A 72,089-nucleotide genomic window follows, 5' to 3' on the forward strand; every position below is an offset into this window, starting at 1 on the left:
CAAAGGGTAAAGGTTATTTGCACTCAATTGCCTCAGTAGAGGAGAGGAGAGAGGGTGGGGCAGAATCTTGTGCTTCCCAGTTAGCTCAAGCAAAAGCAAACTGCTCCAGCATCTCCTAGCTTCTGTGTTCTTCCTCTTTCACGACTTTTACCACCCTGATGTTGCTGGGTCACACATGTTCTAGTTTTCATCTGTGAAATATTTGAGGGGTAAGTCTTTCATAGGGTGTAGTGGATACAGAACTAGACTTGGGAATGGCTAGGTTGGTTTAGGCTACCTAAAATAGAAAATAGAAAGAAGGAACTCAAATATTACCAAACAATGCAGGCTGGGGTGTTCTGTAAGTTAGTCCAAAAATAAATTTCTTAAGTTCTTGTAAAGACAACTATAGTAGTTCTAGGCACCCAGGGAGGGCAGGATACTTGCGTTTCTTGGACAACAGCCCTTAAAGCTGCATGAGAGACTGCTTTCAAAACTGATTAGACTACAGTGGTACCTTGGGATACGAAATACCCAGGTTACGAAATTTTCGGGATACGAAAAAATCCCATAGGGAATCATTGTTCCGGGTTACGAATGTTTTTTCGGGTTACGAAAAAACTTTTGGTGCTTTTTTCGGCTTTTTCGCACGGAATCGCGGCTTTTCCCCATTAGCGCCTATGGCAATTCGGCTTACGAAGGCTTTTCGGGTTACGAAAGCGGCCGCGGAACGAATTACTTTCGTAACCCGAGGCACCACTGTATTGGAAAACAGACTGTGATAGGCCATTGGATTCTGTTTTTCATGTAAGAAGTTGAAAATCCTACTGAGGATTGACAACACTAAATTAGCTTTTGAACTTTGGGCTATGGATTTATTTATCATATCTATATCTTGTTCTTCCTCCCCACTTTACCCTGGCCTTTAGATGAAATCAGAAAACCATATCCAAACTATAAAATCTGTCTGTCTTTCCCTTCTATTGTCATATATAATCCCAGCTTCCAATCCTTTTCACGCTGTATAAACAAGCCACAATCTACCATGAGCTTTTCCTCCCCTGATTGAAGAATATAGCTTTCAGAAATGGGTTCTAGTCCTCACAAGCATGTATCATAATAATCTCCTCTATCACAATTCAAATTTTTGACTTCTAGAGGCACAGAAGAAGATCCTGACATGGCTTCAGTACATGGCATGATCAGGCAAATATCAGGCAAATATCAGGAGCCCAGAGGGTTCATCTCATCTGACACAAGTGTTCACTTAAAATAAATAAATAAATAAATAAATAAATAAAGGTTGAGTATCTCTTATCCAGAATTCAGAAATCAAAAATACTCCAAAATTGAAATTACAACATATATTACATACATACCAATATAACTTAATGGTATTTTAAGGCAGTCCGCTAGGTAATATAAGAATTCCAAACTGTAATGATGCAAGGCTTTCTTTACCTTGTTTTACATTAGTGAACATGAATTTCTTCCCATTTTAATACAAACAATTAACAAATTCACTACACCTTTTAATTGGGTTGCTGTTAACCTTTCACACTGCTGATTTCGCATATTTTGAATAACAAATTCCCTCCAAGGTGTTACATTTGGTATGCTCTATTCCCAAAAGGTGATAAAGCATTGTTAACTTCAAAAGCTGCATGCAGGTTTACTTCCTAGCCTTACATTTTAAAAATCCCTATCCTTCATAAGTAAGTTACAAGTTCCTTTGCATTGTACAGTAGGCCTTGATATCTGCTGGGGTTTGATTCCAGGATCCTCTGTGGATACCAAAATTCCCAAGGATGCTCAAATCCCATTAAATACAATGGCATAGTAAAATGATGTCCCTTACATAAAATGGCAAAATCAAGGTTTGCTTTTTGGAATTTGTATTTTTTAAATATTTTCAAGCTGAATCAGTGACACATTGTAAATCGCTTAGGGAGTGTGAATTCATTGATAAGCAGTATAGAAACGTACTTGCTATTGCTATAAAGAATCTTTGTATACGAACAGCCAACTGTAATGGACTAAAGGGGAAGAGCTTAATAGGAATCTAGAACTAATATGAAACTGTGTTTTTTCCCCCTCAAAGAGGCTACTGAATCAAATTTCTATGTGAATGAGTTCTTTTCCAGTTCACCCCCCTCCCTTTTACATTTCTAGGTTTGGACACAACACACTTAACTAATTGCAGAATTAATGTGTGCAAAAGTATTCTTAAGCATTTCAATATAATATTCTGTAAGGATTTCAACCTTACAAACTGTTGCAAATACAAAGAATTCACAAGACATTGTCCACTGATTCAGCTCATCACCAGTAAAAATATGTCACACCCTTCCAGTGGGGGTTGGAACCAGGGGTCAATTTTGTTCCCTGGGGCCCTCATGGATTGCCAAAATGGAGTGCCCTCCCAAAATAACAATAACAAAACCAGAAGTGGGTAAAAATCCACTTCGGGTGTGTAAAACAGGCTCCTGCTACCTGCATAAGATACGAATGCCACTCCTGGATGCTTCAAAGGAAGGCAATACAGTGATGGGCAATACAAAAGAAAGCAATACTGTGTTGTGTTTATTTTATGATCAGGAAAAAAAGGTAGTTTGGGAAATCTAGAGAGGTCAAGGACCACAAAAACATGCATCCCCAGCTCCACACTTTGCCCATCCCTCCCTTGCAGGAACTATACTGGCATAAAACAGTGAAATGTCTGTTTTTCTGAAGGGCCCTGGTTTTAATGTCCAGCTGTCTACTACCAAGTTATTACTATATTCCTAGGCCTGCTCTGGTATCACCTCAATAGAACTCCTTGTCCAGGGACGCTCATCTGACCAGCTTCTGGTTCGTAGAAAGACGATCAAGACCTTCCCACCTGGAAATGCATTTATTGCATTCAGGATGGATCTGTACAATTTAGATTTCTACACGTTGTCTTGAATGACTGAGGCCACAGTTTTATGCACATTTTTCTAAGCACCCCCCTCCCCTGGACACTTTGGGATTTACTTCTAAGAAAATATTCATGACCATACTATACCTTTGTTTTATTAACTGCTGGTATTTTGACCAGTTTGTCATTGTATGGTTTTATATTCAACTGCAAGTCAGTATAAAGGCATTGTTTTTGTATGTGGTTACTTTAGTAAGTAACATGGAAAACAAAATATTTCTAATCTGTACAGATGTTCCTAAAATGCGATTCTTTTATATGAACAACATGGGCAATTTTACATTACTGAGCACCTTTAAATACTCTATTATTTATCCAGTGAGTCAACAAATGACCCAGAATAAAGTGTGTTGGTTGTTGTTCATTGCCATCAGATCTAGCTTGACTTAGACTGACTCTATGAATGAGAGACCTCCAAATCATCCTATCATCAACCCTGCTTAGGTCTCAAAGATTCAAGAGCCGTGGCTTCCTTGATTGAGTCTATCCATATGGAACATGGTCTTCTTTCTTTCCTACTGCCTTCTACTTTACCAAGCATTATTATCTTTTCTAGTAAGCAGTGTCATGATATGTCCAAAGTACAACAGTCTCAGTTTAGTCACCTTGGCTTCTAGGAAGAGTTCAGGCTTGATTTTCTCTATGATTAATTCATTTCTTTTTAGCAGTCCATGGCACCACATTTCAAATGAGTTTATAGTCAGTCCTCCCCATTTGCGGGTTTAACTTTTGCAGATTTGATTATTCACAGATTATTTGCTTCCACATTTGCTGCTGCCCTGTGCCATTTTAAACAGCGATTGCACACTTTGTGAGACTGAGAGACTGCAAATGAGGCTTGTAAGTCCCCATTAAAAATTACTCATGGCAGCAATGGAAGCGGTGGTAAGTCATGTCAGACACCCACTTCTGCATTTCAAAGGAACCCAGCTTCCCTAAGGCATCCAGGGTGTGGAATCTGCAGATTGTATTTTTGTGTGTGCGTATGTGTATGTGCATGTGTTAAATATGGTCTGGGAGGCTAGAGATTTCCCACTTTTGTGTGGGTCTTGCATCCCTAACCCCAGGGAATGTGAAGGACTGACTGTATTTTCTTCCAATAGGCTTTCTTCAATGTACAGCTTTCATAATCTTGCATAGTCATGGGAAATATGATGGCATGGACTATCTTAACTTTAGCTTGTTGTTGTTGTGTGCCTTCAAGTCATTTCTGACTTATGGTGACCCAAGACAAACCTGTCATAGTGTTTTCTTAAGTTTAGTATACAATTATACAATTTTATGCTTCAGGAGCTTGTCTTGTTCCTTCAGAACTAGCCTTCAAAGTCCTAATATTCTGATTTCTTGACTGCAGTCTCCATTCTCATTAATGACTGGGCCAAGATATGGAAAATCTTGAACTACTGTATTTTAATGTATTCATTTTCTGCTTTATAGTTAGGTAAGTAATCTGCAGTCATTATTTTTGTTTTCTTCATGTTCAACTATAAACCAGCTTTTATACTTTCTTCTTTGACTTTCTTAAGTAATCATTCCTATCCTTAGCTATTTTCTGCTAATAGCATGGTGTCATCTGCTAATCTTAAATTGTTGCTGTTCCTTCCTTCAATTTTCACATCTCCTTCCTCAAAGTATAATCCTGCATTAAGTATGACATTTTGGTGTACAAGATAGACACACAGAGTGATAAAATACAGTCTTGCCTGACTCCCTTGCCAACTGGAAACCACTCAGTTCCTTTAGATTCTGTTCTGATCACAGCTTCTTGTCCTAAGTACAGGTTACACATTAGGATAATCAAATGTTGTGGCATATCTGTCTCTTTAACAGTGATCCAAATTTTTGCATGATCTACACAAAGGCCTTGCTATACTCTATAAAGCTCAGGCTGATTCTCTTCTGAAATTCTTTGGTGCATTTCATTATCAATGTATGTTTGCAATACGATCTCTAGTGCCTCTTTACTCCCTGAAGGCAGCTTGGCTATCTGGCATTTCTCACACCATATAAGATAAAGGCCTTTGTTATAGAGTTTTGAGCATCACTTTGATCAAAATGTGTAGAAGTTATTGTCAAACTTTCACATTAGATCTGCAGACCAATGGTGAATTCTTCATATCCTGAGCAAAACAGGAGTTTGAAATTATTTGCTGATAGACAGTTTTTTCTCAGTTTCTAGAATTGTTTGAGTCCTGGTTATTGCCATGTTTGCAAAGGAACACAGCCTCCTTGGCCATTTCTTGTGGCAGATAGCTTTCTGCACTTACAGCACAGATGTTATCATCTTTCCAACATGTACAACACTGATCAATAGATCTCACTAAATCAACAGATTTACTGTACTGATTTAAAACGACTGTCATCAAACAGGAACATCTACAAAGCTGCTTAGATAATGATAAGTGACAAGCAAAAGATTTTATTCAGACAGTAGCATAGCACAAAAGTTATTTTTAGCCCCAAGTTGGACAACTGTGGACCTCTAAAATATTTTGGGCCTGGAACTCCCATCGGCCTTAAAAATCAGGGGCAATGGTGGTGAGAAATTATAGGAAGTGCAGTCCACAACATCTGCAGGGTCACAGGATCCTCCCTGCTTTAGCCCTAAGCAAAAACGATTCCCAACCTTAGCCTAAAATCTATAAACCACAATATTAAGAATGTTCTTCACACCAAGTACTGTGAGGATGAATGGCATTTAGCATTTACATTTCTATACCGCTTAATGAACTCAGCACTCTCTAAGTAATTTACAATGTGAAAGCCAATTGCCCTCCACAAGCTGGGTATACATTTTATTAACCTACGAAAGAATGGAAGACTAAGGTGCGTTACAGACCGCCGAAAAGCAGCGGCCTGTACCCGCCCCTTTCCCCGGGGTATCGTGGCCTCAGTGGTCAGAATGGCAGCCGCTGAGGCCCCGATCCACTGCTTTCCAGGCCGCAGGGAAGCGGCAAAAGGCTGCTTCCCTGCAGCCTGGAAAGGGGTGTCCTTGGGGCTTCAAGCCCCAAGGACACCCCGCAGCAGCGGGGAGGAGGAGAAAGGGGCTGCTTGGCCCCTTTCTCCCTTGCGTTGCTGGGCGCAGCTGTCTGAAGGCTGCGCCCAGTGACGCAAACCAGCGACACAAACCAGGAAGGAGCTCCGAAACGGAGCTCCTTCCTGCTCTGCGCAAAGGGCACACTAAGCGCCCTCGCGTGGAGCGACGACGTCATGTCTGCGCTGCCCCGTATAGAGGCGGTGTGGTCGTGACGTCGTCATGGCGGCCCCCATGTAGATGGGGCGCTGCCATTTTGTATGGACTCAGTCCGTACTAGGGTTAGGGGGTTGCGGAAGCACCGCACCTTCCTAACCCTAGTACAGACTGACTCCGTACTAAAAGGCCCGTCTGTAACGGGCCTAAGTCAACCTTAGAGCCCTGGGATCCAACTCATAACCTTGTGGCTGCAGTACCAGCATTTAACCACTGTGCCACCAGGAATGAGATAAGAATTATTATGTAGGTCTGCCAGCTGTTTTATGATCTTGACTTCCCTTATCCTTGGCAGATATTACCTGCGTATGTTACTACATGGTAAAGTTTATATCCATTGAAAAAACTGCACATGCCAATTTCTGCTGATCAAACTGTTGCTAAAGAACAAAGGATGAACCACTTTCTCCCTCTGGAGCAACTCCTAATTCTGAATGTTAAAATTTCTATACAAGCCAATACTGTTGATATGTCTCAAGCCAACACTTTGAACACAATGCTCAAAAACATACAGTGGATAGATTCAGCGAGAGAACCTTTTAAATTGCAAGAGGGTGACTATACAGCAGCCTGTTTATCAGGAGTTGGGGACTTTGGGACCTCAAGATGTTTTGATTTATAGTTTCCATCAACCATGCCTAGCATGGCCTATGCTAAGGAACTGTTGGAGTGGTAGTCCAAATTATTAGGAGAACTATAGATATCCTATCCTTGTTGTATATGCAACCTGATCCCAATTTATTTTCTCCTTAATGAAGCAGGGTTGAAGTGTTCATCGCTAGCTCAGGGACAAGCTGGAGCCACTACTACTGGCCTACCTTTAAATAGTTCAAAGCAGTTAACTTACTGGTAGTTTACTTAACAACAGTTCTGACTATGAAGCTGTGGATGGCAGAGATTTTCATGGGATGGGAGGCATTATTTATTTATTTATTATTTATCTTCCACCTTTCTCCTACCTCTGTGCCTCAAAGTGGCTTACAAAGTCAACATACAGCTGAAAGTACACATCATACAGAAGTTAAAATATTACTATCAACAAAATTTAAAGCAATTAAAAGAAAAACAACAACTGTAAACAGCAGATTGGGTTATTAAAGGCCCTTTCCCCATGACCCATCAGCGCTGAAAATCTTGGCTCTTGCCAAAACAAAAAATGTCTTCATCTGAAGAATAGCAAGAGCACTAGTCTAGCATCTCTAGGAAAGGAGTTCTACAGCATTGGACCAAGTATTCTATTTTCCCATGTTCCCATGTGAGGGTGGTTAAACAGAAAGATGGGCCTTCTCAAAAGATCTAAAAACATAGACTGGCTCACATGTTGAGATACAGTGTGCCAGACAGCCTGGCCCTAAGCCATACAGGGCTTCACAAATCATAACCTGTACTTTGAATTGTACCCAGAAACAGATGTAACTCAGAAATGGCTAGTGGAGTTGTTGCAGGAGAGAAGCTGTCTGCCAGCACTAGTTAACAATCTGTCTGCAGCTCTTTGGATCAACTGAAGCTTCTACGCACTCATCAGAGGCAGCCGCCCATAGAGCCCATTATAGTAATCCATATGGTATGTAACTAAGGCATGTGTCACTGTGGCCACATTTTTTACTTGTGAAAAATGTATAGGGGAGGAATTCACACTTAATGTCACAACTCTCCCTGGGCTGCATACAACTGTCCCTAGGGGCCACGGCTTGTTCCTATTCTGTACTCCACAATAGTTAAAGACCTTAGTGACAGCTGTCTGCAAGTATGAAAAGGAGGAAGAGTGGGGGAGAAAAAAAGGAATATGGCAGCACCTTTAAGACTAACTATTTTTTTTTTTTACTTTAGCATGAGCTTTTGTGGATATAAACCACCTCTTTGGATGCAATACATAGTGATACTAAAGCCTCAGGTATAAAGCATATTTATACAATTGTGGTAGTGGGACAGAATATAATCAGAGCCAGATCTGTGGATAAGGTAACAGAATTATCTTAGGATGTGTGAAAAAACACATTCCTGAAGGGTGTCTAGAAGCTAAGGGTTGCCACTAAAAAGCAGAACTTGGCCATCTCTAATATAAGAACTTTTATGCACCTTTCTATTGAAAAAACTCTATGTTAGAGATAAATTGGTGTATGCACATCACTTTTAGCATGCAAACTAATTCAGCATGCAAAGTAATTATGCACATTATATTCATGTACTAGTTGAAAAAAATAAAAGATAGTGACTTGAAAATGTGTGCGTGGTAAGTGCATGGGCTGAGCTATAGATTTATATCTCCCTGGTTTAGCCTGAACACTTTATCCTAGCCTTATAAATAAGCCCACAAAAGATACTAGCTAGAAAACAATCCATTAGCTGACTGGAAGAAGAGAGACAGATATCTAGATCTTGAAAAAATCACCTTCTGGAGTGTGATTCCCAGAATCTCTGAGCTAGCATGACCAGTTTACAAAGTCCAAAGAGGTAACTTCTCCAAGCACTACAGAACTCAAACCTTTTCTCCTAGAGTTGTGTTTCTATACTACAGGACTGAGCAGCATAATGGTCCCCTGCTTATGTTATTGAAACTCTTACTGTCCCTCATCACTGGCTGTGCTGGCTAGGAGAGATGCAAGTTAAGAGCCCAGCAACATCTGGACAGCTACAAGTTGCTGATCGCTGCTATAATGCTTGGAGAGAATGGCACTTCCCTCCTCTGGCAGTTTCCTTGGTTTTTATGATAGGTGCACAGGAGGAATGGAGCCTTCACTCCCTTGCCAGGCTGCTTACTTGCCCGCGTGCAATTCCTTGCCACCAAAGACTACCTTCTGTCCAATAATCCCCACAGCTTCTCAAGTCTGCAGTCTAGAAGCAAAACAAATCTTATCAGCGGTGTCATTATTCTTCTCTATTAGTGTGTTGTAGCAGTTTGAGTGTTAGATTGCAATTCTGGGGACCAGCTTTCAATTCCCACTAGGTTCGCCCTACAGTCAGCAGAAGTCTGAAACAACTTGAAGGCACACAACACACAAACGCTATTCATTGCCACCTCTCTAATTTAAATACTGGACTTCATTTCTTAGTAGAATAAAGAGACAGTGCATGGCATATGTGCTCTTGTCATCCCCTAGCCAGCCACAGCTAGGATTGCAAGTGGCAAGAGGAAATGCTTTCATTATGTTTAGTCTGTTTGTTTTTCCAGAGGCTTTGTCCATAATAGGTAGAAACATTATGATGGATGATGCTTGGGCATATTTCTCATAAGAACCAAAATCCCAATGGGCAGCATTACAGATCACATGAATCACACAGTGTGTTTATTCAAAGCCATAGCCATAGCCATGTTAGTCTGTAAAAACAGTATGCAAAAGGATCTTGCAGTCCTTAAGACTAACTAAAAGAAACAATCTGGTGGCATGGGCTTTGGTATCAAAGGAAGCAGATTCAAATCTAGGAAAGTTCATGCTACCAGTATCTTTCTTTCAGTTAGTCTCAAAGGTGCTAGAGGTTGAGTTCCCCTTATCCAGAATTGTGATATACAGTACTGTACTTCAAAAACTAAAACTTTTTTCATGGGTGGCTGAGATAGTGTCACCATTGCTTTCTGATGGTTCAGTGTACACAAACGTTGTTTCATGCACAAAATTATTTAAAATATTGGATACAATTACGTTCAGGCTATGTGTAGAGAGTGTATTTGAAACATAAATGGAGTTTGTGTTTAGACTTGGGTCCCATCTCCAAGATATCTCATCATGTATGTATATGCAAATACAGGTATGGTCTGCTCTTCGTGTCTATGGGGGATTCGTTCTGGACCCCCTACAGATAAGGAAAAAACACGGGACCTTGAGTCACATGGTCTTTAATGGTGGCCATGACATGCACACTCATTGAAAGCAATGGGGCTTGCCTTCCAGATGTTTAAATCCAGATGACAAACCTGTGAATATCAATAGCCCACTGTATTCCAAAACCCAAACACCTGTTGCTCTGAGTATTTCTGATAAGGGATGATACAAGATTATATGTACAAGATTCTATGTATAGTGTGTTTATGTGTTTGCCAGCAGGACAGACCAGAAATAGGCCAACAGGTTGTCCAACATACAGCACTATCAATTTCATGGCATTAAAGAGCCAAAAAGGGAGACTTTAAGGGCCGTATTGTTGTGGCTGTTAACTGCCCTCAAGTCGGCCTCAACTCATGGTGATCCTGTGGATGAGACACCTCCAAGTTTCCCTTGTCCTCAACCTCCCTGCTCAGGCCCTGCTGGCCCAGGCCCATGCATGTCCTTTTCCTCTCTTTCGACTGTCTTCCACCTTTCTGAGCATCACTGCCTTTTCTAATGATTCATTTTTCCTCATGATGTGGCCAAAGTATGACAGCCTCAATTTAGTCATCCTGGCTTCCAGAGACAGTTCTGGCTTGATCTGTTCAAGGACCAGTGGCGTCACTAGGAGGGTGCGGACCACCCCAGGTGACATCCAAAGGGATGTGTGTGTGTGTGTGTGACACCACTGCTCCTTAAACACCTACCTTTCGGCAGAAACACGCTGTGGCATTCACCTGCTTCCCTTGGATAAGTTGAGTGTAAGGGGCATTTAATGAAGTATGTAAAAGATGGGGCAATCTGAACAACCTTGCCAAGAAAAAACCTCCAGGATGAGTTTGCCTTAGGGTTGCCATAACTTGGAAATGACTTGACGGCACACAACAACAAGGTGAACCTATCATAGGTTTTCATGGCAGGTTTCTTCAGAGGGGGTTTGCCATTGCCAGGTTGAGAGTGTGTGACTCACCCATAGCCACTTAGTGGGTTTCCATGGCTGAGCCAGGATTTGAACCCAGGCCTCCAGAGTGGCAGTCCACACAGAGGCTGCATCCACACTTGAGAAGTAACCTGGTTTGGCACTGCTTTAAGTCTTTGTCTGGCTCAAGGCTATGGAATTCTGGGAGTTGGGGCCCCACAACAAACCCCAACTCCCAGAATTCCATAGCCTTGAGCCAGATAAAGACTTAAAGAGGAGCCCTTGCCTTCTTCTAAGAGAGAAGCCAACAGCACTGACCCAGCCTTCCGCCGCTTCCTTCCCCGCTGCGCCGCCTCCGCTCTGAGTGACGGAGTCTGCGCAGAAAGGTCCGGCTCCCCATCGCCTTCCATTCCCCGCCGTCCATTTGCGGGGCAGCCACTGAGGGAAGGCCGCAAGCGCCCCTTTCCTACTAGTGCTTCAAAGGAGTCAGAGAGAGGGATGTCATATTGAGGAGGGAGGGAGCGAGCTTGTTTTCTGCTGCTCCAGAGAACAGGGCATGGATGGAGCAAGGGACTCAAACTACAGGGAAAAAGAGATCCCACCTCAACATTAGGAGGGGCTTCCTGACAGCGGAGTCTCCTTCCTTAGATGTCTTTAAACAGAGGCCGGATGGCCATCTGTCAATGGGGATGCTTTGATTGAGAGTTCCTGCATGGACTAGATGGCCCTTGATGTCTCTTCCAGCTTTTATGGTTCTGTGATACGGATCCTGGGTCTGTGGTGCTGATGCACTTTGACCCAGCCTCGCAAAATATGGGGGGGGGGGGGGGCTCTCACAACTCTTGCCTCTTACCATTGGCATCTGTGCTGCCTAGACTTATCAGATCTCAGCCCCTTCCCTCCATTCTTCAGTTCAAGGGGAGGAATCTCATGGTGAGAGTGCAGTCTTGAAAAGTGTATGTATATGTATTTTTCTCATTATTATTTTTAAGACTTCACGCTCTGTATTTGATGCTCAGTGTATCATGCTTAAAGATGTCATCAGGACCCACCCCTGGGATAGCATCAGAAATGGCCCTTAGATCTCCATTTTTGGCCTCCGCCACTCAGGGCCTGGAAGAGTCCAGACCTGAGAACCCTAATCTTGTCACACTGTTGGGCAGAACACACATCTCTTCTTGAAGCCATGAATCTCACCCAGTAGAAATTTGGGGATATGACATCTTTGGACAGCTCCTAGAACCCCTCAGTCAGTACTGCATTGGCCATGCTGACTGGGGGATTCTGGGACTGGTAGTGCGCAACAATACTTTCCCCTGGTACTTTCCCATCCCAGTCTCCATCAGTCCTCTGAGTGACTGCTGCCCCACTGAAGAATTAATGCAGTTCGATGCCAATTTAACTCTAATGGCTCTATTCTATGGAATCCTGGGATTTGTAGTTTGTTGTGGTCCCCAAACTGTGCCCTTTAAGAAATTTTGGACTTCATCTCCCAGAAGCCTCAGCCATGTTGGCCAATAGTCTGGGATTCTGGGAGCTGAACTCCGAAATCCCTTAAAGAGTACAGTTTGGGGACCACTGCTGACTAGAGCAATCTTGACAGGGAAGGCTAAACATTTTACAAAACTACAAATCCCAGAATTCCACAGCACTGAGCCATGGCAGTTGAGGCTGTATTTCTACACTGTAGAAATAATTCAGCTTCACACCATTTTAACTCCAATGGCACAATCCTACAGAACCCTGGGATTTGAAGTTTTTGTGAGGCAGCAGCACTCTTGGGCGGAGAAAGTTGAAGACCCAGTAGAACTACAGGTCCTTGGATTCCATAGGACAGGGTTAACCACTTAAGGTGGCGCCAAACTATGGTGTTTATCAGACGAGCTCTTAAAGAGGTACTATTCCAGTGTGGCTCCTCTAGCTGCCTCCTGTTGCATGCTGGGATTGGCAGTTTTAAGGAGGGGTATTTAGAATTCTCAGGCAGAGAAGTTCAGCTCCTTAAAACTGCCAATCCCAGCATGCAACAGGAGGCTGCTAGAGGAGTCACACTGGAATAGTAGCTCTTTAAGAGCATAGTGTGATAAACATCTATATTATTTCTGCAGTGCAGATGCACCCTGAGGGTATGCAAGGAAAGTGGGTCTTCAATGCTAGCATATTTCTTTAATTTACAAAGCAATCTTTGCAAGTATTCTTTAGGACCTCCGCTCCAGTAAATGGGCCTCGCAACCTTAAAGCTTTAAAATTTCCTATAGAGGAAAGGAACCGGAAGTTAGGTATCCCCGAAGTTCCATTTTAAACTCTTTGCACGAACGGCCTACAGTGCGCATGCGCGAACTTCTACCACCAACTCTATGGTTCTTTCCCGGCCAAGAACGTTGCCAATCACGTGACCTTCCCACCAGCTGCCGGAGCATCTTTCTTGTCGTCCCCGCCCGCGCAGAATTCAGGCCACTAAAGCGGGCGGGCGAAGAGGGGACGATAGAGACCCTCCAATGGAGAAGGGGTCTCTTTGGCTGCCTCCACACTACAGAAACAATCCAGTTTGACACCACTTTAATTGCCATTGCTCAATACGATGGAATTCTGGGATTTGTAGTCTTGTGGGACAAAAGTGCCACAACAAACTACAAATGCTAGAATTCCATAGCCTTGAGCCATGGCAGTTAAAGTGGTGTCAAACTAGATTGTTTCTGCAGTGTGGGTGCAGCCTTTGTGGCCATTGCAGAGTGTGCAGTGACATGGACAGAGCACACACTTTAAAAAATTTGAAGGTGAAGCCTTCTGCTCTGATGTCTTTCATTATTAATGATAAACACTTGGATATACTACAAGTCACTGCTGCCAAAATGCCCAGCCCTTACATTTTACCCATTCATCTTATATTTTAATATATATATTATAAATAATCTTGCCCAGTGACACACCCCACTCTCCAATCAATCAATCAGTCATTGTTTTCCCTGTCATCTGGGCTCAAAATCATACCTTCCAAAAGTAAAACATTGCTTTGCTTTTCCATTTCTCTTCATAAGATAATAAAGTAATAAAACGTTTATTTCTATCCCGCTTCTCTGTTACAAACAATATTACTTGTAGTTGTGGTTCCCCAATCCTAATCCTGTTTGTTGTTGTTGTGTACCTGCAAGTCATTTCTGATTTATGGTGACCCTAAGGTGAACCTATCATGGGGTTGTCTTGGCAAGATTTATGCAGAGGAGGTTTGCCCTTGCTTTCCCTTGAGGCTGAGAGAGTGTGACTTGCCCAAGGTCACCCAGGGGGTTTCATGGCCAAGCTGAGAATCGAACCCTGGTCTCCAGACTCATAGTCCAATGCTCAAACCACTATGCCATAGCTAAACATGTAGCTACACATAAATAGTGTTCACTATTTATACACATAAATTTATACACATAAAGACTGAACAAATTAAACACACAAAGTCTGACTCCTATATATATATATATATATATATTTCTCTCCAGAGACAATTTAAATAATAATAATAATAATCATAATAATAATAACAACAACAACAAGGCTCTCTTTTATATGTTATTCACACATCCACACAGGATGTGGACCAACACTTTTAAAACTACACATGCCTTCTTAAATATTCTATCATTTTAGAAAATGAAAGAAATGTTTAAACATCTTTCTTTTCCACATCAAAATACACAATCCTATTTTTGTCTCTCTCTTTCTCTCTTTATCTATCTTTTTTATTGGGGTCCTTTTCTCTGTGTCCCTTTCTTAGAGCTGGGCTTTAAAAAGATGGTTTCCTAGCAGCAGAATGCAGAAGGCCCATTCATATTACAATGGGCAGAGAGGAAAGAAAGAGCCTGGTTTGTTTAAACTGCTTCTGTCTTCATTCACAGCCCTGATATCCATGGGCATTGTGCCGGCTACAATGGAACTAAAGGATGTATTGTGGCCAGGGAGGGGGCAAAAAAAAAAAAATCAAAACAGAAGAAGTGATGATCAGAGAAAAGAGTCCTGCAGCAAAATTGTCCCCCAAAATCGAAGTCTTACATCTGAGATTTATGTTACCTTTTGGCTGCTTGGCCTATTGACCAGTGTTTCTAATAACCACTAGAATTTAATAAACAAAGCCTGGCATGGGAACTTTCCTGACTGGTTTGCAAAAGGCAGAAAAGGTGTAACCAGGGCAGGGTTTTGTTCCTTTCTCCCCCCATTGTCCTGACTTTGCAGAAATTTTGTATAGATTAGAAGGATATCAGAGTGTAGCTTCTCATAAGGTTTGCCTTACAGTAGGTCACATATAAGACTAGGTGTTTCTTTTTTTTCCAATGCCGTGTTGTGTTTGAGCCATAAAATGTCTCTTTCTCTTTCTCACGCACACATATATAGACATATCCCACTCTGACTTTGAATGATGAGCTTCTCTCTGAAGTTTTGATGATCACATAACGTATTTCATCCTAATAGGCAACAGGTGGAAGCTTGAATAACTCCACATATTTTCCGGGTGGAGGGGAAGGAGAGAAGAGGGCACCATGGGGAGCCAATTGGAGGATTAGATCAGATGTTATTGCCAGTGGAAAAATTAAACAGAGCAGTGCTCTGGGGAACACAGATTAATATATTTAGTGACTTTTCATACACAAAGGCGTACCATTGTAGCCACGTCTGAATGCCTGTGAATAGGATGGAACATATGCAGCCTGTCACCGCAGGTGCCCACATCTGTTCTTCTCCAGGCAGATGCTCACAGGAGGCGGGAAAAAAAAAGGCTCAGAGCAAACCTGCTCCCAGAAAAAGAAGAAAACCCAAGGAATCTGCCTCATCTCCAAACTCCTGCTTCATAAATCACTTTCTGCAAAGGGCTCCCTTTAAATCAAAATCAAAACAAACATATGAAAAAGTGTTTAAAAGGGGGAAAGAATATTATGCAAGGCTGGAGAGAACTAGAGGAGAGATGGCAGCAAAAAAGCTGTTTTCTAACTGCAGCAAATAAGCAGTAAATATTACTTTTTCTAACACTGCAATCATAACTGGATGTTACCTACTTTGAAAATAGTTTGGCTGGATTCTGTAAGACTTAGTTTCTAGTTTTGGATTGGAAAGTTTAGGATTGCAAACTAGATCCAAAACACGAAAGGAAGGACTGATAAATGTGGTCCAATATACCACAATATGATGTCATATGATAAAGTGATTTTTAAGAGCAAGCATTCTTTTAAAGAAAATTCTTAATTGCTTTTCAAGGTGTCTTGTGATAGTATAAATAGTGAAAGTGGACAGAATGAAAATTCTTTAACAAGTACCTAAGATCACACTGTTTTATATGTAAATCAGGGCTAGCTTTTGGACTGTTTTAATTATGTATGTTACAAGCTAGTTTTTTTTTTTTTTAAAGACTAGTTTAAAGAATGGCTTTATCTGCTCTGCATCACTTCAGGGGCTCTGGCAGACTGAGATGTGATGAACAAATATTTTAATAAATTAGATATTAGATACTGAAGTGATGAGATTTTTGTTGTTGTTGTTAACAATGAAGATTCACATTAAAACACAGGCATATTTTTAAAAGCATATAGCTTCCTCTCAACTATCTGGAGTTGGGTATCACAATATGGTTCCAAGGCGCAGTCACTAGCACAGATACATAAGGTTCAGTGACCTTTATTTAGCTTTGAAGAAAATATGCCCTGCATATGCCCAGAGAACGTCATTTTACTTCACGTTTTCATGACATGTTCCACAGCCAGGTCCTTCTCTGCTGTAGCATCCCAGTTATGGAATACTTTTCCCTTTAAGGGCAAGCTGACATCAGCATTGCTTTTTTATCCAGTGTCATGAAGAAGACATTATTGCTCACTATGGCCTTTGGGGCTAATTAATTTTAGAAAAAGATTCACATGTACATGAAATTATTTTAAACTATTTTTATCAAGATTTAATGTGCCCTTTTGTAACTTTTAAAATTGTATAATGTGTTTGTAGCCTTTTAAAACCATTCATATTGTTTACATTGTTTTCAGTTAGGCAAGCTGCTTTTATTGTATGCTGCCCTGAGATCTTTAGATAGAGGGCAGGATATAAATATTTTAATAATTAAATAAAATGTATAAATCAAAGGTCCAGGGACATTTATATGAGAGTAGCCTCCTTTGAATTCAGTTCAATTATTTCCTGGTGAACTGGGATAGGACTGACATGCATTATTTATATTTATGTATACTTAAATTACTTATAGTCTAGCTACAAAATGACATTCTTAAAGCAAGTTACAAAATTATTTAAGATACAATGAAAGAGCTAATCAGAAGATTAGTCCCTTGCTCAACAGTACTTCCTCATTTAGGCAGAGTTTTCTTTCTTGTCTTCTTCCTCAGGTAGTCATCCCTCTTCAAAACATAGCTAGTGAACCTTGCCATGTTTAGATGTTCTGGCATCCACTTATACCACAACTACTGGACTCCTGCAAAATTGCAGCAGCAGTAACTGCAAGGACTGCCAGTGAACACTGACAGTGAAGGTGATAGCAGTAGTAGATGAGGCAGTAGTGCAGCAATAGCAATAGCAAGTATATTTCTATGCTACTTATCGGTGCACTTAAGCACTCCCTAAGCAGTTTAAAAAGTGTAAGCTAATTGCCCCCAACAAGCTGGGTACTAATTTTAGTGATCTCAGAAGGATGCCAGGCTGAGTCGACCCTGAGCCCTTGGCTGGTGGCTGCAGTATAGACATTTAACCACTATGCCACCAGTGTAGCCTTCATTAAGTGCCAGGGAACATATTAGACCCTCATAGTTTGAACCAAGCAGAGGGGTAGCCTACTTTTTGTGGCTGTGGTGCCCCTCTGCTTGAAGAATAGGTTGCCACAGGGGTGTCTAATGTGCCCTCTGAGGGTCAGGAAGGTGCCCACCCCTGAAACATAGGATTAGGATTACAATCATTCTGCCAGAATTTCCCTTTGTTGGATCTCCTTTTCCCTCCAAAAGTGTGAATTAGTGTGCTGTGTTCCAAATGCAGCTTCAAAAAGCAGGTGTATTCACTAGTTAAATGTTCTAAGTGTGCATCAGGCATCCTGTTCTCACTCCAGCCATCATTAATCAGTGCAGAATCATGCAGAATCATCAATGGTTAACACAACACATGGCATCACTCCATTCTGTTGGCAATGAATGGCTGGTCGTTTTGCAGTTCTAATCCTGTTTTTTCTTCACCTTGTGCAAAACTCAGGTTAGTTTTGTATCAATAGTGGAAAAGTGTTGTTCCAATATTATCTTTCCCTGCCAGTATCACATACGTAAATATGGTAGAAGAAGAAAACACATTGATGAAATATAAACTTTTATGTATCGTATAGTTATTTTGTTGGAGTGAAAAGATCTAAATTTTTGGAATGTAATCATGAGCATCTGCTTTGGGGACATCAAAATGAGAACAAATGGAAGCAAAATAATCTGTTTTATTGGAAAGGAATTTTGAAAAATAATTTTTTTGTAGTTAGCCCTTGTTATCCTAGTGCCTTAAAGTCCTATGGCAATGCTAAAGTGAACCTACCACAGGGTTTCCTTTGCAAGATTTGTTCAGAGGGGTTTCCCTTTTGCCTTCCTCTGAGGCTGAGAGAGTATGAATTTCCCAAGGTTACTCACTGGGTTTCCATGGCCAAGGGGGGAATTCAAACCCTGGTCTCCAGAGTCAAGGTTCAGTGCTCAAACTACTACACCACACTAGCTCTCTAACTTAGGTACACGTGTGCCCGAATCTATCTAGAGAAGATTTCTGACACCCTAATGACTAATTAAAAAGTCAGGAACTTTTTCAAAAAATGTGTAGTAGCATTTTACCTGCAGTCTAAAGTGATACAGTCAGGGACGTAGCTAGGATTTTAGGAAAGGGGGGGGGGGGTCCAGACTAAGTGCCACCATTATAATGGGGCTTGGGTGTGGCGGCACAGCAGCACGCAGCATTCATTTTTCTAATGGAAGGGGGGGGTCCGGACCCCAAGAACCCCCCCCCCTTGGCTACGTCCCTGATACAGTCCAAAGTTCATCCTGCACAATGTGTGGAATGGTCCTGAAAAGAGCAACATAAGTCTCTTTCCCACTATGCAAAACTGTATAACACTACTCCTTTACTTATTTGAGTGTGATGATGGGATCCTACAGAATCTTGGATTTGCAGTTTAGGGAGGCACTAGGGCTGAGAATACTAAATCCTTCATGAAACTATATATCCCAAATTTCCAAATGAAGGAACTAGGGCCTGGTACAGACTGCCTGCACCTGCTCCTTTTCGCGCTGGACTGGGGACAGGGCAACCTCACTGGCAGCCCTGCGGCCCCAAATGCCGCTTCTCTTTGGCCTGGAAAAGAGGTGCCCTTGCGCCTTAGGCATCCATGGCAACCCAGTGCTAAAGAGAAGAAAGGGGCCGTGGCATTGGAGTAGCCATTTGGCTGCCATACCAACGATGCAGGGCCCCAAAAGGAGCTGCATTTCGGAGCTCCTTTCCATGCCTCAGCCAGGCCGCCATAAGCAGCCTGGTGTAGTACCAGGGTGTAGTACACACTGTTTGGACGTGGCGCATGCATCCCCCACACATACTAGGGTTAAGGACAGTGCAGTTGGAGTGCACTCCCGAACTCTAGTATTGCCAGGAGCATGCCCCATGACACTAAAGTGGTATCAGTGCTATTAAAAGACGGAGTAAAGTGAAAATATCACTCTGGATGCAAGTCTTCTCAATGGACTTTATTCACCTGTTCAGCTGATTTAATAATGCCTCCCTAATTTTAGTGTTGGGCTATGACTCTAGAGACCAGAGTTTGAATCTCTGCTTAGCCGTGAAAACTGATTGGTTGACCAGTCACACACTCTCAGCCTCAGAAGAAGGCAATGGCAACCGCCTTCTCAACAAATCTTGCCAAGATAGGTTTGCCTTATGTGTTGTGTGCCTTCAAGTAGTCTCCCACTTATGGCAACCCTAAGGCAAACCTATTGTGGGCTTTTCATGGCCAGATCTGTTCAGAGGAGGCTGGGAGCATGTGACTTCCCCAGTCTCACCCAGTGGGTTTATATGGCTGAGCTGGGATTCGAATCCTGGTTTCTAGAGTCATAGTCATAGTCCAACCTTCAAACCACTATGCCACACTCACTGTCTATAATATATACATATAATATGTATATATTATGTATAGCATATATGAATAATATTATGTATAATGCAAGTTATTTCCCCCTTATCCAAAAAGCTTTCCCTGAGGCTGAGAGAGTGTGACTTGCCCAAAGCCTCCAGTGGTTTCATGGCAGAGCTGGCAATCAAACCCTACTCAAACTACTGTGCCACAATGGCTCACCATCAGTCAGAAATTACTTGAAGGTTGAAAACAACAATAAAGGGATGTGATAGTGGGATTCCCAAACTCTAGTCTTCCAGTAGGTAGAGAGATCTTGTAGCACCTTGGGGACTAACTGCAGAAAGAAGTTGGTTAGTCTTTAGTTAGTTAGTCTCCAAGGTGCTACAAGATCTCACTACATACTGATTCTACAGACTATCATGGGTATATCTTTGAATTCTGGTCTTCCAGGTATTTTGGACTTTGGCTCCCAGAATCCCAGACTATTGGCCAAAATGGCTGTGGCTTCTTGGAGCTGAAGTCTAAAACACCTGGAGGACCAGAGTTTGGGAATCACTAAGTCAGGGTCCAAGTGAGAATCTGCTCAAACTCTTGGCTTGTGTGAATGAGTGGCAAGTGCTCAACTGCCTAGAGAGTTGCTCTGGCAAGTAGGAAATAGCTTCTTCTGGTGGCCCTACAGGCAGACTTTCAGAGGGGAGATAGTTCCTTTGCAGTGGCCACACTGGAATGGAGACATGTTGGATTGCCAAAGAGGGGTCCGTGTTGAGATGGAAATGGGCTTTAAATTTCCTGGACTTTGAAAATCTCCCTCTTGCCCCATCCATGGCCAGAAGGAGGAGGAGGAGCCTGCCTGCAAAAGATATCCTCCCCAGCATAACATCTTTACTAAGAACTGAGACAACATGGAGGCACCTGACTAATATCTCCAATTTGTTTTTCCCCTCCTGTTTTGTTTGTAACATCTTGCCTGAAGGAGCCCATGGAGCTTCGAAAGCTTGCAACAAGTATATTGTGCATTTCGGTTGGCCAATAAAGGTATCACGAATGGAGTTTTGTTACATTATATTGGCTGGCCAAGAAAGAGATCCCTCCTGTCTGGTGGAGTTGGGATGTGCAGTGGCACCCAAACCCACAAAACAGGGATACCTTTATTGGCCAACGAATCAAAAGCGCTTTGCTCCCTGGGGCCACACGGCTTTCCCTGGATGCTGTTTTCTGGATGAAAGGTATCGGCCAGAAGGGTCCTAAAGGATCAGCTATTCAGACAGGCATCGCAGTCGCCTTTTCTCTCCGCTCCGCTCTGGGCCCACAACAAATTCCAACTCCCAGAATTCCATAGCCTTGAGCCAGACAAAGAGTTAAAGAGCTGCCAAACCGGGTTATTTTTCCAATGTGGATGCAGCCCTGCTCTCCAAGGGGGGGGGGACATTTGGGGACAGAAGGCTGGGGTGGAGGACAGATCCTGGAAAAGGAGGACGCGTGTGGGTCACCCTCGTCTTTCCCTTGGCCACCCCACAAACTTGGGAGGTTTGCAGAGGATCAATTGCAGAGGAGAGAGCAGGGCGAGGGGGAGAGGGGCAGCTGGCTGGAGGACTGGCTCCGGGGACAAAGGCCTGTCCGCCCCTCGGAGGGTCCTGGGATGCCAGGTAAACAGGGCGCCTTTGTGATGGAGATGGCAGGCCAGCAGATGATTTGCGATGGAGGAAGGGGCCCGATGCTTATCTCTCATCTGGCTCCCCCCCCTCTCTCTCTCTCTGGGTGCCAGCTGAGCACGCGACTCCCTCTTTCTCATGCTAATCCGCGCATGCCTTTGCAACCCCCCCCCCAAATCCCATCCCAACCTGCCGCCCTCCTCTTCTTCCTCTTCTTCCTCTTCTTCCTCCGCATCCAGGCGCAGGAGGGGCACCCCCAGGTTGCCAAAGAGGAACTTCGGGGGGGGGAGGTGAGGGAGGGGAGTAGGAGCTAAGCAACAGCCGGAACAGGGCAGAGCCTCCGGTTGCCCCCCTCCTGCCCCCTCCTTCGCTTTTGCCCCGAGTGGGAGAGGCTTGGCGAGAGCAGGCCAAGATGCCTTGCCCACCTGGAGGAGGAGGAGGAGGAAGAAGGGGAGGAAGAGGAAAAAGGAGGAAGAAGAAAAGGAGAAGTCGAGAAAGAGAAGGAGGAAGAGGAGAGGGAAAACCGCAACGAGTTCCATTGCCCCCCCCCTCCTGCTCCTCTGCAGCTGATGCCATGCTCTCCGTCCGTATGATGTGCCTCAGGGCTCTTCCGTGTCCAGGAGAAGTCTCCCTTTTCCCGAATTCCGAACTCCACAATGTTCCCAAAGCCCAAAGCGTCTCCCACAGCTGTCCCAGAGAGGGACGCCTTGGTTTTCTGGGGGTTCGGTGTACACAAACTTTAAAATACCGTCTAAAATTAACTCCAGCCTCGGTGTACGAGGTGGATAGGAAACAGAATTGAGCCATGGCAGTTAAAGTGGTGTCAAAGCGGATTATTTCTGCAGTGCGGATGATGCCAGAGAGGGGCTTCCTAATTCCGGTTTTACAGATGGAGAACTGAGGCAGGAGGGCGTTTGCAGAGAAAGTCACCCACTGACCGAAACGGATCTGAACCCTTTCTTCGGAAGGGGTTTGCTTTTGCCTTCCTCTGAGGCTGAGAGAGTGTGACCATGGAGAGCCTTTCTCCCAGTCACTCCGCTGCTAGGAGTAGCAGCAGGAATCCCTTGGACCGCGCCAGGGAAGAGGCAGCAGAGCTGGCTGTGAAACCACCCAGATTGTGTAATCTCTTCTTAAAATCACTTAATGCGGATTAATTAGGCCCTCATTTCCGGTAAACCGTCTCATGCAATCCGGATTAGGGAGGTTGCAATCCAGTTTACTAAAGCTAAAATCGCTTGACCTGGAAGTGCCACTAGACGGGGCGATGTTTTTGCAGCAACTGGGATGATGGGGTGGGAGCAAGCCAAGGGTCTCCCCTTGCTATATAGAAAGAGGAGACTCTTGGTTTGCAGGTTTGTGAAAACATACCTGCAAAGAGGTAAAATGAATGATGATCCGAAGAGAAACCAATGAAAACAGAATATGTTGATGGAGTAGTAAGGTTGTAGTAGGTCTTTTTTCTTCAGATTTTTCCTCACACATGAAAAGTTAAAATGTTGGCTCCATTCTCCTATTCCAGAAGGTATCATCATCATCATCATCATCATCATCATCATCCCACCCCAAAACTGGGACTCAGAGTGGCTTCCCATTTAAAAGAACAGTACAATTAAAAATATCTAAAAGGGATGCATTAAAATAGAATTATATTAGGTAATTAAGTAAACCCATTCTTAGTTTAGTATAACAATTACTTAAGAGTGGGGTGGGCAACTGACAAAGGAATGTTAATCCCCTGCTTCACTCATGCAATCATCATCATCATCCAGTGTTTTCCCACCCTCTGTAAGCCCTGGAGGCATTTTTGCTATGGTTTGCAGGTCCCCAGGACCATTTTAGGTCCAGCCAAAATAAAGCTGCTTCGAGTCATAGTGGAGGTATGGTGTTTCAATGATGCATGTGTCCTAAGAGTCCATAATCCACACCAAAGACATGCTCCAGTCCTTAGGGCTGGAGCGTGGCTTTGGTGCGACTTCTGGACTCTTAGGACGCATGCATCATTGAAACACCATACCTCCACTGTGACTCGAAGCAGCTTTATTTTGGCTGTCTGTAACAGGAGACCTTTTAGAAAGCGAATGGGAGGCCCTTTGTGCCTGTGCCTGTGCTTTCAACTCTTGACATGGCCCCATGAATTTCATAGGGTTTTCTTCATAGGAGGTGGTTTTGCCAGTTCCTTCCTCTGAAATGTAGCCTCCAGCACTAGATATTCTTTGGAGGTCCCTCATCCAGTTCCTAACCAGGGCTAAACCCTGCTTAGCTTCCAAGATGAAATGGGATTTGGTGCCTTTAGGGTCTTGAGAGGTCAATTCCTGTTTTTTTTAAAAGGTCACTTTTGGACCTAAAATGGCTTGGGGAGTCCAAACCATGCCTCTATGCTCCTCAGGGGGCATTTGCGCATTTTTAGTCGCTTCCTCTCCACCATAAAAACAGCCCTGTGGGCCAGACTTTGCCCACTCCTTAGAGGTTTCCAATGCCACTAAGGGCAAGACTATCTACCTCCTTCTGTGATTTAGCATCTCCAATTAGTCCATGAAAACAGCTCTCAGAGTGCTTGGGGAGGGGGATTCCTTCTCTCATACATTATCATTCAATTGGCTTTAAACATCAAGATTCCTGCCAGCACAATGTATAGATAAAAGTCCTCTCTGTGTGTTTAGTGTAACCCAAGTGAGTAGGCACAGGATAGAATGTATGCATCCTTTGGTAATTGTGGCATGGGTCAACTACAGTAGCTGTTTTAATGTGGCCTGCATTCATGATCATTTACAGTTCTACATTTCTGTTTGATAATTCCTGATGCTCAGCTATAGTTATCCTGGTGGTCTAGTTTGGCTTGATCATTTCAGATTGGGGGTTCAGCCCCCCCCCACACACGTGTCCTTGGAGGCTCAAGCCCACCCCTGTTCCAAGACCCATGTTTCTGGTTATGGATTCTAATTGGGGAGATAAAGATGAAATGCAGTCTTGATTGAAAAAGGGTTACTCTTGAAAATTCCTTGAGGCTTCTTCTTTTGTTAAGGATGGAGGAGCATGGGAACATCTCCTCTTCCTCATCCACACCTTGTCCAAGAGGCCCTGCACAATACCTCCTATCCCAGACCCTGTTTGAAAATAGGATTTAAAGATGTAGCTGTAACGTGCATCAGAAGAAGTAGGAAAGTCTAGGAAAGCTCATGTAAAGAAGTGGCATTCTTTCTTTCACTTAATCTCAAAGGTGCTACAAGATCGAAAGCTTTCATGGCCGGCATTCATAGTTTTTTTGTGGGGTTTTTCGGGTTATGTGGCCATGTTCTAGAAGAGTTTGCAGAACAAACTCTTTTAGAACATGGCCACATAGCCCGGAAAACCCACCAAAAACTCTGCTACGAGATCCCTTTGCATCCTGCTTGAAAATGTGCAGATGTTCACAAACATTTAAGTGCAGAGCAGGTGGTTGGTTTTTCAGTTTTTCTGTCCAGTCTGTATTGACAGTGCCATGATCTACAAACTGATTGCTAGTCAATACAGAGCTAGGGAAATGCTCCTTTATTTGGACTTTGCCCCAGAGTTCTGCATGATCATCATCAGTGTCCTTCTCCTCTTAAAGTTTAGGACTTAGAGAGAGCAGTTGATTTCAGAAGAAGTTGTTTCAAAGGAACATTTGAAAGAGAGACATGATACATCTGTTCCAGCATAAAAAGGAAAAGGGCAGGGTGGAGGAGACAGAACCCTGTAGTAACATTTAAGACTGATTTATTTTAGCATGAGTTTACACGGATTTCAATTGCAGGGGTGTTTCAATTATAGCATCCATGAAAGCTCATGTTAAAATAAACCAGTTAGTCTGAAAGGTGCTCCTTTCTCTTTTTATTCTATGACTTCATGAATTTGGGCTTAATTGGAAGTCAATACAGTGAAAAAATAATGATGGATAAAATAGTTTGAGGATCCAGATAGATATATGCAGCCAATTTTGCCACTGACTCCACCTGTTCTATGTAGACATGATATTGTATGTGTGTGCGCACACCTTAAAGTCACCTATCAGCTTATGGTGATCCTATGCATTTCTGGATGAACTGGGGTTTTGAAACTTGTTCTCTTTGCACCTGGTCTGACATGTGGGCCACTGCACTAAGGTGTCATGCTAAACAGGAGGAGAAGATACTCATCTTCTTTAATGCCTTTATGTTGGCAAAGGAACAGTCAGGTTTTCAGGTGACACAGAGGCCTGTTCACAAGATTTTGTTCTCCGCAGCTACTTTCAAACTGTTCTTGGCTCCATCACTGATATCAAGTAGCTCCTAATCTGCATCACATGGCAGATGGGGAACCAGAACAGTTTGTCTCATGCCCTCCCCCCCTTTTTGGTAGGAGCAATATCAAGGGAGGTCTCGAATGTGTGGATCAGACATCACAGACATCACAGCCCAGACAGACCTCTTCTGTAACCCAGATACATCTCTTGTGTAACCCCAGACACAGTTTTTCACTGGAGTCTGTACACACAATCAGCTGCCAGATATCAAAGGATCTTGTGCATAAACATCCATGAGCCAGACCTGTGTGGCTGAAGCCTTTCACTACTGTCTGATAACCACTGCATTTTATCTGAGTCAGTGGACTTAAAGAACTCACTAGACTTTGCTTATGGCCTTGAATGCAGATTTCTTTTAAAGGAGATGGGGTAATTTTTAAAGAACAAATCTATAATGGTCACCAGGGCAATTGAGACCTGCAACAAAATGTTGCAGCATAGCTTGTTCCTGTTCAGGGGTTCAGCCAGTTAGTTAGCCAGCCATGTCCATTTCCATAAACTTTATAGGGTTTTCTTAAACAATAAATATTCAGAGGTGATTTTGTCAGTTCTTTCCTCTGAAATACAGCCTACAGGATCTGGTATTCACTGACACTCTTCTAGCTAAGTCCTAACCAGGGCTGACCCTGTTTAGCTTCCAGGATCAGATAGGATCTGGTACCTTTAGGGCTTCTAGGCCAACATGTGCTATATAAATCCAATAAATAAATAAATATTGATGAGAAGGAGAATGGGGAGAGACAAGGGATGTTGCCTCTTGTCCTTCTTGTGAGAGTGATGCCCTCCAAGGAAACATCCAACTTAAGCAACCAAGGTTGCTGGACTAGAGTAGATGGACTTTTGGCAGATCTTCAAACATCATTATTTGGGACCACAATTGCCAGAATCCCCAGGTCAGATGCTGGGGTGGGGATGCAAGAGTTGGCAAGTAACTTTTCCAAGGCCTTGACTTTGGGTATGAACCCTTACTCCTCTTACTTTCTACCTCAGCATCCTACAGGTTGGCAAGGAATCTTCCTCAAGCTAAGCAGGAGGCCTGCAAGGTGGTGATTGAGGCTCTATTGCCAATAAAAGAAGCAGCAGGATTTCACCTGCATGAAGCCAGGCAGTAAAAACTGTCTACTGATCTGAAACTCTGTCTGCATCCACAGGACAGAAATTATCAGGTTCAACGCCACTTTAACTGCCATGGCTCAGTGCTATGGAATTCTGGGAACTGCTGTTTGTTGTGGCACCAGAACGAAGCAGTTCCTAGACTTTCAAAGCATGGAGCCATGGCAGTTAAAGTGGTGCTGAACTGGATCATTTCTACCCTGTGGATGCAGCCAGAGTTTCAGAGCAGTGGACAGCTTTTTTTCCAGCCTGGCTTCATGCAGGTGAAACTTTGCTGCTTCTTTCAATGGCAAGAGAGCCTCCACCACCACCACCACCAAGTGGTGTCAAACCGGATCATTCCTGCCCTGTGGATTTGTTGTTGTTAACTGCCCTGGAGTCAATCTAGACCCATGGCGACCATGTGAATGAGACATCTCCAAGGCCCTCTGCCCTCCACTGCTCTGCTCAACTCCTGCAAACTCATAGTTATGATCTCTTTAATAGAGTCCATCACTCTTGCATGTGACCTTCCTTTCTTTCTACTTCTCTGTACCTTTCCTAGCATTACTGTTTTTTCCACTGATGCATGCCTTCTCATGATGTGTCCAAAGTACGACAGCCTGAGTTTTGGTTTCTAGGGAGATAGATGGCTGGATCTGCTCCAGGGCCCAATTGTTGGTCTTTTGCATGGACTCCTTATCACTATTGGGCCTCTTTCAGTGGTGCTTGCAAAAAAAGGCTCAAAAGAGAGAGCCAGAGAAACAGGGGAAAACAAAAACCTTGGGAGGAAAAAACAGTCCTGCAGACCCCCCCTTCTTCTTCCTCCAGCCCCTATGTTTTCCCTCCCCTTGCCTATTCCTCCTAAGGATGCCGACTTTGTACAGTACTTTTGCAGGTGGGGAAAATCAAAAAGCATTTAAAAAGAGGTTGATTGACTGGGGGGAAAGGTAAAAGATATTTATGGCCATTTATTTTTCTGGCCTCATCACCTTCCCCCCCCTCCCCCCCCCAAAAAAAAGGAAAAGAAAGGAAAGGAAAGGAAAGGAAAAAGAAAAAAAGGAGGGGGGGGGTTCCATTCAACCTGCTTGAACCTAAGCCTCCTTTCCTTGGTGGGGAAGGCCAGGGAGCTTTGGCTGGCGTTGGGGATGTTGCTGGGAGTGGAACAACGCCATTTGGCTGGGAGCAGATGGCCAGCTCTGGGGGTTGATGCTGCTGGCGTCTCCAGGCGTGTCAGGGGCCCCTCCCTGGCCGGTCCCCGAGGGCTGCCCTTGTCTTGGGAATCAATGAAAATTAAAGCGGAGGGAAAGGATGAATGGGGAGAGCTCGAGTCCCTCCTTTGTTCAGCCCAGCTACTGGTGGGCAGGAGTTAAACTACAACAGCCTCCCTATAGAAACACCCAAGTTAAACAGTCTCCCCGTTCGCCCGGCAGCATCGGAAAGAAAGGAGGGGAGGGGGAGGGGGGTGGAGAGCTTTTTTTTGGGGGGGAGGAGAGGCCCACAAGAGAGGGATGCCAGCGAGGTTGGAGGGGGGGAGATAGAAAGAGAGAGAAGTGGGGATGGCTTTCTGCTTGATTTCCCCCAGAGCATCGCGTGGCATGCATTAAGTTGGCAGAGGCTAAATCCACACTGGAGACATAATCCGGTTTGGCACCGCTTTAACTCTTTTCTATGCCACGCGATGCTCTAGGGGGAGCACTTACAGGGAACACTTCTCTAGGCATTTGTAGCTCCTCCAGCGTTGATTCTATGAGCAACCTCTGGCAGGTGTTGACCATGGCGTTGCAGTGGAGGACCTGGAGTTTCCTACAGAAATGTTCTTTTAAGAAAAATGTTTTTTTAATTATTATTATTATTATTTGCAGTTTTTCCACATTCACAGGGGTCCTCAACTCCTAAGCAGAGGGGTTTTTGGTTTTTTTGCCATGGCTGTCCTCTGACACCGAGAGAGCGTAACTTGCCCAAGGGCTGCACCCACACTGCAAGAACAATCTGGTTTGGCACCACTTTAATGACCATGGCTCCATGCTATGGAATTCTGAGAAAGCTCTGGTGCCATAGCAAACTACCATTCCCAGAATTCCACAGCATGGATCCATGGCAGCTAAGGTGGTGCCAAATCGGGTCATTTCTGCAGTGTGGATGCAACCAAGGCCACCCGGTGGGTTTTTATGGCCAAGTAGGGAATCAAACCATGGTCTTCAGAGTCATAGTCCAACACCCAAACCACTACACCAGCTGGCTTGCTTCTTCTCACTTCCTCACCCATAACACTTAACACTTTTCAAGACCACAGCCATGTGAGTGAGTACAAAATGAAGGAGAAAAAGGAGAGCTGTGGCTCATTTAGCTGATTTATGTTGGCATGAGTTTTCATGGGTTACCATCCCCTTCTTCAGATGGAGAACAGTATTTATGACCAGTAATACAGTTGTAGGGTTGGCAAACACCTTTAGGGAAACTCCAAAGCATCTCTTGGGCAAGAAGAACCACTTGACTTGAAGGAACATCATTTGAAAGAGCTTCTCTTACATAAGAAGTTTCATTTGACTTGAACAGAATGTTAATCCAAATCCCACTCAGGTCCATGAGACTTGAGAGTAGCTGACAAGTTTGTGGTGACAGACAAAATATATTTGTTTAACCATTGTACAACAAGTCCCCCAGAGTACCAAGCAAAGTGTTTCACAGAAGGGTGGAGAAAGTAGAGCATTTTGTGGAATGTGAGTTGTCTCTAGTGACCCAAGAGACAACTGCCACAATGACCTCTGGATAGTTATATGCTTCCCAGAGGCAAAATAAAGTAAAATAAATATCTACTGTTTACATAGCTGCAATTTTCCTCCAGAGTAAAGAGATTATGATAGCGTGCCTGCATTCAGATGGATAAATGGCGTAGAACCGTGTGATTGGGATCCAGACTGTGACATACTTAAGGCAGACCCACTGAAATTGGCAGGACTTAAATCAGCCAAAGTAGACCTGCTCCAAAGGTAAATAGTGCGAAATCATTTGGGTTGGTGTCAGGCTCAGTCTTACTTAGAGGAACAAGTGGTTTGAGTGTTGGACTATGACTCTGGAGACCAGGATTTGATTCCCTGATTGGCTGTGAAACCCACTGGGGGACCTTGGGCAAGCCACACTCAGCCTCAGAGGATGGCAAAGGCAAACCTCCTCTGAACAAATCATGCCAAGAAAACCCCATGATAGGTTCATTTTAGGGTCAACATAATTTGCAAATGACTTGAAGGCACACAGCAAGAACAAACTGAAGTCAAGGAGGCTTCAGTCAGCATAATGGACCTGATCCAAGATAAAGAGTAAAAAAAAAATGGGGAGAGAAGAGGGGGTTGAGAGCCAAGATGGTGTAGTGATTTAAATGCTGGACTAGGACTCTGGAGACCAGGGTTCAAATCCCCAATCAGCTATGGAAACCCAGTGGGTGACCTTGGACAAGTCATACTCTCTCAGCCTCAGAGGGGGTCAAAGGCAACCTCCTCTATAATGAAATCTGCCTCCAAAACCCTGTGATAGGTTTGCTTTAGGATTACCATAACTCAGAAATTGAGAGCATAGGATAACAACATGATGAGAAAGTTGATCCAAAATGAATCATACTTAAACAGATCCATGGGGGGGTGGGGGTGGGGGTGGGTGGAGTGCAATCAATGGTTTTTAGCCATTTAGAAACTTAAGTTAGTTATGGATTTCAATGGGCCTGCTGGAAGTATGATTGTCAGGATCCAACCCAGTCTCTCTTCAAGTTGTAGGCCACCTTAGTTTCCTGTGAATCTTCAAGTATTTGAATTTAGACTGGGAAATTTTCACTTGATTGTATCAAAAAATAAAAATAAAATAGAGGACATTCCAACACACACTGTGTCCAGGTGGCATACCCTCTAGTTTTATGCAGGTAACATGAAAGTAAGTTCCAGCAATCAAGGAAATTATTTCCACCACAGGATTTAAGAATTCAAGGGAAATTCTTTTCTTCAGAGTACATACAGGCTGGTTGTGGGAGCAGTAGTCAGAAGCAGTCACACTCCCAAGTTTGGATAATATTTCTCTATGTGTGTGTGTATATGTATGTGCATCTCTCTCAAAATAGCTGCAAACCTGTTTATTTCTTTGTTGCTAAAAATTTGCTGCCTTGCCATTCTTCCCCAGCAAAAAGATATTGGTGCCTCCGTGCAAACTTGCACAGCCCTGCATGTCTTGTTTAATTATTTATTGCCTTCAGGTTTCATGCTCCAGCAACCATGCTCATGTTTAGTGCTGGTTTCTCCTTTCATTTTAGTTCTCACTTGGTTCACTTAGTTTGTGTCACAGCCTGTGCAGGGATCTAGTAGTGTGACTAGATGAAGTTTGGAGGATGCCTGGGTTCAAAGTCTTGCTGAGCCATGAGGATGGCTGAATGGCCTTGAGATAGTCATTATCCTTAGGCTAATCTACCTCCCAGGGTTGTTGGAAAGAAAAATTAATTCCTTCCTTGGAGGAAGTGTGGAATGCAAATGTGATTGGTGAGCTACTCATCAATCTGTCTGTCTCTTCTCCATGCATATGAATGACAAGCCTCAATGCACTGTACAGTGTCCCTGCTGCCCCACTCCCCACTCTTATCTGGTCCAACTACAAAATCCCAGAAAAGGGTATATAATGGTTCTCCCTTACCACAGTTAGGGCAAGAATAAACAGTTTAAATCAGGGTGGGGAAAGTATAGGATGCAAGATCTGTATTTTGCAGATCCCCAGACCCACAGGAAATATCCCAAAGCCACCAGCCATATCTCAGCCCGAATTCACTAAAAAAAATACCCCACAAACCCCAATATAACTGCCCTCATCAACCCCATGTTGTCATACTTTGGTCACATCATGAGAAGGCATGGCTCATTAGAAAAGATAATAATGCTAGAGAATGTGGAGGGCAACAGGAAAAGAGGAAGCCCAAAGGCCAAACGGATAGACTCAATCAGAGAGATCAAGGCCATGAATTTGCAGGACCTGAGGATAGAAGGGCTTAAAGATGTCTTATCTGTTGGGTCACCATGAGTCCAGGCCAACTGGAGGGCAGCAAATAACAACAAAACCCATACCACTCCCTTCACCCTTCAACCAGAAAGGTTGTTTTGTTTTAATCAATGCCAAAACCTGAAGTGGCATCAAATCACTTAACATAAGCTGAGATACATCCCTGTAGTCTGCTGGAAGGTTTGGAAGCAAAACTTGATTTCTGGTCTTTGGCTTAAGTTTGCAAAGAAATCAGATGAGCATCTTCAGAAGGAGTTGGGAGAAGGCCATAGGGTATCAAGGTAACAACAGGGAGGAATTGTCTCCATCAATCTAGAAGGCATCTGTTGGAATGCTGGACTACAGCAGGGGGTTCTCAACTTTTTATTATTACACATGTTTTGGATTTCAGTTGCAAAATCCCTGATCCTTGGTCATGCTGGCTGGGGCAACTGGGCACCAAGGTCAAAAGCATCTGGAAGACCAAAGGCTAAGATCCAGTGCACTACAAGACTAGATTCTCCTTCTTTGTTTGTTTTTTATGAAGAAATCATGCAAAGGACACAGTTGAGCTTAAAGAATTCTGAGCCCAGATGTTCCATTCAGTATAAACCCCCTCCCAAAAACAAACCACACACACTCCTGGTTTCCCCAGGTTTTCCTCACTAGTGGGAGGGAAATAATTTCATTGCTGCTCTTGGTTGGAAACTTCTTAGTGACTTATGCATGCATCACTTGGGTTTTCACTCACAGAAGTCCTTTCTATACTATTGTACAAGGAGGTACTAGCACCACTGGTTGCACCACTGGATGGCACAGTGGGACGTGTGTGTAGACAGCTGCCCAGTGTCACTACTCAGTGCTCTGGATTTTCCTGCAAAACCTGGAAGAAAAGGTGAGGTTTTTACACTGGTTTAAGGGGAGGGGGTTAGGACAGATTTGGTGCAAAACAGGCTTCATGGTGTGAAGACAGTTCTCTTTCAAATCAGAGATTTGGCCCTGCATCATATAAACAGGTCACAGTGAGGGAGGGGACCAGCTTAACTGGCTACCTTAGACATGCCTCAAGTCTGTCAGACTATTGGTTCCTCCAGCCTAGAATATCTCTAACTGGTGGCAGAGCTCACCAAACCAGTCACCGGTTGCTGCCTGGAAAAACAACAATATTCTCACAGTCACCACCATCACACCCAGAAGCAAACTGGACAGGCAGTATAGACTTTCTTTAGTGCCAGCTATGGGAGAAGGCCCTCTATTGCCCATCAATCCAGCAGGATAATTTAGGGCTGGAGTGAATTATTTCAGTGGGTAAGGAGGCCAAGTTCATTCCTCCAGACCCATCATTGGCTGCATTCTCCTATAGCTGATACTTTGCCATTGAAGGTGACAAACAAGAGAAAGTGTGACAAACAAGAGAAAATGCCTGTTTCATAGGGGTTCTCCTGGCTTGCTTTAATGAAAACCCATTAAAGGCAAACATTTTCTGCTTTCTTAATGGCTTTTAGTGCTCTGTTGCCACAGTCTGGTGGTGTGGTTTGGGAAACTCTACTTGGTTGGTAGCACTGGTTCTGAGGGGCTTCAAGCAGAACCATATGGGATTGAACCTGGGACCTTCTGTCTTGGCTTGCCAGACAAGGGCTTTCGCACTGAGCTATGTGCTCTCTCTAAGGAGTGCACCTAAATTCAAGCAAGGAGCCAATGTTTTATTACTTTACAAATATGATTCAGGAACACCTGCTTTAGCTGAACAAGTACAGAACTACCAACATATTGAGCCCCCCTCTCCCACCACAAGCTTTGACGGTACTTTAAATCAAGGGGAATGACAGACTGGATTTCTTCTACTGATGTTCAGGTAGTGACTTCCTCTTAATCCAGTAGTTTTTAAATTTGGGTCCTCCAAGGGTTTGGGGGTTTCAGCTCCCAGCATCCCTGACCATTGCCTAAGTTGGCTAGGGCTTGTGGTAGGCTTCTGGAAGGCCAGCATTGGTGACCTGCTGCTTTAACTTTCCCCAGAAAGTGTACTTCACAAACTGATTTCCCCTTAGCCACCCACTCTTCCTTTCCTCCCCCACCCCATAGAACATGGCAAGATCATTTGAGATCATGATTATTTTGGCTTCACAGCAAAAGTCCTATTTCATCATGTGCCTATCCAGAAAAAAAAGTGTCCATAAAGATTCTGAGGGCCTCATACATACCTATAGTGTACTCACTGTAGCCAAATCCACCCTTTGGCCCACTGTCAAACTGAAAGGATCTATTGCAATTCGAAGCACATTCACACAAGACCCATCTTGCATCCCAATGCAGTGTCAGGCCACCTTTCCTCTGTTTGCACACTTTTGAAAAATTACCTTTGGGGAGGACAGGTTCCAGAATCCCCCAGCCAGCAATGGATCCTAGAACCTATCATCCCCAGAAAGTGACTTCCCCATCTCTGTGTGCAGAGATGTTCTGCAACAGGTCCCACAAGGAGGAAGAAGGGGAAGTCTTGCATTTCTCAGACTCCTCTCCCTTCCCACATCTCAAATGACCTCCTCCAAAATTGGCTCCAAAGACTGTACTTCCTTGCCTCTGTTGCTTAAATCCTCCCCCCAAGAAGAAGGAAAAAAAGCACAAAAAACTTTTTTGGGCCTGGCATCAGAACACATCTCCCCCTACCATCCCAACATTTCTGCTTCCCCTTATTTAAATGTATTGTGTGTGTGTAATATGTGTCTTTTTAACCAACACAGAAGCTCCAGTGTTTGTGGGATGTGTTAAAAAAAGAAAAAAGAAAAAAGGTGACGGTTGGCACAAAGTTGTTGGATTTTTTTTTAAAGGTAGGGAGGGGAAAGGAAGGCTGGAAGGGATTTCTCTGTGTTTAAAAAAAAGATAAAACTATGTGAGCACATTGTTGTAGAGGCAGTAGCGTGCGCCGAGGGGAGCTCTTTCTCTCGTTTGCATTGTGCAAAGGGAGCAGGTGCTGTGTGCATTACCATACAGCTGAGAGCACAAAGAGCCAACTGATTCAGGCCTCACATAATAACAAACTGCCTTAATGACAGCCACGCGAACGACACACACCAAACTCACTCTTTCGAAAAAAAAGGAGGAGAAGGAGAAGAAGAAAGCTGGAAGGAGGGAAAAGGCAGAGAGAGAGAGAGGGGGGGGGGTGGATGGAGAGGGAATGTGCAGAGTGTGCAAAAGAGGGGTGATGCTGATGCTCCCCATCCTCATGGGGATTAAAAAAAAAGAAGGGGAAAAGAGGAGGCCAACCCTTGGGAGAGTTGCCAGTTGACCAAGAAGGAAAGGAAAAAAGGAGGTGTGTGTGTGTTTGTGTCTTTCTTTGGGGGGAATCTTTAAAGGGCAGGACTGTTTCCCCAGCCAAGTTTCCCTCCCCTCTCTCTTCCATCTCCTGGAACTTAACACATGGGTCAAAAAAAAAGAAAAAGAAAAAATCTCTTCTCGCTTCTCTTTCCCCCCAGAACTGGATTATTTGAGCTTGGAAATCTCTCAGGGGTGCGTGTTGTTGCGCATACACGATCAAGGAAGGGGGCTCCGAGATTGCCAAGTCCTCTTAGTCTTAGGTCCTGCTTCCCCCCTTCCCCAAAAACCTTCCCCTGAAGATCTCCGATCTTAATGCAGCCCACTCTTAGGGGGGTGAAAAGAAAGAAAGAAACCCAAGCTTGAGAAGCACTCTTCCGTCTGTCACGCGAGTTTGGGGGCTTGCGTGGGAATGAACGCATGGGGCCAGAGTCTGTGGCTTGTTTCTCGTCCTCCTCCAGATTCATGTGTGTGTATGTGTGTGGGTGTGTGTGTGTGTTGGATTTTCGACAGCCTTCCCAACATGATCTTGGCCCCACGTGCCACCAAGGCTCAAGAGGGGCAGTGATGCACAATCGGTAGATCCTTGCTGCGGTGGAGGCACAGGTTGCTAAGTCGAGGGTCTCTTTCTTTCTTTCTTTCTCTCTTTCTTTCTTTCTGGGGGTGGGAAAGAGGCAGCATCCGTAGTGGGGGGGGGGATAATCCGGTTTGGTCCCACTTAAACTGCCCTGGCTCCTGGCACCTCCGGTGCCACAACAAACAACCCATCCCAGAATTCCATCGCATGGCGCCAAGGCAGCTCAAGAGGGACCAAACCGGATGATCTCCGCAGTGCGGATGCTGCTCAGAAAACACATTTCACACTGGAAGCCCCACAGGATCTGGGTGCAGGGTTTCTTGGGCATGGCCCTCCAGGTGAGTGGAAGCCAGTGCGAAAGCCGAAGAGGAGAAAATCCACCAGGGATACCTTTATTGGCCAACCGAAAACGCACCGTAAGAGACTTGTTGCCAAACGGCCATCCCAGCAGTCCCTGAATGTTTCCCGAAGTGGAAAGTGGGTGCCGATCGTTTGGGTGGAAGGAAGCCAGGTTGCATGCAGGAATGTCAAAGAGAGGATCCCCCCTTCTCTCTCTCTCTCTCTCTCTCCACACATACACACACTTTATTTCTGGTGAGAAGAGAGAGGAGGGCAGGCAGAGGAGGGTTGCCCATTTTACAGCTCACTGACCCTTTGGCGATCGGAGGAGGAGGAGAAGAAGAAGAAGAAGAAGAGGAAGGGGGGGAAGGCAAAAGGAAGAGTGTCTCCTTTGTGAGGTCTGGAGGCAGATTGGGGGGCTGCTCATTTGCATCTCATTAGCCATGCAGGAGGCCGGCGGGATATAAGGGCAAGGCAGCGCGGGTCCGCCGCAGACCCAGGAGCGCTCCGGAGCCAGGCGAGGAGTCAAGCCAGCCTTCCGTCCCCCGGCCAGGCTCAGACCCCCAAGCCCAGCCCAAGCCCAGCCCAAGCCCAGCCATCGCCTCCCTCGCCCAGAGCCGACTCGCAATAAGCCAACACCGCAAGGACGGGGGAAAACCCACAAACACACCCCCAAACAGCCCCCTCCAAGGACTTGGATTCCTTCAGGGAGCCCCAGCCCCAGCGATCGCAACCTTCGGGGCAGCTGGTTTTTTTGGAGCAGTAGAAGCTTTGGCCAGAGGTCCCACTCCTCAATTTCTGGCCCCCCCAGGACTTAACACTCCTCCTCGGATTGCCGGGTCTTTGTAAGCCGCTTTGGGAAGCCGCCTCTGGGAATTTTAAGTGGCTTTGCTCCCTTCCTCTCTTTCTCTCTTTCTCTGTGCTTCAATTTCCTTTTCTTCACCTTCCCTCCCTCCTTCCCCCCTTTCCTTCCTTCCTTCCTTCCTGGATTGAAGAAAGAAAGAGCCAAGCGTCAAAGCAGCCACTGAGAAGGAGAAGAAGAAGAAGGAAGAAGAAGAAGAAGAAGAAGAAAGGCCAGCCCAAGGTGCTCCTTCTTCAGACTTTAGTCCAGATTTTGCCTTTTTTTCCTCTTCCACCAAGAGGAGCTGTCACTCATTCACGGAAAACCCGAAGGAGCGAAAGGAGGAGAAGAGAGACTTGACTACTGTATATAGCCCTGCCTTCTTCGTTCTCTCCGGTCAAGAAGAAAGCAGCCTTGCCTCGACAGAGACTGCTTTTGTGGTGGTTTGTTTTTGGCTGACAGAAGATAAAAGGAGAAACAACATCAACAACACCAGATCTCTCTTGTTTCTTCCTTGGCAAGACTCCTCTTCCCAATCGCAATGGCTCTCTTGGCTCTCTTGGTCCTTTGCGTGCTACAATTCCCCTGTCAGGTAAGCCCCCTCGGTCCCTTGCGATCTCTGTTCGGGGCAGAGAATGAATTGCCGTCGGGACTTGGAAAGAGACGTTTCTGAGACACTTGGGTTGCATCCACACTGGAGAAATAACTCGGTTTGGCACCGCTTTTGTGGCTCAAGCTATGGAATTCTGGGAGTTGGACTTTGTTGTGGCGCCCCACAACAAACTCCAACTCCCATAAACAATGCTCCTGGGATGTGTAGTTTTGCCAGGCGGCCAGCCCTCGTTGGGCAGAGAGACTTGGCCGAAAAGACAGATCCCAGGATCCCATCCATAGAAGGGCGCCACGGCACTTTCCGGAAACTTTCTCAATGGTGCTGTATATGAATTGTATATCAGCGGGAGACTGTGTACACGATCGGTATACTGTTTGTGCCCCTTTGCGTACTCTTGGTTTGCATGTTTCTCAGTTGCATCCTGCTTGTGAGAGCAGAGGGGGTGTTAGGGGACGTCCTACGCAGATGACAGCACTCGCCCACAAGGAAGCCCTACTTGCCCAGAGGGAACCATTGAGGAATACTTGCCCATACAGAATCATTGCGGCACATGTGCCCATAGGGAAACATTGGGCAAATATTCAGTGTTTTCCTATGGGCAAGCATTCCCCAATGTCTCCTTATGGGCAAGGAATCCCCAATGCTTCTTTATGGGCAAGTCCTGACATTTGTTTCAGTACGTCCTGGATTGGGAGCTCCCTTTTAAAAAATGATTTTTTGGGGGGAGGGTGATCCGCCTTGGGTCCCTTTGTGGGAGAAAGGCGGCCTAAAAAGGGAATGGGCATAGATCAGTCAAAGGGCTGGAGTTTTCTCCACCTGCCTCCAGGCAAGGCTTTCCTTCATGCCCCTCTCTTCTCCTTCCCTCCCCCTCCTTAGCTCCAGGCTTCGGGGGTCTTCGAGCTGAAGCTCCAGGAGTTTGCCAACAAAAAGGGCCTCCTGGGCAACCGCAACTGCTGCCCAGAGGGCTCCCCGGGGCCCGCCAGCCTCCAGCCCTGCGACTGCAAGACCTTCTTCCGCGTCTGCCTCAAGCACTACCAGGCCAGCGTCTCCCCGGAGCCCCCCTGCACCTATGGCAGCGCCGTCACCCCGGTCCTGGGTGCGAATTCCTTCAGCGTGCCAGACACTGCTGCTGCTGCTGCCGCCACCACCGCCGACCCCTTCTTCAGCAACCCTATCCGATTCCCCTTCGGATTCACTTGGCCGGTGAGTAGCCACGCTGCCTTGAACTATACGGCTGCATCCACACAGGAGAGATAATCCGGCTTTAACTCGGTCTGGCTCTTTGCTATGGAATTCAGCCTCAGGGGAAGGCAATGGCAAGCCTCATCTGAAAACATCTGGCCAAGAAACCCCCATGATAGGGCTTGCCTTAGGGTCCCTGTAAGTCGGAGATGACCTGAAGGCACCCAACACACACAGAAGATTGAGCCATGGCAGTTCAAGCAAACTGCATTAATTCTGTTAATAATAATAATAATAATAATAATAATAATAATAATAATAATAATAAGGTTTATTTATATCCTACCTCTCCCTGCGGATTGAGGTGGGTTACAATAACGGTCAAATGTCAATAAAATACATAGTACATATATTAGTATATATAAAGTACATGTATTAGTGAGTCTACCCAGGTTGGGAGGAATAACAGGATTCAAGCCATTGCCTCCTTGCTAATGAAGAAGCTGCCCTCCATTGGTTTCAAGAGAAATGTAGTTGTCAGGGGTTATAATAATACTTGGACAGCTCCTCCCCTCACTGCAGTTTTTATTATTGGCACATGTGAGTTATTGGCAAATAACTGGGTGTGTCTTGGTCAGGATTGCTGTTCCATCAAGACAGCCTTTTAAGAATTTGGTTTAGTTAGCCAACTCTCAGGACATCTGCCCTCTTTGTGCTTTCTTAATGGTTCTGGTGCTTGGGGAAGTTATTTTTGGAATAAAAATAATAATAATAAAAACCCTATAAGTTGCCCCAGCTTGGAAGGATTCTAGGGACAATACTCCCAAAGTAACTTTTCCAAGCCCTGAATGAAGGGTTTAATGAAAGAAAATGGTGTTTTTTGTTTTTTCCAAATATAGCTTCTTCTGTGGGAAGGACAATTGTGAGTTCTGATTAGAAGGAAGATAAAGTAGATCAGAAGTGGTGTGTGTGTTTCTGTATACACATTTTCTGTATACACACTCTTTTGGATGCTATGAGTAAACAAAGGCCTTGTTTTCAAGGAGGGGAGAGTTGGTAACCAAAATGACAGAGAGACTCGCAGCATCTTCAAGATGAGCAAATTTATTCTACAGGGAACTTTTGTGGACTGTAACCTTCTCAAACTTGGGCTTTGCCACCTTTTCCCAAACCAAGAATCAATAGGCCTCCTTAAGGCCTTAGTGATGCTGCTGCCTGCCTAGGAGAGGAAAGATTAATGTTGTTGAGAAGGGAAGTAGCCAGATGTCTGGTTTTTTTGTGTGTGTGTTTTGGTAAGTTATGTTCTTTACTTTAAGCCACAGTCCTTTAGTTCAGAGCACTACATACCATAATGCATGCTTGAAACTTTAGAAGAGAGAGATGTTGTCACACCTTTGAGACTCACTGAGAAAAATAAGTTGGTAGCATAAGCTTTCATAGACTAAATATGTGTGTGGGTTTATGCTTTCAAGTCACCTGTTGACTTATGGTGACCCCATGAATTTCATAGGATTTTCTTTGGCAAAGAATCCTCAGAGATGGGTTTGCCAGTTACTTCCTTTGAAATGTAGCCTACAGTACCTGGGATCCGTTAGCAGTCTCTCATCCAAGTACTCACCAGAGTTGACCCTGCTTAGCTTGCAAGATCAGATGGAATCTGGTGCCTTTAGGGTATTTAGGTCTCTTCATCAGATGTCTGCAAAAGCTTAAGCTGCCAACTTCTTTCTCACCCTTTCAAAGGTGTTGCAAGGTCCCTTTGCATACTGACCCAGACGAACACATTTGAATTCTACTCCAGAGGAGAGATGCTGCCCTGCTGTCCTCCATTTTCTGATCTGGCAAGCCTGTTGATGGTGGCAGCTTGCTTGTCTCATCATTAGAAGCCTCAGCCAGTCATTTGAAGGGATGAAGAGAATGGGGAAGGCTGTGCGGCCCACCAGACTAGATAGTCATTCTACTCCCCTTGGCTTTCCATTATGGAAATGGCCATGTCATTGTCATTTTCAGGCTGAGATTCTCCAAGCCTTCATCTTCAGTTCCCTTGCCCCATTTACTGCCTCTTGGTTTGCCAAGGTGGAAAGCAAAGTTAATGTTGCATCCACACTGGAGAAATAACCCGGTTTGGCACTGCTTTAACTGCCCTGGCTGAGGGCTATGGAATTCTGGGAGTTGGTGTTTGTTGTGGGGCCTAGAGTGCTCCACTCAGCCCACAACAAACTCCAACTCCCAGAATTCCATAGCCCTCAGCCGGGGCAGTTAAAGCAGTGCCAAACCGGGTTATTTCTCCAGTGTGGATGCAGCAAAATGGGAAGCCAGAGAATAATGATTCCCCCACTGTCTCCAGGCCTCCCATTACCTTTGCATTCCCCCCTCTGTCTCTTCCCTGCTCTTTAAAAATGCCACATCCTGTGCAACCAGGCCTGAAAAAACAGGTCAGGAAGTGACTTTTCAAAAAGTGCTGCCATTTCCTTGAGGAAAGTGAAAACAGGTCAGAGTCAGGGGATCAAGCAAGTCACGCTGGCTGGCCGGGCCTCCCCTGTGATCTGTTATTTTGCTGACTACAGAGAGTTTGCTTTCATTGTGGATTTTTATTTTTTTAATTGTGTTTTCCAGGGCACTTTTTCTCTCATCATTGAAGCACTACACACCGATTCCCCTGATGATCTCAACACAGGTAAATACTTCCTGGTTACATTCAAGAAGACTATTTATTTGTATTAGTCACAAGCCTACCTCCAGTAGCTGTCTCCTGCTGCTTTTTCACAATTGTGATCCTAAGCCACTTGCATGTAAGTCCCATGAGAGTCAGTGGGACATTGTTACCCATACAGAAGGCTGGGGGCTGTCCTAAACACTTAATGGTTTTTGCACACCTACTTTTAAAATCTGATATTAAAACTCAGACTCAGGCCCTCCAAGTTCCCAATTTCTAATTGTAACTTCACCCTTTCCATTGAATGAAGTGCATTTCTGTTTCTTCCCTGTCCTGCCCTGTCTACCTCTGTCTCCCCCATTCCCTTCTACAGAGAACCCAGAGCGTCTCATTAGCCGTCTGGCTACCCAGAGACATTTGACCGTTGGGGAAGAATGGTCCCAGGATCTGCACAGCAGTGGCCGCACTGACCTCAAGTATTCTTACCGTTTTGTGTGCGATGAGCACTACTATGGTGAAGGCTGCTCTGTCTTCTGTCGCCCCAGGGATGATGCCTTTGGCCACTTCACCTGTGGAGAGCGTGGGGAGAAAGTTTGCAATCCAGGCTGGAAGGGGCAATACTGCACTGATGGTAAGTGTCCACAATGCAACTTTGGGTTGCCTTTCTTTTGTTCGCTGAGTGATGTTAGTACCAGTTCTGCTCTCTTTTGTGTGTGTGTGTGTGTGTGTGTGTGTGTGCACATGATTTCAAGTCTCCTGTTGATTTATGGTGACCCCATGAATTTCATAGGCTTTTCTTAGGCAAGAACTACTCAGAGTTGGTTTGCCATTGCCTTCCTCTGAAACAGAGCCTGCAGCACCTGGTATCTTTTATTATTCCCCTATTCAAGTATTAACCAGGCCTGACCCAGCTTCACTTCCAAGATCAGATGAGATCTGGTGCCTTTAGGGTATGTAGGCTCTTCACCTATATAGGTACAAATGTGTCCTGTTTGGTGACTCATGTGATTGGTGGAAGGGCTTCCTGTTGCTGTCTCACAAAATGATTCATGTTCACCTGGAAGACTGACTTGCCAAAGAGAATGGAGGGAAAATTCTATCAAAATCTACCCCTTCCCCACTGTAAAGGTGTAGAATTCAGAATTCTAAACAACAGACTATGTTGTTTTCATGTGGCACAGCCAAAAATATTGGTTTGGGAATCCTGCAGAAAATTTGAGAAAAATACTAATGTTATTTTCTCCCCATCACCAAAAAAATAAAAATAAAAATAAAAAAATAAAAAAAAATCAAGAATCTTAAGAATCAAGTAGGAATAATTTGGTCTTATTAGTTGATCTACTGAAGATGAGCAGCATGAATATAACCAAATAGTTCAGTAACTACTGAGCAGTCTAATAAGTTTGTTTTCTTCCAACGATATACTTGTTTTATAAGCAGTGGGAGGCAGTCTCCTTCTTAATAATGTCTTTCATAGTGAGATCGAAACATTAAGTGATCTAGTACATTACATTTTCATGGGCATTTCCAGGTCAGAATTGGTATTTTATCTGTCAGTCTCTCAAGGTACATCCACATTGCATAACTAGAGCGGATGGTTTCACTTCAAATGCCATGCCTTCATCTTATGGAATCTTAGAGTTTTGTATATTGGTGAGACACTTTGATTCTCTCTATTGAGCTGTAGTTTACTCTTCTGAATTACAGCATTAGAGCTCTCCATCAGAGAATTTGAAGTATTTCACTAAACTGCAAACTCCAAAGATGGAGTCATAGCAGTTAAAGTGGTATCAAAGTGCTAGTGTAGTTCAGATACACCTTAAAATTCTGATCACTATTAAATGTGAAGCTAAGGGGTTCTTACTGAAATATTTCTAAAAACTCATTCTACTGTACTTATAAAATATATACTATGGTAATAGTTTAGGGCTATGCCAACCACAATGTGACAAATTAGTATGTATGTTTTCAGGTACCCCAGAACTTTTCATTAGGCTAGATGTAAACAAAATGGGAGTAGGAGGGAGAAGGAAAAGGCTGGGGCTGAAGCAATGGATTCTAGCAAGTTTTTCCTTCTTCCTTCTTGGTTGGACTTATACATTTGAAAAACAGATTTTCAAAACTTTTCTTATGGCCAGCATAATTGTGGTCTTGATATCTTTAGCCTATTAATGTCCTCTTTTTTTTCAAAAATCAAACTAACATAACTGTGGGAGAAGTTTAAATCTGCCTGTTGTACTAAGTGCTGTTATTGATACCAGAGTAGCAGAGTGAAGTAAGGTATGGATTTAAAATAGACCTGCTTTCCTCAATCTGACATCTTCCAGATGTGTGTACTACAGTTGCCATCATTCCAAGGAAACATCACTGGCTGGGGAATATGGGAGATTCACTCCAGTGCATTTGTAGGATAAACTACAGAAATACTTTGTGTCTGCACCTCCCTGTCTCTGCTTCCTCAAACACACACATTGGCTGCAGTGTGCATGTTTGAATGTACATTTGCAAGTACTGCTAGCCTGCAGAACTGAAGGAATTGAGGGGGGCAATCATACTGAATATGGCCTAAGGCCATACTAAGTGTTGGTTGGAATCTCAGTAACTGCACCACTTGTTGCTCTTGCCCAAGGAAGCTTTGGGTTTTGTGCCTCAAACAGAACTTCAGAAAATTCCTTTTTGAATGTCATCTTCCATAACCCCCAGCCAGTATAGCCACTGAGAAATTCTATTTTTTTTTTAAAGATAACTTTCACAAACTCTTCTTATACAGCACTGCATATGGGGTCTAGTCACTTATGAAACTTGAGGATACTTCCAAAATGTGATTGTGGTAGAGCATAGAAATCTGCTGTTCAAAAAAAGGGAAGCGTCAACTCGCCCACACACACACACACACACACACTATGCATGTTGCAAGGTGTGCCTGTAATAGCTCTTTGGGTCCCGGTGATTATGATAAGAGATTCAGATGTGATTCCTCCTGCTGCTGTGTGTATATATTTGTTAAACTGTCTGTTTGACATAAATGCATTGGCAGGACTCTGAGCAGCTTATGGCTCTAGTTAATATAACAGGCAGAGAGTCTTGTTTTCCTTTTTTTTTTTTTTGAAATTCCACTCTTAGAGGAGAAGAGAATTAAAATACTGTTTGTAATGATGCTCTTTGAACCCTCAGTGATGCTGCCTTCTGAAGCAGTGTTTTGCGTACCCGCTTCATACTACTGTTTGTAGGGTTAGACCATTTTATTTTAAAAACAGCAACAAACACTCTAGGTTTTATGAGCACGTGAGTGCCTTTTTGAGGAGGTGTGGAGTGATGTCACCCTACAAGCAAAGCAAATAAATACATCTTCAGGCTTGCTGAATCCTCATCTTTGCTCCTGTTCAATCTGCTTTTTTTTGTTGTGTGTGGAGACAATCTGATGATCCGTCCAACTTTTCCTCATCTTTTCCTCCTCCTTCTGGGCCCTCAGCATTGTCTCTCCCCCCCCCCCAATGCCCCACACACTTGCTTTGTTGAATTAAAACTTGCAGGGCCTGCTTAATGAGTTCCATAACCAGGCAAAGTAATGAGCAGAAGTCTTCCCTCCTGCCTTGCTCCCAACCTCCCTCCTGCTGGCCTGCTTACCTCTTTTTTCCTTCTGTCTATGCTCCCCCAACTTCCATTCCTCCCCCTTCTTCCCTTTTGGGTGTGTGTGTGCATGTGTGAAAGAACTTTAGACTTATTTATTTGAATAAGAAAAAAAGTTTCTCTCCCCCTGCTTCCCTACCCTTTGCCAGAGAAATCATGCTCGTGCCATAGATTAGATCTGAGCAGGGATAGGCTGTTGAGGAAGCCCATCATGGCCTCAATTGGCTGCAAGAGGTTGGGGGGGTATTGTTGCAGTGGGGCAGCTGCTGGGAGAGAATAGACAATAGAGCAGCTGTCCCGGCTGGCACCCTGCACACCAGCTGTCCACCCTTATCTGGGCGCGCACACACACAAGCGCATACACATACACACACACTTTCACACAGCTTCTGAGGATAGCGAGAGGAGGAGCTGTGTGCATAGAATTGGGGTGAGCCTGGGAGGGGGTGAGCGAGGCAGGGGGAAGAGGACTTCTGACCCTGACTGGGAAGAAAAGGCGGATGGGAGCTGTGGAGAAGGGAGCAATTGTGAGCCCTCTTTTGTCCGTGTGCAACTGTATTAAGAGGAATGTTCAGCCCTGGCAATAAGTAAAAGCAGCCACTGACTAAGGGAGATCAATACTCCTACCAAGGCCCGGAGATTAATTCAGCTGCTGTTAGCAACTCAGCCAGAGAGAAAAGGGAGTTATAAGCCCTTTGGAGCTTTGTAGGAGTGGGTCATGCTTCTTTTCACTGTAGTCTAAATTTCTTGGCTCCCCCCCCTTCCTTTTTTGTGTGTTTTCCAGCAATTTGCTTGCCTGGATGTGATGAGCAGCATGGATTTTGTGACAAGCCTGGAGAATGCAAGTAAGTTTCTGGAACTCTTCTACTCCACCTCCACTTCCATCCTGCCCTTTGACCTGTACAGTGGATCTGAGAATCCTACAGAGATTATTTTAAACGTTCATGGCTTTTACCTGTTGGTAATACATAACAACCAAATAATACTGAGTCAGAGATTTAATTCAGAATGCAAGAATGGTCTAGTGCATTGCTCCTCGAGTTTTCTGACATGGGAGACTAGCATTTATTTTTTTCTGATGCATCAGGGATTGGAACCATAGTTTTACCCATTTGTTACAGTGGTTTATTTCTTTCCTGGAAACTCTATGCAGACCAGCAACTGATTGTTCACAGACCAGCACCAGTCCAGGGACCACTACTTTGAATCTTGCTTTAACATTCCTAGTTAGTTCACATTTTGTTGGAAGCAAAAGTTCAGTGGGGCTTCCTATCCATTACAATTTCCCCAAAGTTGGAACCCTCCAGCTTGGGGAAATGGTCTTGCTGGTTGGGGGACTCTGAAAATTGTAGTAATAAAAAGTGAAGTGAAGTAATGAAAAAACCTCCCATCATACATAATATTGTGTATGATAATACATAATAAAGGGTACCTTCATAAGCACTTCGTTCTGAGAAAGGATCAAATACTTTGATGTAGAATATTTATAATGGGATGTAAGTTTCTGTATTCAAATGTGAGATAAATGAAGGCAATAACATTGTTAGAAAGTTAATGATGCAGTTTAGGAGTATAACTTTCCTGAACTTTTAAAATGAAAGTTTGATTTGGTTTTTTATTTGTTTTTTTAAAATTAATTTTCATAGATGCCGAGTTGGTTGGCAAGGGCGTTACTGTGACGAATGCATCCGGTACCCAGGTTGCCTGCATGGTACTTGCCAACAGCCATGGCAGTGCAACTGCCAGGAAGGCTGGGGTGGTCTTTTCTGTAACCAAGGTAAGTTTTTCATTTTTAATAGGGCTGAATTTTTTTATTAGTTCACAAGTAGGGTAGACCTATTGAATCAATGGACTTTATCTTATTTGTTGACATACCATTCATTTAATTGATTCACCTGGTGAACATTAGTAGGAATTACTCAACAGTATTCAGGCCAGCAACAGAGTTTTTTTTAGAATATCATCTGACTAAAGCCATGGTATATCATTGCAAAGGCACATGGATCCTTACTAGTGTACCTCTTTTTGTGTGTTCTGCAGATCTCAATTACTGTACGCACCATAAGCCTTGCAAGAATGGAGCCACTTGTACCAACACTGGCCAAGGGAGTTACACCTGTTCTTGCCGTCCTGGTTACACTGGTTCCAACTGTGAGATAGAAATCAATGAATGTGATGCCAGCCCTTGCAAGAACGGAGGGAGCTGTACTGTAAGTTTCAAAATACATACATCTATAATAGATGGGAGACAAGTTTTACACTCTTTATCAACGTACTGTAAGTGACGACAATACCATTTTCTGAGTGCCATGCTTTTCTTTGTAACAGGATCTTGAAAACAGCTATTCCTGCACCTGTCCACCTGGCTTCTATGGTAAAAATTGTGAGCTGGGTGCCATGACTTGTGCTGATGGGCCTTGCTTCAATGGAGGGAGGTGTACGGACAACCCTGAAGGTGGATACAGCTGCCGTTGCCCAGTGGGTTATTCTGGATTTAACTGTGAAAAGAAAATTGACTATTGCAGCTCGAATCCATGTGCTAATGGTAAGCCAAACAAAACATTTATATTATTATATATTTATATTATTGGGCATTCTGCCATGAACTTTAATAAGTAAGTCAACTTCCCATTGATTTTCATTTGACATGCTATGATATGGAGTCCCATTTGAACAGCCAAAGATAAGAGTCAAGCAAAGAGAAGCAGTTGTTGCAGGGGGAGAGATATGCAGCCCTAAGCCTACATCTTCCTGTTTGAAAGGAAAGCCCACATTGCTCTTTTGGGCTTATGCCTGAACAGAGCTTGGAGAAGTTAGTTTTGACACTGAAACTCCCAGTATACCCCAGCCAATAGCTGGGGGATTATGGGAGTTGTAGCTGCTGGCTGGGGTATTCTGGGATTTCTGGTCTTCAGAGTAACATCTCCAGCATCCCTGAGTGGGTTCAGAGCACTTCAACTTTCTTGCAGCCTTCATGTGCCATGTCAGAGAAAACAAGCTGGTGTAATTATCTACATTTTTGTAGTAGGTAAATGTTTGCCTTGGTATTTTTGAAGGATAGTTTGGGTGGAGCTTTATGACTTTTTTGTGGCGTGTTGTGATCTTTTTTTTAAAAAAATCCTTTCTAAGTAATTCTCAAAAAGGCTTCCAAACTTGTTGACAAACAAAGCAAAGAAAATGGCAGTTTTAAAATTATACTTTATATAACTATCCTATTGGAATGCTCCACTCTCATACTAAAGGGGACAACAGCTTCAAACTATGAGCACAAGCTCTTTTTGGGGGGGGATAGACTTAAGAGTTTGACTTAAATATTTATGAACTTTATTGGCTCATGGGTTTTATTTGTATCCTATGTAGAATATTTCTGGGAGAACTTGAACACCTCTTTAATAAGGTTGATGTTCTTTGTCCATGTATCTGGCAATAAGTTCCACTGAACTCTATTAGACTTACTTCAGAGGCCCATATACAATTGAACATCATGTCACCCTTTCCTGCAAAAGTTCTGTGTTGGTGGATGTTATGCTCTATATAGACTTCTCCAACTCATCACTCTCCAACTATATTGGCCTGCAGCTCCCATCAGCACTAGCTAGTACTGTATTGCCAATAGCTATGTTGGGTAAGGATGATGGGAGTAGTGATAGAGACCCCCTGGTTGGCAAAGTCTGACCTAGGGGTGGATTTATCTCAGGAGTGTAGTTACATGGTGTGTGTCAAAAGGAAGGCATTCTCCCCCAAATAAGAATTATGTCCCCCAGAAAATTTTCCTTCAGTTCCCCAATTTTTGAATTGCAAGGAGTGGGGCATGGAAAATGCTTTACATCTTGAACCATTACATTTTCTATGTTCACATTCCTTTGGTCATTTTGCTCCTCCTTTTCTTGTGATGCCTAAACTCCATTTTTAAATGACCAGCTTGTAAGTTACTGCAATGCTAGAAATTTGGGGACTGAAGCTAAAATATAATGTTAGGGAGCTAAAATTCTTAATGGAGGGTGGGTAAAGCAGCTGCCATGAAACTACACCTTGTCAGCTGAATCAAATCATTACATTTTTCTTGGAATCTCTCACTTCAGGCTATGGGTGGAAAGTTCATGGCTAAATGCTCCTTAAACCTAGAAAACTAATCTGACATATAATCAGATTTAGTCTTATTATCCAAAAGAAATTTGATTGAATTGAGCCCATTAATGATAATGTAAATAAAATGGGAGGGGAAAAAATGTAAGTGTATAGTCACATGCGATTTCCATGGGCAATTCCTTACCAGTTGTAACTGCAAATGTCACTACAACAAAGTGCAATTGCAATTTCATGAATGATTGCCTTGTGACTGCTAACCATTGATTGATTTACCTGTATAATGGTAGAGCTCAATAGAGTGTTGTGATGTTGTCATAAAGGCTGAACAAACTCTGGGAATGAACTATTGTTTTTTAAACAATGTGCTGGGAGTTCATTTCTCAGATTCATAATCTGGCATTTGAGTGAGAGGATCAAGCTCCAACACGTGTGGGCCACTAAAGATGTTGATGAATGCAGGTAGCAGAACCTGTTAGATCTTTTGAGGATAAGGAGCTTGAGTGAGATGGCCAAGTCAGTGAGATGGCATTTGGATTGCCTCCAATTCTATGATTAAAAAAAGAATCAACCACAAATTTGGTTTTGGTTTAGTGCATGTTTAATAAGTAAGATAATATTACGCTTCAGAACTTGTTTAAGTTTAAGGAATTATGGATGAATTGGATACCCTGGCATTTTTATAACTTTGTATTTAAAGATCAGGACAACTGCCTGGCATTCAGGCCATGGCCTGACTTGGGCATTATTCCCTCTACATTATAGGAGCCACTTATTCTGAAATGCCGGAGCAATCAGATATTATCTCTGACACATGCAGCTCCAAAACTTCTTTCTTCCTTTAAGAATATGTTTAGTGAGAAGAATATCTATCAGTAATATCCCATGAATCCCAAATGCATTACATCCATTCTAGTCCTTGAAAAATTCTGTTAAGACATGTCTTTATTAACTATAGGAACCTGATTACAGTAAAAATCATACAACTGGCTCATGGAATGCACCTTTTGATACTTTTTATGAGTTATGTCAAAATTGTGGATTGTGGTGAACCTTAGCAAGTGTCATGTCTTGATGGCCACTAGTTGCATGTTTCAGAGTGAATTTTATATTACCCCACGCCCCAAACTGTTCATCATTCACCTGGAAAGGGCCAGTAGGTCCTGAAGCATCTACTTTGCCAAATCTTGATCAAATATGTTGTAAGTAGGGAACAGGAAGGCTGTATTGAGTAGTAGGCAAGAACATTAGGCTTTGATCCCTGATAGCTGGATTCAGATCCTGATCTTGCCATAAAATTTGTGGGTGATTGTAGGACTGTCACAGTCTCTTCCCAATCTACTGATGAGGTTGTCATGAGGATAAAGTAGGAAATCCCACATACTCCTGGGAGTGGAAAAGAAGATTGGATGCAAATGCAGTAGATAACAAATAAAGCTGTCACTTGCTGCCTGGATATTTATCATTTATCTTTCCAATATTTTGCAGGAGCTCAGTGTGTTGACCTTGGGAATTCCTATATATGCCAATGTCAGGTTGGCTTCACTGGAAGACACTGTGATGATAATGTGGATGACTGTGCATCTTTTCCTTGTTTCAACGGTGGGACCTGCCAAGATGGAGTTAATGATTATTCTTGTACCTGTCCCCCGGGATACAGTGGAAAGAACTGTAGCACTCCCGTCAGCAAATGTGAACATGGCCCTTGTCATAATGGGGCTACTTGCCATGAGCGAAACAACCGCTATGTCTGTGAGTGCGCTCGTGGATATGGAGGCCTCAACTGCCAGTTCCTGCTTCCTGAACCACCCCAGGGAGCAGTTGTTGTTGATATAACAGAGAAGTACACTGAAGGCCAGAGTTCCCAGTTTCCTTGGATTGCAGTGTGTGCTGGAATTATTCTAGTCCTCATGCTCTTGCTGGGTTGTGCTGCCATTGTCGTCTGCTTCCGGCTCAAAATGCAGAAGAGGCAGCATCAACCAGATGCCTGCAGGAGTGAAACTGAGACCATGAACAACTTGGCCAACTGTCAGCGGGAGAAGGACATTTCCATAAGTGTCATTGGTGCCACCCAAATTAAGAACACCAATAAGAAAATAGACTTCCACAGTGACAGTGCTGACAAAAACGGTTATAAAGCCAGATACCCATCAGTGGATTACAATTTGGTGCATGAACTCAAGAATGAGGACTCTGTGAAAGAGGACCACAGCAAATGTGAAGCTAAATGTGAAACATATGATTGTGAGGCAGAGGAAAAAACCACAGTACAGCTAAAGAGGTAAGTCAAGGACAGGTTCAAGTGTTCAAGTGTACCGAACAGTGGTGGTGGATGTTTGTTTATTTTGCGATAGGGGGAACATGTTTCCTTTGCCTCCAGAAGCAGCCATTTCATTATTGTGTTTGTTTGTTTTTTCATTTGCAGTGAAACATCTGAAAGGAAACGACCAGAATCTGTATATTCCACTTCAAAAGACACAAAATATCAGTCGGTGTATGTTATATCAGAAGAGAAGGATGAATGCATCATAGCAACGGAGGTTAGTATATTCTTGGGCTCAAAAGAGAAACCTTTTGGTATATGTTTCCAGCTGACCTTGAGCCAACCAGCACATTTCCTTTCACCTATCAGAGTTGTATCAGCTTCACAGTAGGCAAAGCTGGATCCTACTTGAGCTTACTTTAAAAATTTGAGTTTCACCATGTTATGCAACCTATGAAAGAAATGCATAGTAAAGTATCTTGTTGGAACTGTACCAGTTCAGTGCTATTGAACCATCTATTCATTTTAGTGAATTGTATTGCCTTCTGAATTAGATCTAGTTACTGTCAGTTATACGGAATCAAAAGTGAGTATTCTGGAAGCGAAACGTACCAAATATGCAGTGTTGTGATATAAGGGCACACTTCATGTGGCATTTTTGTCTGAGAAAGGAGAGGTCATGGTGTGTTCTTCATTAAAAGAATTAGGTCTTCCTTCTGTGAAGGATACATCAGCCATGCAACAAAAATTATTAGCCTTTAGAAATTATTACAGCCCAACTTGTAGTACATGCATCTAGAATAATCATGGTAGGGGTAGGCAAAACATCAAATTCCATATGTTTTTTTACCTGGAGGAGGGTGGTGTCTTATCAGAGGTGACCAGAAGAGTAATATTAGACATCAAACCTCAATGCATCTGATCTCTGTATCTTCTGATCATCATTGCATCCATTCATCCTGTCTCTCCTTCTCTCCTTTTCAATTCTCTGCAGGTGTAAAGGAAAGATGACGATATGGCAAAATTGTTGTTCTGAAACAATTTTCAAAGGCGATATGCCCCAATGAATGCTGCTGAACATGGAAAGGGAGAAAGATTCCTTCACTGACTGCTGCTGAGAAACTAAATTCAGGCTGAGCTGGTTCTCTACTGAAGTTAGCAAAAGTGACTGCAAATAATACATGGTGGACACTAGGCCAGGGTCTGTGTTCAAAGATACCTGTTGCACTGCCTTTTATGAATATTTATCATTGCACTATGGTCAGTTGCTTTTATTCCTATATATATTTAAATGAATGGACTTAATTTCCTCCATAAGAAGCATGCACTGCCTGAAGTGTATATTTTGGATTCTTATGAGCCAGTCATTTCTTGAATTAGAGCTACAAACACTGCCTTTATTGTCCTTTTTTATACTAAAACATGTTTTTACTAGGTGGGGGAAAAAGTGTGTTATTTTTTTTAATCTGTAAAAATTATTTTCAGGATATTTGTAAATCTTGAGTATTTTGTGATGTTTTTTTTAATAATTTAATTTTTTTGGTAAATATGTACAAAGGCACTTCCGGGTCTACGTGACTATATTTTTTGTATATAATGTATTTATGGAATATTGTGCAAAATGTTATTTGAAGGTTTTTTTTACTGTTTTTGTTAATGAAGAAATTCATTTTTAAAATATTTTTCCAAAATAAATATTATTAATGATATCCAAAGCATTTTTTCTTTGTAAAACACTGTTTAACCAAATTCTCTCCTTCATTCTGCTAGAAGCTTTTATTAACATGAAAGCAAACTGGTGTGTGTGTGTGTGTGTTATGGGTGGAGGAGTACATAATAGCCCTAGTTCAATTTGTGACAAATCTCTTCAAAGATCTTCTTGGACAGTAGCACTGAGAGATATCCTTCATTTGAGACTCTGACAAAGCTTGGGAAAAAGTAATTTTTGGGACTACAGCTCCCAGAGTTCCCCAGCTAGTTTGACGAACATGGCCATTGGTTATGTTGGCTGGAGAATTTGAAAGTTGCAGGCTGAAGAAGTCTTTTCTTTCCACATTGTGGACTCTGGATAGCTATCACCATGGCACTTGAACAAAGGCTTAACCTACCGAATATACATGACTATAAGTTGAGGACAGGTGTCGGAGCCAAAATTATGGATTTTTATATGACCCGTGGATAAATCAAAGGTAAAACCTAGCAGCATGTAACAAAGGATGTAAAAGATGAAGCAAAGGAAAACTATGCTAAGAACTTTTCTTTTTACAAACATATAACTGTGCTCACCCTAAATGCTAGATGGATGAGATAGCAGAGGGGGTTGGTGCTTCTTTTAGGTGCTCTGAGAAGGGATTAAGCTCTCACCTTTCACCAGGGGATGGTTCTTTTTTTTTTTATAAGAGTTAAAGTATAGTACTTACGTTGACCCATGGATAAGTCGACCCAGGTTTTTGGGGTCAATTTTTTTGACTAAAATTTCATGAGTATATACAGTAAATGGACCAGTAATCTGTAAGGTTGCCCTATTTCATTTATTCATTCATTCATTCATTTGGGCATTGGGCCATGAAGTTCCATGCAAAGAACTGGACACCCAGCTGAGGCTCTCTCACTGTTGGTTGTAGCAAGTGAAAACATCTCTGTCCATGGAGATTTGGCATTCCATTGCTAGCACTGAAAAACCTTGTGCTTTCATGGATTTTTGGTCTTTGGCCATAACTGAGTGCCAGGCTCATGCTAGGGCCATTGTAAATTACAGGACTTGCACAGGAGCACGTCCTGAATCCTCTTGAGTGTTTTTAAAAATAATTTCTGGCAGGATCAAGCAGATTCTTGTGACTGTGTGGAAGAGCTGACACGCTAATGTTAGACAACAAGTTTAGGTTTATAAAATGATGGTGAAAACACATTCTGCAAATGCTCAGTATGCTCCAATGTATATGTAAGCTTTAGGTCCTTAAACTGAACACCTGTTGTGAGCTGCACTGCAATTTGCATTCTATACCCTTTAAGCAGTCATGTTTACTTGGTCTGACATGATGCAAGTTTTAGATTTTTATCAATAGATTAACTCTAGTGGAAAAATTATTTTAAGCAAGCAGCCCAAAATCTGCTATTACTGTACACTGTAGGTATGGAAATGGGCATATATGGAAAGAAGTTAGGTAAATTTGTTAATGTTCCACTAAGGACGGTACAAATAAGACCTTCGTACAAGCAACAGTAAAAGCCATGTTAAGTGATCCAGATGATTTTTCAGCATTGCACATGTTTGCATACTTTGTTTAAGTGCATCTAAGTAGCTCAAAGATGGAATGCATGAAATGTGTGATGCATAGTCAAATGCTGCAAACCTGAACACAGGTTTCTTTATATCCCATTAATTCAGATGGGACTTAAAGGACTGAACTATTGTCAGATCAGTCCAGGGCATTCTCATCTGTTTACTGATTCTTCCAAGTGAAACTAGAATAGAACTGCTCTGAAATTCTGCCACTTGGCTCAGAATATTTGGCATTGATCTTGCTTCCAGAGAAAGGTGTTTGAAAAGCAATTCTCTCATTTTCTTGTTTATGTAAGTCCTACCTAGATATTAACCTACTTACCAGTATACTTACCTTTAGACAACCACTTTCCATATGTAGGTCTGGCTACTCAGAGCTTTCTTGGAAAAGAGGCAAACCACATTGCCCACAAAAACATGACTTGTTTGGCTCTTAAACATATAGCATGTAGTTAAGTGACACTTCTTTTTTTGTCTCTGAAATATTTCATCTAGTTTACATCCCAAGCTTTTAACAGTATGAGAACTCAAGAGGCTTGTAAATGATGCTAAGTGTACTTGATTCAGACTGGAGACCATCACACATAGGTGGAAATATTTTAAGTCTTCCAGTTTCCCCCCTGAAATCCTCCCTAGCAGGGTTGAAAAATGGAGATGACCCCAGTGGTACTTTTTTATGCTTCCCCTCCTGTTTTAGCCCCTGTATGAGTGGGGCAAATTGCAGAAGAGTTGGTAAGAAGGTCTGAGAGGAGAGGAATAAAACTTCCCTGACTGTGTACACTGGTCCTGATCCAGATCATGGCCAGATATTATTTATTTTATATATACAGATTGGGTCTTCCTTTTCTGAAATGCCTGGGGCCAGAAGTGTTTTGGATTTTGGAATATATGCATATACACAATGAGATATCTTGGACATGAGTCCAGTTCTGGGCACCACAATTCAAAAAGGACATTGAGAAACTAAAGCATGTCCAAAGGAGGGTGACTAAAATGGTGAAGGGTCTGGAAACCATGTCCTATGAGGAAAGACTCAGGGAGCTGGGGATGTTTAGTCTGGAGAAGAGAAGGTTAAGAGGTGATATGATAGCCCTGTTTAAATATTTGAAGGGATGTCATACTGAGGAGGGAGCAAGCTTGCTTTCTGCTGCTCCAGAGACTAGAATGCGGAACAATGGATGCAAGCTAAAGGAAAAGAGATTCCATCTCAACATTTAGGAGGAACGTTCTGACAGTAAGGGCTGTTCGACAGTGGAACACACTCCCTCAGAGTGTAGTGGAATCTCCCTCCTTGGAGGACTTTAAGCAGAGGTTGGATGGCCATCTGTCGGGAATGCTTTGATTTAGATTTCCTGCATGGCAAGGGGTTGGACTGGATGGCCCCTGTGGTCTCTTCCAACTCTATGATTCTATGATTCTATGAGTCCCAAATCCAAACATGAAATCATAGAATCATAGAATCATAGAGTTGGAAGAGACCACAAGGGCCACCCAGTCCAACCCCCTGCCATGCAGGAAATCTAAATCAAAGCATCCCTGATTCATGTATCGTTTTTATATAACTTACATATATAGCCTGAAGGTAATTTTTATACAGAATATTTTAAATAATTTTGTGTATGAAACAAACTTTGTGTACACACAACCATCAGAAAGCAAAGGGGTGACTATCTCAGTCATCCATGTGGATAATTTTGGATTTTGGAGTATTTCAGATTTCACAATTCTGAAGGGAGACTCCCACACTTCTTCCAACATTGTGAGACAGAAAAACAAACAAACCAGCTAGCAGTCTTAAACTGCATGCTATGGCTTAGAGCCTATATGTGAAGCTCTGCCATGGCAGAACTATAATAGCTCCATTCTCTCCCCTACTGCTCCCCTGCTTGGCTCTTTAGTGGCCAGTGGAGGGTGGGGGATTTCTGAGCAGTATCTGGCTATGTGATGATAGCAGTACAATGACATCATCTTCCAGGATATCTGTAGGACTCTCAGGAGCTCCTGAAAGATGCCTTCATCATTGTGTGTCTGTTGTAGCCACAGCCAGATGCTTCACAGTCTTCTCCCACTCTCTACCAGATATGCCTGGAGTGTGTTTGTGTGTGTGTGTGTGTGTGTGTGTGTGTGTGTGTGTGTGTAGCATTACAAAGGGATTTGGGATTGTTGTGTGAGGGAGGGAGAGAATTATGACCCCTACAACATCAAAAACAATAAAAGATAAATGCAGGCGTAAGTTGGACTTTGTGCATGCCACTGATAGGATTCCAGCCTATGTATTCATGTAACATATAGGTGATTCACAGAAAGGCAAGAACAACATGCATCAAGCAAGAATGCAGCCTCATTGCTCACTTTTTCATGATTGAGCTCTTGTCTGCCTTTGGCATTTTTAAGATGACCTTTGGTTTTGAAGAAATAAACCCGAGTGATATCTGATGGGGGTTTCCATCAGACTGTATCAAAAGTGACAGTATCCAGAAATTGAAATGACTGCCTATAGGGCCCATACAGACAGGCCAAAATAAAGCTGCTTTGGATCACTTTAGAGGTATGCTGTTTAAATGCTGCATGCGTCCTAAGAGGCTGGAAGTCACACCAAAGCCACACTCCTGTCCTAAGGACTGGAGTGCAGATTTGGTGCAGCTTCCTGCCTCTTAGGACGTATGCATCATTTTTAAAATTTTTTTTATTTATATACCGCCCTTCTGTGCAATCAGGGCGGTGTACAGCATCATAAAACAAGAAATAACAATTACAATAAAAGCAAATACATACAACCATTAAAACATTAAAACATTCTAGCCAGCCTGCCACTGCTGACATGGGGGGGGGGGGGAGGTGGGAGACTAGTTGGGGCCTGTATCAGGGAATGCTGATTTAAACAGGAATGTCTTCAGCCCCTTTTTAAACTGGGCCAGGGAGGTGGCCGAGCGGAGCTCAATGGGCAGAGAATTCCAGAGGGTCGGGGCCGAGATGGTGAAAGTCCTCCTAGATGTGGAGGCTAATCTGGCCCCTAGGACCCTCAATAGCTGCTGCCCAGATGTTCTGAGAGTGCGGGGCGGATTGTATGGGGAGAGGCGGTCCTCAAGGTATCCTGGGCCCAAGCCATTTAGGGCTTTATAGGTAATAACCAACACCTTGTATTGCGCCCGGAAGCGAACAGGCAGCCAGTGCAGATCTTTAAGCACTGGTGTTATATGGCTGGTTCTGGGTATGCCAGCAACCAGCCTGGCTGCCATGTTCTGCACTAGTTGTAGCTTCCGAGTGTGGTACAAGGGTTGCCCCATGTAGAGCGCGTTGCAGAAATCCAAACGAGAGGTTACCAGAGCATGTACTACCGTTTCAAGGTCCCTCCGGTCCAGGTAGGGACGCAGCTGGCGAATCAGCCGAAGCTAATAACAGGTGCTCTTGACCGTCGCATCCACCTGAGATGTAAGGTGGAGCGACGAATCAAGGAGCACACCCAGACTGCGTACCAAGTCCTTCACAGGAAGCGTGATCCCGTTCAGGACAGGTGGAACCACCGCCATCCCAGGGCCAGGGGAACCTATCACGAGCACCTCCGTTTTCTCTGGATTCAGACTGAGTCGGTTTTCCCTCATCCAGCCCATTACCGACTCCAGACAGGCCACGAGAGGAGAGATGCCATCCCCAGTCACTGCATCAGTCGGAGACATAGAGAAGATTATTTGGGTGTCATCAGCGTACTGATAACCCTGCGCCCCATGTCTCTGGATGATCTCTCCCAGCAGTTTCATGTAAATGTTGAATAGCATGGGAGACAGAATGGCTCCTTGAGGGACCCCAGATGTAAAGGCCCTCTTATCGGAGCACATGTCTCCCAGCTGCACCATCTGGAGCCTCCCAGAGAGGTAGGATCGGAACCACTGGAGCGCAGTGCCCCCGATTCCCACCTCTACCAGGCGCTCCAGAAGGATACCATGGTCTATGGTATCGAAAGCCGCTGAGATGTCCAAGAGCACCAACAGGGACACGCTTCCCCTGTCGATGCCCAGACGGAGATCATCGACCAAGGCGACCATGGCCGTCTCAACCCCGTAACCTGCCCGAAAGCCGGTTTGAAATGGGTCCAGATAATCCGTTTCATCCAAGATCGATTGAAGCTGGATTGCAACCGCCCTCTCGATCACCTTCCCCAAAAATGGCAGTAGCGAAACTGGCCGATAATTGTTATGCATCAGGGGGTCGAGGGAGGGCTTTTTAAGCAGCGGTTTTACTATGGCCACTTTTAAGCTGGATGGAAATTGCCCGTCCCTCAGAGATGTATTTATGATCTGGTGTAACAATGAAGTTACCACCGGTCCCCCCCGAGCCGCTAGCCATGAGGGACAGGGATCGAGAGAGCAGGTTGTCTTCCGAACGCTTCTAAGGATCTTGTCCACATCATCGGTACTAACCGACTCAAACCGATCCAGTTTAATGGAGTCCACAGAGGCTCTGGATACCTCTACTCTAGGTTCTGCCCTAACGCCGGCGTTAAGACCCTCGCTTATCCGAGAGATTTTATCCGCGAAGAAGTTGTTAAATTGGTCACAGCAGGCCTTAGAAGGTTCAAGGATCTGGTTCGGGGCAGGAGGGAGCTGAGTTAGCTCCCTGACTACCCTGAACAACTCTGCTGGACGCGACTCTGCGGACGCGACACGAGCACCATAGAACGAATTCTTAGCTGCTCGTATCGCCTCTCCATAGTCCTCCAAAAGGCGGTCTAGGAAAGCCTTGTCAGCTAAGCGTAGGTGTTTCCGCCAGCGATGCTCTAGCCGTCGCAGAACCCGTTTCCTCGCCCGGAGATCTTCCGTGTACCAGGGCTTACGTTTGGAAGCAGGCCTGAGGGGGCGCTTGGGAGCGATACTGTGTAAAGCCCTCGAGAGACCGGTATCCCAGATACCAGTCAGGTCATCAACAGAGTTGCCGTCATTTCCAACCATGTGCCCCTCTAAGGCTTCCTGGAACCTTTTGGGTTCCATCAGCCTTCGAGGGTGGACCATTCTAATAGGTCCACCACCCCCGGGGGGGGATCTGGGTAGAAGCCTTGATATTTGCCTCCACCAGGAAGTGATCCGTCCATGACAGGGCGGAAATATTGGTTATTTAAAAAGCATACCTCCAAAGTGACCAAATCAGCTTTATTTTGGCCTGTCTGTAAGGGCCCAAAGCTGGGTGGGGGGAAGGGGGCTAATCCAAAGAAGTAACCTTCCCAAGCTCTGTAGCCATGCCTAACAGGAGTAGCAGTCCAACAACATCTGGATATACCTGAAAGTATATGAAAGGGTATGTTGCTACTATGGAGCATGAAAGTATAGGGTAGTGGTTCCTAACTTTTGATCTGCCAAGTGTTTTGGACTTCAACTCCCAGAAGCCCCAGACAGCCTGGCCAACAGTCAAGGACTTTGGGAGCTGAAGTTCAAATCATCTGGAGGACCCAGGTTTGGGAACCACTGGTATATGGTACTGCTATGGAGCAATTTATTTCTTTATTCAGTGGCCAGAATTCATCTGATATCTGCTTGACACAATTATCTTGAAGAAGGGAGTACTTTCAAGATACCCTGAAGCATGAGAATCCATTGAGGTTGTTTTAAAGCCAGTGAGTCACCATGGCAGCATGTGCACTGTAGGCCAAAGTTCTAGCAGTCATGTTGATTTCTAAAGAACAATAACAAAAAATCCCAATCATGAGACATGATTGGTTCTTTATTGGCTCTACTGATTATTAAAGTTTCTGGATTAATACCCATACCTGAAAAACAGGCTTATATGTCTCAGACTAGTATTGTATTCTGTGTTTTACCTTTCCTGTTCTTCTAGTTGGCATACAGCATACAAAAATGTCTAACAATTGAGCACTGTGCAGGGGATTTGATGTGATGGCCCATGAGGACCCTTCCAACTCTATGATTCTATGATTCTAACAACTTCAATATTTGCATAAAGCATAAAATCCTTAAGAATGGGTATATTGGCACAGCCCTAACATTGCGCTGATGCATCCTTCCCAGGAATCTCAGATCTGGGGTGATTTTAGACCAAAGCCTGTGCAGATGCATGGTTCTGCCCTATCTCAGTACATTTCCAAGCTTGGCATGCTACTACACTTTTTTTATGGCAAAAGCTAACTGCTGCAGTCTCTCCTAGCTTGGCTGTTCTTCCTCATTAGTAGTTTTTGCCATCTTGACCACACTCTTATGTTGCTTGGCAACTGAGTTTTGGTTTTAAGCTGTGAAATGCCTGAGGTCATGCCAATGTTCTTTTCTTTGGTGCTAGAAGTGTGGGACTGATTGGCGACTCCTTCTTTGCCCTTTAATTGTAATGGCCCGATAGAGCAGCTGCAGAAAAAAATAGTTTTTCTCTTCAGAATAGAGACACCCCCCCCCCACATGCCAACAAGCAAGAACATATCCATCCATCCATCCATCCATTCCCAATGAGGATTAAATTCTGTATGGTCTAAGGGGTCATGAAAGAGTTCTCACAGTGGAGTTTATCACATGGGAGGAATTTCTCTTAATTTCGAATGAAAAGAAAGTGGGGCCAGAACGCATTCACGTGAATTTGCTAGTTCAGTGAATTTACGTGAATTTGAATTGCGTTCAAACTGACATCCCATTGCCTGAAAATAGCTTGCCATTGCCCGAAATTTCATGTGATCACCACTCACGCAATAACGTGAAACCCCATGATTGCGTTTGGACTGACTTCCCATTGCCCGAAATTGCGTGTGGTAGTCTATCACGCAATAACATTAAACCCCATGATCGCGTTTGGATTGCCATTGGATTATACTTCCAATTGCCCTTGTCTGATAACGTCCAATGTAAGATCTTAGGATATTTCTGGCCTATCTAGATCATTAGGTATAATATTTAGTTCTGTCTCTCTGCTTTGCTGTCAGGGTGGTTTACAAAGATAAAATACCATGAAATATAAAATATTGTGAAATGTGAAATTTGTGTTTATTCACAGGGTTTTCTTAGGCAAGGAATACTCAGAGATAGTTTTTCCAGTTCCTTCCTCTGAAATACAGCTTACAGTACCTGGTATTCATTGGTTGTCTCCCATCCAAGTAATAACCAGGGCTGACCCTGCTTGCCTTCCAAAATCAGATGCAATCTGCTGCCTCTGGGGTATTTAAGCCATGAAATACGAACTAGTCAGTGGCTTCTGTTGATGTATCTGTTTTCATCAGCAAAACTGTGAGAAGGCAACCCTATCATGACTAGCTTACCCTGCACCCTAACTATCTTCTTTGGAAGGTTGCAGGAGGGAAAGGCAGATTTTCATTGTGCTAGCTGTGGTTTGCTAGTATCACATTGGTTTTTGGCCACTATTTTAAAAATATACAACAAGGAACAACAGGGAATAAATAAATCCAAAATAATTATATGTATTGACTCTTAGGAGACCTAATTCAGTATAATAATTCAGGGATTATTTCAAGTGGTGTTGAAGAGTCTGAGTTAGCTAAGAGAAGAGTGTGAGTGAGAGACATATTAGTTTTAAATGTACTATATTAAATTATTAACCTATTTTGTAGGTTCAACTTCTGTTAATAAAGTATTGTTTTTGTACCATTCACTTTTGGCCTCTGGGACCACTAGATATATAAAGACTGGGTGGCAGTGGAGAAGAAAGAGAGTGGGTGTTGAGTGGGAATAGAAGCTGTATAATATCCTGTACAGGAACCTTGAGGACATCTAGTAGGTCTCCACAGTTGATGGCCACAGCAGTGGGACAGAAGGCAGTCTTTCCATGGCTGGCTGAGCTGAGGATAAGGGAAAGCCCTTACATTTGATGATTGCAGTGAGATTTCTGGATGCCCTTATACTTGGTGGCAGTGGAGGTTTAGCCAGAACCTTACATCTGATGGGAAAACTGGCAGAAAAAGAGGAGAAGCCTCATAATCCCTTCTACAGTCTTCTGACTAGCCATGCTGGTTCGGAGTTGTCATCCCAAATAAAAACTTTGCCAAGCTCTGAACACTACTCTGCCAGCAATAGGAAATAACTACAGTACATTACAAAGGAACGTGCATATTTAAGCTCATTGACTTAAATGGGTCCAAGCATACTTCATTCTGGGCTGGATTGTGGCCACTAAATCCTTTGTTGCTGTTTTAAACTTGATCTTGTTTTCTCCTACTTTCTAGTTCTAATGAAAGAAAACCCAGTGTAACCTTAGATACCAAACTAGCAGGCTATTTGTGTAATGCTGCCCATGTTGTCTTTGAATTGATTCCAGGAAGTATTATCTCCTAGAATGGCAGTTCTGAGCATCCAGAGCTGGGCAGATTTATCTAGGTTATCTATCTGCCAGACGATAAAGTTCTTTTGACATTTCCTCTTGAGAAATACAATACTGTGCTTTGTTGAACTGTTGCTTTTGAAGGAGATGTCCACTTGCATTTGTCTTGCAGTGTAATTTTGTAAAAACATGTTTTCATAAAGTTAAGACAAATGGAACTGTTTCCGCAAGGGTGGGAAAACAACACCTGATAGATACTATTATTAAATATTTTATTAAATACTAAATACTAGTACTTAGCAGTTGATATTTTACCAAATATTGTAGATATTAACATAGTGGAACTGACTTATCCATGTGTACCATCTGAACTGATGGAAGAATTTATTTGACATTGACCTGTGTGAATGATGGTTACAAATAAACAAATGTTTAAATAAAAATGTCAAGCTTTCCAGACATTTAAAAATATTGGGGATTTAAAAAAAAATTGGCACACAGATTTTAAACTGTTTTATTTCCTGATAAGATCCAAAGCCCTATTTATAAATGATATTAGTTAATATCTGGGTCATTCTGTTCTCTAAAAAGCAATCTGGGAATAAGAAAAATTTGACCACATCATGGATTTTGAGGCTATATAAGAAACATGCAGTTATACTGAGCAGCAAGAGGCAGTTCTGGAATACCTGAGTTGACGAATTTACTGCATTTTCAAAAATATCCACTGAAGACAGCAAAGGAACTTCAGTTCCTTTTACAATTATGCGAAGAGGCTCCATAATTACAAGACAGTCACACCACACCATTGGCTCTAATCTCAATATGGCATGCCTCTCTCAACCCAGGCTTCTACATGTTGATGTCTCCACTGGGGAAGTATGCATAATATTATAGAATGATTTTTTTCTCTTTTTTCCCAGGTTTTCACATGTCTGACACTGAACCAAACAAAATCAGTGGTCAAAGCCTAAGATGGCTATCCCAATGTACTATTTACAATTATGGTGAAGGATGACATTCAGGTGAAGTATGTCACACCCCACCTGAATGTCATCCTTCACCCTAACTTTAAAAAATACAGTGGGGTAGCCATCTCAGGCTTTCTCAAGAACAAAGAGTCTTCTTGTGGCATCTTCCAATAGATTTATTGTAGCTGAAGCTTTTATGGACCAAAGCCCACTCACGTGGCAATAAATCTATTATTCTCTAAGGTGCCTCAAATTGTAATTTTTAAAACAGAAAATGAGAGGGAGATTCTAGGAGACATAAAAGGAACCCAGTCATTCAGCATGACATATGGTTGCTTTCTATTTGGATCACATAGAACATGGGAGGATTAAAAAAACAAAACCTTAGAAAAAATTACTTTTGGAATTACAAACCTCAGAATTGGGGCATTGTGGGTCCCAAATTATAACATTTACAAGTATTGCTAATAAGTGCATTTCCTAACAACCTTTCCCCATTGGTTTCTCAGGGGTTTTGTTATCTCTTCTCCTTTTTGATTGCAGAGCTTCTGCATCTGCATGCCAGTACAATAGTCTGAATGGGTAGGTGAATCAGGACCAAATGACACTAGACTCAATGAGAAATCAGTGGGTAAGGGCATCCAGCATTCTCTGTGGATAAAGTAACCCTCAGAGGATAGATAACATTAAAAAACAACAACCAGTGATTGGCAAAGTTACATATTTGGGCTACAGCTCCCAGAATCTCCTGTCACTTAACTCTTGGTAGTCAAAGTTTGTTTCCCAGTTAGCCTCTTCTTTTAGCTTTTCTAATGCTCTCAGAATGGACTTGTTCAACACCTGGACTTGCTCACAGTGTGAAAGAATCCTTTGCTCTTTGTCTAAAGGCCACTTCACATAGCAGACACAGTAGCACTTATAGGCTCCAGTTCTGCTGGAGAGCTGCCAAAGCCTGCTCAATGCATTTTGGTGCCTAAGGGAAAGAATGAGACAGTGACCTCTTCTGTTCAACATCCAAAATCCAACGAGACTGGGCAGGTGAATCTTTTTTAGGACAGTATCCCCCTCTCACATCTAAACATTCACAGGCTAGGTCACATGGCAGTTTCTATGTCAGTAGGCCAGTGAATCCAGCAGCAGCTGGAGACTTCCAGATCAGTGGGATGGTAAACCCATTCCAGGTGTTACTTCAAACCTTAAAGGAGATCTTTAAGGTTCTGGACCTATTTTGGAGATAGGGTTCAAGATTTTGAAAAGCTCTTTTAAAGTTCAAATTAGAACACAGACATGGAAGCCACCAGTTGCCACTGCCCAGTGAGCAGGGCGGGCTGTGCAGTATACACTTCTTTCTTGTAATACTTTCCTGCCTCCTGCTAAATTCTGCCATGTGAGGTCACCATATTGCTTAAGGATAGGTTCAACCCTGTTGAGGTGAGACAGTTAATATGTACCATTCCCAGTCCCCTTTTAACAGTGGCTTCTGCCCCACTCAGATACTTATCTGTTGTTCAAAGCTTCTTTGATGCAATCTGAAAGGATGAGGGGAAAGAAGGCACCAGGCAGGACAAACCAGTAACATGAAACATAGACTTGGAAATGTCACTTTTTTGGACAAAACCTTTCAAAACCCCTCAGACACCATGACCTTAGTAGTTATGACCATTCTTAGAAATCCACAGATTATAGGATTATGCGAGTGACTATCCTATATCAACTTCTATTTAATCTAACTTTATGTATACTTAGCTAAGTAGCAGAAGTGCTACTAAGAAACCCTGTTAGGGAATTGTGAAGATGTGCATTAAGATATCAACAAAAGTGTCAAATGTACATCAGTGCCCAATGTGCATCAGACCCATTGTGTATTGATCCCGTTATACATTGGTCCCATTGTGCAATGGTCATTTTGCTGTCTCTGCTACATAATAACATGATAGCAGCCTTCTACTGGATACAGATGTTATAAAACTGCCCGATTCTAGTTCCCACATACTTAAGAAGATGTAACTTTCATACAGGATTCTGGCTCATATGCTTAAAAGCATCCCTAAACCGTGCTAAAAATAATACTTTGGATTCAGAATTTGGAAATGTTACTTGTTTTACAACTACTGGCCATGCTGGTTGGGGGATTATGTGAGTTCTAGTCCCCAAAAAGTAATTTTTCCAAGTTTTTCTTGAAAACCTGAGCACACCAGGCTCCCGGGGCAGTTTCCTAGCAGCCTCTGCAAGGTGTTATGACTGCATCGTGAAAAACAACACCATTAATGTCATTCAGGGAGACTCAAGCCATTTGTATCTCCTCTCAGGGAATCTGCATTCTTTGAGGAACTTTTTGAAAAGGCCTGTCATTTCTTTCAATGGCTTCTGAGAACAAAAATTCCCATAATAACTTAACTATACTCATTGACTACCATGCAAATGCCATTCCAAATAAATGGTTGCCTTTGCTGAAGAAGAGATCCCTTTGGTCTGTTCTGATATTTTATAGGGAATGTAATGATGGGAATATATAACAGGTGCCACAAGCAGCTGTTAGCGCATAACGAGTTGCCTTTTTTCAATTGGTTTTCTGTTAAGGGATCAAGAATACCCCCCCCCCCCCCCGAGTTTCACCATCAAATATTCAAGCAATGTTCCTTTCTTTGTTTCTAAAATTCAGCTCCCACAAATGGAGACAACATGACATATTAATCACAAATCTTCTGCCAAAATTCATTATTTCAACCATCAGTGTTATGCATATGGTCTCTCTGTCTCTCTCTATTTATACCCTGTCTTTCCCACAAAACTAGATTTCAAGGTGGCTTTGTTGTTTGTTGTGCACCGTCAAATTATTTCCAACTTATGGCAACCCTAAGAACCTATAATGGGGTTTTCTGGGGCTTCAAATGTGTGACTTGCCCAAGGCTTCCATGGCTCAGTGTGAAATCAAACCCCAATCTCCAGAGTCCAGATAATGTAAAGCAAACTGACAAATACAATTAAATTCAAATGAACATGCTGCAAAATGCTCTACCTCAGTCACAGGTGACATATCTTGAGACAGTAAATGTGAGGGTCCTTATGTACCTTGCTACTGCCATTTTTGTTCTCTTCTGGCTAAGCACTATTATCTGTCATGTCCCTCTGAATCAAATTGGGAGTCAGAAATCTAATGTGGTAAAGGATCATGACAGCTAGAATACAGTTTGACTGAGACAGTACTTAGAAAAGTTATTTTTTCATACTTGTCCAAAAAAGTAAGTTTTCTGGGCTTAAGGTTAGGGACAGTGTATGCCTAGTGTTATAGTCTCTCTACACTTGTTCTTGTTGTGTGCCTTCAAGTTGTTTCCAGCTTATGGTGACCTTATCACTGGGTTCTCTTGGCATGTTTCTTCAGAGGGTGTTTGCCATTGCCATCTTCTGTGGCTGAGAGAGTGTGACTTACCCAAAGTCACCCTGTAGGTTTACTTGGCCAAGCCAGGATTCAAACCCTGGCCTCCAGAGCCATAGTCCAATGTTCAAACCACTATATCATGCTGGCACTACAATGAGATAAAGGATTTGGTAAAGGGATGGAGGTGAAACTGCCTGCTAGGCCTAATAGTGACCAGATGACTCTCACAGTTGTTTGGAATTTGTTTGGAATTTAAATGATGTCACACTGCACATTAGAACAACAATAGAGTAGTTTAAACTGGATTTAGATAAATTTCTTTCTAAATAGTGCAGTTCAGTAACAGTCCAAGTCAGTTCGCTGTCTGCGGCAATGAACAAGATGGTGACTTTTCCCATTCCATGTACAAAAGCCAGTTGGACTAGAATCTGGAATTTTCTTCAACATGAGTGATAGCCCAGTATCTGCCACTGCATCTGATGGCAACAGCTGAGCTACAGGGTAGGTCATATGGTATTTGGCTCCTTTCCTCAATACCTTGCTGACACCTTACAATATCTTGTGCCTCAGGTGATCCTCTCACTTAGCCTAATAGCAGGGCAGCCTCTGGCCCAGCTAGAATCATATATTCATCAACTCAATAAATATGAACTTTGTGCTATTCAAGTTATATATCTTTCATACAGAAAGTACCTTTGTAGCTTGGTTTATGTAACTATCACAAACTCATGGCTGCAAAGAAAGCACATGCCTCCATGCCAAAAATTTTATGTAACAGTTTTAAGGAGTGCAAGATGAAAATCACAATTAATGTAATTAAAGTTACAGGGAGCATTAGTTGGGCAAAACAAAATGACTCAGAAGTGTGAAAGGTGCCATGACATTTTAAATAGCCAGAAGCAACCAATTATTCTATGCCAGAAAAATGTTGCCAGCGTTGATTCAGTAAGAGCAATTCTGCTTTTGGATAACAGCTGTCACTTCCTATAGCTATTACATCTGGGCTTTCTTTGGAGTTCTTCCATGTAGTTGTTGAGGCGTAGTAGTGGTTGTTTAGGTGTAGTATTAGGGAAGTCATAAGCACACAAATAGGCTCCACAGTAACTAAGGCTATGTGGATGTATACTGCCTATACCTCAATCTGAATGCCTGAAATTTGTAGCAGGATTTTCTTTCTTTGTGTTTGGCGTGTGGCTTTGTATTCATATATTCAAATACTAACCTAGTCAACCTGAATTTCTAGGCTATAACCATATGAAACAAATTTAGGTCTGAATCTGACCGGCATTACTTTCTGGAGAGTCAGGACAAACAATATATTCACTGTCATTTAAAAAAAATGGAAATATACTGTTCTAGTCAGGATAGGAAGGATATACTGGACCTGTATGGAATAAAGAAAAATGAGTTTTTTGGTATGGTAAGAGATTTCTGTCATTTATACCATTCTTCTTTATTTATTCAATTAATTTCTTTTCCACTTTTATCCCAGTAATGAGACTCAAGGTGGCTTACAGCATATTTAACATCAGTACAAATAAAAAAAACTATATACATTCATTATAATAAATAAATGTATTAATAAATGTATAAACATAAGTTATTTTAAAAGCAATTAAACTTCAAGAAGTTAAAACATTAAAAATTAAAAACATTAAAATTCATTAAAAGATTACATAAAAGCAGCACTGCACAGCATTAAAACCCTATCCCAGTCAGTTTCTAAAAGCCTGATGGCATAAAAATATTTTGACTTGCTGACCGAAGGAGAGCAAGGGCAGGGGCATCCTGGCCTCTCTAGTGAGCAGTTTCCAAGGTCTGGGAGCAGCCACTGAGAAGGTCCTCTCCCTTGTTCCCACCAAACAAGCTTGAGAAAGTGATGGCACAGAGAGAAAGGCCATATGATCTCAGAGCTCTAATTGGGTCATTAAGGCCCTTCAAATAACCTGGATCCAAGTGGTATAGGGCTTTATAGGTCAAAACTAGCACTTTGAATTGTGCACGGAAATGGGCCAGCAGCCAATGGAGTTGCTGCAGCAAGGGAGTTGTATGCTCCTGAAGCCAACCTCAGTTAACTACCTGGCTGCAGCTCTTTGGGCAAATTGAAGTTTCTGAGCACTTTTCAAAGGCAACCCCATGTACAGCAATCCAAATGGGACCTAGGCATGCACCACTGTAGCTGAATGTGTGCAGCTTACACACTAGTTTAACTGTGCAACAGCACTCCTGATCACTGCTGAAACATGGGCCTCCAGGCTCAGAGCTCCATCCAGTAATACCCCCAAACTGTGAGCTTGTGTTTTTATGGGGAATGTAACCCCTTTTAACACAGGCTGAATCTCTATTCCCAGATCAGTCCTTCAACTGACCAGGAGCAGCTCTGTCTTGCCTGGATTAAGTTAAGTTTGATAACCCTCATTCAGCCCTTTATAGCTGCCAGGCAGTGGTTAGCACAGAGAGAGTTTCCTTAGAATTAGGTAGAAAGGAATAATAGAGTTGAGTATCATCAATATCTGCAATAAAGGTAACTGGAAAAAAATAAATCACGAGGGACAGATGATATCCCAAATGAACTGCTACAATGCACACAAACAGAAGTTAACACAGTATACAGTATATATACCCACTTTTTCCAGGCAAGCATTCTCTGAAGATGCCAGCCACAGATGCTGGTGAAACATCAGGAAGAAAATCTTCTAGAACATGGCCACATAGCTCGAAAAACCCACAAAAAAGAAGTTAACTAAAATATGCCAACAAATATGGAAAACAAAGAGGTGACCGACAGACTAATATACCAATCCACAAGAAAGGAGATACAAAAGACTGCAGCAACTATAGGACAATAGCACTAATCTCACATGCAAGCAAAATAATGCTAAAATTTCTGGAGCATAGACTCCAACCATACATGGAGAGAGAAATTCCAGAGGTGCAAGCAGGATTCAGGAAAGGAAGAAGCACCAGAGACCACATCACAAACGGCTGATGGAGCGTAACAAAGAATTCCAGAAAAAAAAATCAGCATGTGTTTCATAGAATATAGCAAAGCATTTTAATAGGAAGGTTAATAATAATAATAATAATAATAATAATTTGACAGTATAGATCATGAAAAATATGGAACGTGTTCAAAGACTTGGGGCTGCCACTACATTTGTAGTACTGATGAGAAATCTGTACTTAGGATAAGAGGCCACTGTCAGCAGGCCCATAGCTAGCGTGGGGTAGGAGGGGCACTGCCCCAGGGCCCCCAGCCAAAGGGGCCCTCCCGCGCCGCCTCGCAAATGTCTCTCTCTATCTGAGTCTTCCCTCCTTAGCCCCGCCTCCCTTTCCCAGCAACAGAGAAGTAGGAGTGGTGGCCATGTGGGGGCGGCGCCAGGCACAAGGGAGCCAAGGAGGAGAGGGAGGGACAGGAGTGCCATCGATTTGTGAGGGCTGCATCAGGCTGCATCCACAATAGAGAAATAACCTGGTTTGGCAGCGCTTTAACTCTTTCCTGGCTGAAGAGTAGGGAATTGTGGGAGCTGGAGTTTATTGTGGGGCCCAGAGTTCAGGGCTTAACTCTTTCCTGGCTCAAGGCTATGGAATTCTGGGAGTTCGGCCCAGTGCTATTCCCCATCTTTATCAACCACTTGGATGACAGAATTGGGAGCCTACTTATCAAATTTGCAGATGACACCAAATTAGGAGGAGTAGCTAATACCCCTGAGGACAGGATCAAAATTCAAAATGACCTGAATAAATTAGAAAGTTGGGCCACAGCTAACAAAATGAACTTCAACAGGGAGAAATGTAAGGTACTGCACTTAGAGCGGAAAAATGAAATGCACAGATATAGGATTATGGGGGACACATGGCTGAACGAAACTACGTGTGAAAGGGATTTGGGAGTCCAAGTAGACCAAAAGTTGATTATGAGTCAACAGTGCGATGCGGCAGCTAAAAAGGCCAATGCGATTTTAGGCTGTATCCGTAAAAGTATAGTATCTAGATCAAGGGAAGTAACAGTGCCACTCTATTCTGCTTTGGTCAGGCTCCACCTCGAATATTGTGTCCAGTTCTGGGCAGCACTATTTAAAAAGGATGTTGAGAAACTGGAGCCATGTGTCCAAAGGAGGGCACCTAAAATGGTGAAAGGTCTGGAAACCATGTCATATGAGAAACGGCTTAAGGAGCTGGGGATGTTTAGCCTGGAGAAGAGAAGGTTAAGAGGTGATATGATAGCCCTGTTTAAATACTTGAAGGGATGTCACACTGAAGAGGGACCTGACTTGTTTTCTGTTGCTCCAGAGACTAGGACCCAGAGCAATGGATGCAAGCTACAGTGAAAGAGATTCCACCTCAACATTAGGAGGATATTCCTGACAGTAAGGGCTGGTTGACAGTGGAAAAAACTCCCTCAGAGTGTGGTGGAGTCTCCTTCCTTAGAGGTCTTTAAGCAGAGGCTGGATGGCCATCTGTCAGGGATGCTTTGCTTGAGATTTCCTGAATGGCAGAAAGGGGTTGGACTGGGTGGCCCTTGCAGTCTCTTCTGACTCTATTATTCTGTGATTCTATGGAGTATGTTGTGGGGCCCAGAGCTCAAGGCCTTTGCCAGCCTTTCCTTGAGGCTGAGAGTGTGTGAC

At 43.3% G+C, this 72,089-nt stretch overlaps 2 protein-coding genes across 10 annotated transcripts in view; one reads left to right on the forward strand and one right to left on the reverse strand.

The window, feature by feature from the left end:
- The window catches only part of FAM120B (family with sequence similarity 120B), a 70,053-nt gene extending 58,714 nt beyond the window's left edge, over positions 1-11,339 (reverse strand). For 7 of the 9 annotated variants that reach the window (XR_006101326.1, XR_006101327.1, XM_042444881.1 and 4 more), the window contains exon 1: positions 11,229-11,339. The gene's annotated coding sequence lies outside the window, so the exon portion shown is untranslated. Of the gene's footprint in view, positions 1-10,961; positions 10,982-11,228 lie in introns of those variants that run through there. The other 2 variants (XM_042444882.1, XM_042444877.1) reach the window with 2 other exon arrangements.
- A 26,002-nt stretch (positions 11,340-37,341) lies between these two features.
- DLL1 (delta like canonical Notch ligand 1) lies at positions 37,342-53,237 on the forward strand. Its single transcript, XM_042446709.1, has 11 exons — positions 37,342-37,734; positions 38,632-38,958; positions 41,551-41,611; positions 41,964-42,221; positions 46,005-46,065; positions 46,867-46,997; positions 47,261-47,430; positions 47,549-47,765; positions 50,795-51,587; positions 51,732-51,846; positions 52,564-53,237. Exons 1-11 carry the CDS (start codon positions 37,684-37,686, stop codon positions 52,567-52,569), a joined length of 2,190 nt encoding a protein of 729 aa, XP_042302643.1. The 5' UTR covers positions 37,342-37,683; the 3' UTR covers positions 52,570-53,237.
- The last annotated feature ends 18,852 nt before the right edge of the window (positions 53,238-72,089 follow it).

This window comes from Sceloporus undulatus, chromosome 1, assembly GCF_019175285.1.
Source record: "Sceloporus undulatus isolate JIND9_A2432 ecotype Alabama chromosome 1, SceUnd_v1.1, whole genome shotgun sequence".
In the NCBI taxonomy this organism is placed as follows: Eukaryota; Metazoa; Chordata; class Lepidosauria; order Squamata; family Phrynosomatidae; genus Sceloporus; species Sceloporus undulatus.

Bases quoted from the DNA above. Each gene is read 5' to 3' on its own strand.
- DLL1 (XM_042446709.1), top strand. From the start codon at position 37,684: ATGGCTCTCTTGGCTCTCTTGGTCCTTTGCGTGCTACAATTCCCCTGT. The intron at 37,735-38,631 runs GTAAGCCCCCTC...CCCCCTCCTTAG, and splicing joins TGCTACAATTCCCCTGTCAG to CTCCAGGCTTCGGGGGTCTT. The intron at 46,998-47,260 runs GTAAGTTTTTCA...TGTGTTCTGCAG, and splicing joins TGGTCTTTTCTGTAACCAAG to ATCTCAATTACTGTACGCAC.